At 43.9% G+C, this 72089-nt stretch overlaps 3 protein-coding genes across 4 annotated transcripts in view; 2 read left to right on the top strand and 1 right to left on the bottom strand.

Moving 5' to 3' along the window:
- The window catches only part of FAM110A (family with sequence similarity 110 member A), a 5993-nt gene extending 4238 nt beyond the window's left edge, over nucleotides 1–1755 (bottom strand). Inside the window, exon 1 of one of the 2 annotated variants that reach the window (XM_089662552.1) lies at nucleotides 1622–1755. The gene's annotated coding sequence lies outside the window, so the exon portion shown is untranslated. Of the gene's footprint in view, nucleotides 1–1018; nucleotides 1452–1621 lie in introns of those variants that run through there. The other variant, XM_089662551.1, reaches the window with a different exon arrangement.
- Nucleotides 1756–33367: 31612 nt separating this feature from the next.
- On the top strand, nucleotides 33368–37243 carry LOC149435540 (actin-binding Rho-activating protein-like). The gene is made up of 2 exons (XM_089662550.1): nucleotides 33368–33903; nucleotides 36734–37243. Exons 1-2 carry the CDS (start codon nucleotides 33793–33795, stop codon nucleotides 37169–37171), a joined length of 549 nt encoding a protein of 182 aa, XP_089518676.1. The 5' UTR covers nucleotides 33368–33792; the 3' UTR covers nucleotides 37172–37243.
- Nucleotides 37244–56480: 19237 nt separating this feature from the next.
- On the top strand, nucleotides 56481–70880 carry SLC52A3 (solute carrier family 52 member 3). Its single transcript, XM_089662548.1, has 4 exons — nucleotides 56481–56618; nucleotides 60672–62009; nucleotides 66520–66643; nucleotides 70477–70880. Exons 2-4 carry the CDS (start codon nucleotides 60988–60990, stop codon nucleotides 70687–70689), a joined length of 1359 nt encoding a protein of 452 aa, XP_089518674.1. The 5' UTR covers nucleotides 56481–56618; nucleotides 60672–60987; the 3' UTR covers nucleotides 70690–70880.
- Nucleotides 70881–72089: the final 1209 nt, after the last annotated feature.

Genomic DNA, 72089 nt, shown 5'->3' with positions numbered 1-72089 from the left:
CCTCCAAATGCATATAAAACAAACTTAACCCCCCCCTCCAAATGCATATAAACAAACTTAACCCCCCCCTCCAAATGCATATAAACAAACTTAACCCCCCAAATGCATATATGCAAACCTAAAACCCCCAAAAGCATATATACAAAAACTTAACTCCCCCCCCTCCGACGCATACGTACAAACCTAACCCCCCCCCTCCGATGTATACGTACAAACCTAACCCCCCTCCGATGAATACGTGCAAACCTAACCCCCCCCCCTCCGATACATACATACAAACCTAACCACCCCCCCCTCCGATACATACATACAAACCTAACCCCCCCCCTCCGATACATACATACAAACCTAACCCCCCCCCCCCTCCGATACATACATACAAACCTAACCCCCCCCCCCCTCCGATACATACATACAAACCTAACCCCCCCCCCCCCTCCGATACATACATACAAACCTAACCCCCCCCCCCCTCCGATACATACATACAAAACTCCCCCCCCCCCCCCTCCGATACATACATACAAACCTAACCCCCCCCCCCCCTCCGATACATACATACAAACCTACCCCCCCACCTCCGATACATACATACAAACCTAACCCCCCCCCTCCGATACATACATACAAACCTAACCCCCCCCCCTCCGATACATACATACAAACCTAACCCCCCCCCCTCCGATACATACATACAAACCTAACCCCCCCTCCGATACATACATACAAACCTAACCCCCCCCCTCCGATACATACATACAAACCTAACCCCCCCCCCTCCGATACATACATACAAACCTAACCCCCCCCCTCCGATACATACATACAAACCTAACCCCCCCCCCCTCCGATACATACATACAAACCTAACCCCCCCCCCCTCCGATACATACATACAAACCTAACCCCCCCCCCCTCCGATACATACATACAAACCTAACCCCCCCTCCGATACATACATACAAACCTAACCCCCCCTCCGATACATACATACAAACCTAACCCCCCTACTACATACCTAAACTCTCCAGTGCATATACAGTATGCATTCTGACACTCCCATTGTCAATGTGCATGCCGTTAAATTGAGCAGCCAAGGATCTTCGTGCTGTAAATCGAACGTACATGTGTCCTGCCTGTGGATTTCACCGGGTGACATTACTGGCGGTCACATGACTGCGTGTCACCAATATTGGGTGGGCAGCCAAGCATCTCCAGGGCAACTAGTGACCCACATAACAAAAGAAAAAAAAACCCTCCCCTGGGAATGGGGGTTGGTGTAACAGCAGCTTCTGCATCCCTCCTCCTATTGTAAGATAGCTGGAAATAAAGAGAGGGGGCAATCCCATCACTCCCCAGTCACAATGACCTGTCCATCAGGGCAAACACCAACAAGGGGGGGGGAGGCGAGATGCTGGGGAGAAAGTGCTGCTTATCCCGAATAATGGGCTGTAGGATTAAAATAAAAACAAGGGATAGCCCCCAACCCCCCCTTCCTGGCATGAGCGGAGAGTGCAGTCACATGCAGAAATTTGGAGAAGCTGAAGCAGACAGTCACCTGAGCTTACAAGTCACTGACTATCATGACACCAAATCCAAACTCCCAACATTGTATCCTTACCCAATGCCACTTCCAGGTCAGTAACCGCCAACACACAGGGGGGTCAAGGTGCTCCCTCAGTCCTCACAGTCTACATGGACTTACTCCTGATCACCTGGCCTTAAGTATAGCCCCGCCCCCAGAGCCAGCACACCTCTTCCTGTTTGTGTAATGGTATGACTGTTCCAGCAATTAACCCTTCATTACACGCTGCCGTCTGGGAACACCGACAAAGTTGCCCGCAGTAACCAACCAAATTCGCTGCTTCACGCCAATGCAGATTCTTGATTGGCCGGTGTGGACAAAAGCTTCAGTTTATTTATTTTATTTTTGCTCCCCAGATATATAATCTTTGAGGGGTCCAGGGAGTGGAGGAAAATCCTTCTGTCCCTCCCCGCATGGAAAAAAAACACCGCTTGACGAACGCGTGGAACCGCGCAATGCTTGGGAGTGGAAGAAAATCCTTCTGTCCCTCCCCGCATGAAAAAAAAAAAACCGCTTGACGAACGCGTGGAACCGCGCAATGCTTGGGAGTGGAAGAAAATCCTTCTGTCCCTCCCCGCATGAAAAAAAAAAAATCGCTTGACGAACGCGTGGAACCGCGCGATGCTTGGAAGTGGAAGAAAATCCTTCTGTCCCTCCCCGCACGAAAAAAAAAAACGCTTGACGAACGCGTGGAACCGCGCAATGCTAAGGAGTGGAAGAAAATCCTTCTGTCCCTCCCCGCATGAAAAAAAAAAAAACGCTTGACGAACGCGTGGAACCGCGCAATGCTAAGGAGTGGAAGAAAATCCTTCTGTCCCTCCCCGCATGAAAAAAAAAAACGCTTGACGAACGCGTGGAACCGCGCAATGCTAAGGAGTGGAAGAAAATCCTTCTGTCCCTCCCCGCATGAAAAAAAAAACGCTTGACGAACGCGTGGAACCGCGCAACGCTCAAAGTGCTGCCTGAGCCTCCTGGATGCGTAGGGTGTCCCGCTCAAAGAAATGGTCTGCCCTAAAGCTTGGGTTCACATCCATGCATGTGCGGTTGCTGCATTTTAAGATCAGTTTTGCCTTTTCTCATGTTTGATGTATTTTTAATGTGTTTTTGGGATGTGCTAATGTTGCTACAAGGGAGTGGCTGTTGTCATGCAGAAAAACGCACCAAAAACACATGCTTTTTTATGCGATTTTACTGAAGTCTACTGTATCAAAAACACACTGTGCTGCGTGTAAAAACTTCCCTGCACCTTTCCAAAAAAACGCACCAGTGGATACTGCATAGAACGTGTCCCATAGGATGGAATGTTGAATGGACCGTAGTGCATTTCTGCCAATAGCTGTGAACCTAAACATGGCACCCGCCATCACACATCATAGTTCCTCACTGCACAGATTTATGTGTGTTTTAAATGTGCAACAGCTTCAATTTCCTTTTTCTTCTTTTTTGACCCACAGAAGTCATTCTCAGAGGTCCGTGTTGTCCAGAAAATCCTCCTGTCCCTCTGTCCTCCTTTGTATTTGTCCCTTTTTAGGTATGATATATAAATACAAATGTCTAAAGCAAGTCAATGATGCGTACTTATGGAAAACGCTTGACCAGTATGAAGTCCACGCCATGATTATTATTATTATTATACAGGATTTATGGCGCCAACAGTTTGCTCAGCACTTTACATTATAACGGGAGACAATACAGCAACAATACAGTTCAATACAAGAGGGATAGGAGGGCCCTGATCCTGGGAGCTTACAATCTAAGAGGGAGGGGCTGGTGGTACAAAAGGTACTAACTGTGGGGGATGGACTGGTAGGAGGAATAGAAGATTCCGTTATTAGCTGAAGGCGGGATAGGCTTCCCTGAAGAGATAGGTTTTCAGAAATCGCCCAATAGTGAGCAGAGTAGGCGATAGTAGGATAAATTGGGGTAGAGAGTTCCAGAGGATGGGGGAGGCTCTGGAGAAGTCCTGGAGAGGAGCACGGGAGGAGGAAACAAGGGAGCTAGAGAGCAGGAGGTCATGGGAGGAGTGGAGAGGACGGTTTGGGTGATATTTGGAGGCACAATTGGTGATGTAATTTGGGGCAGAGTTATACATGGCTTTATATGTTATTGGTAATGTTTCGAATTTTATTCTTTGGGCAATGGGAAGCCAGTGGAGGGATTGGCAGAGAGGAATTTTACAATAGTAATTAATGGCAGCGTACTCTGCTAGATTCTGTCTGGGGTCCAGAAACAATAAACTCAAAATCGGTGTCCAAATAAACTGATATACAAAAATCAATAACAAAAAGATCAATACCCTATATTTTGACACTTCAAAGTCACACTTTCACCCTTGAAAGTCCAAAATTAAATAAGGGTGAAAGTGTGACTTTTAAATGTCAAAATATAGGGTATTGATCTGTTTGTTATTGATTTTTGTATTTCAGTTTATTTGGACACCGATTTTGAATTTATTGTTTATTATTTAATTTTGGGTTCCAGAGACGTCCTATCACTTCCTGTTCTTGTAGGAAGTAAAAGGAAATGTTTTAAATGATGCACTTTTGGATTGATTTGGGCTTTTAAATGTGTCAATTCACTTTTATGTGCAGACAATAATCAGTAATATAATTTGCATAGAGAATATGCAACTGATTCATCCAATAAAACCTTTTCTGGAATCGAAAGCATTTCTTTTGATTGCAAATATCAGCCAATCATGCAAAACGAAATCATCTCTTGCATTATGCTTCAGCGAGCTAACCACACTGTTTTCCTTCCCATCAGAAATGACAGAAGTATGGCTGGGTGTGTAATGAGTGGGGTGTTTCTTCCTTAAAAATATTGTCATTAAAAAAAGTCCCTTGTTTCCCATCTCAGCAAGATAAAAGGTGAGAAAAAAACCATAACTGATCGTTCTTCTAAAGTAAGTAACTAACGTATGAATGCATTTTGGTTGGCAGGTCATCCATGTATATTCAGTATCTATCTAGCCAAGTGTCTACCACCAGCCAAAATCTGTCACAAATTTGACATTTCAAAGCAATGTAGATCAATAATATTGCTGAACAAGTTATTCATTAACCATTCAGTTTTCTTTAATACTTTTTTTTGTTATACCACACTAAAAATATAAAATTCTGCTTAATGCAGTAGGGGACAAGTGACAGCAATCCACAGTAACCCCCGGTTCACATATATGGGGCCGTGCTGGCTGCGTTCTGCGCGAGCACGAGAGTCCATTCATTTGAATGGACTCCCATGCCCCGTAACACGCAGGGAAGAAGTCCCTGCACTTCTTCTGAAAACGCATCCCGCATGGGAACCTCGTTTCCCAGTGTGGTTGTGCTTTCCAGTGCAGGCGGCATGCCATAAGAACTGACACCCGCCCACGGGTCCGCATTCCTCTGTGCGTGTGGTGCTGCTGCATGGATTTTCGTGCGGATCCGCACTGGCACCACCCACGCATATGTGAACCTAGCCTACGAGGAAAAGTCCACTTTTACTGACTCCTAAGGCTGCAGATGCACATGATTAACCTGGGTTGACACTGATGCGGTGCGGAAATCGCAGTGCTTTCTGTGCAAATTCCGCACCGCTTCACATTCGCACCCCGTTCATACGAACTGCTGCGGCTGTGTATGTTTAGTAATCGGCCCACAAAACGCGGTGTGATGTTCAGAATCAAATTGCATGGGTGTGAATACGCATGCAATCCAATTCTAGTACGGACCAAAAAAGGGTCCTGCACCTTTGGCGGATACAAAATGTTTGGCTCAAATTGCGCCGCACAGAATTTGCATGTGCACACGAATGTGGGGCAGTTCCTGTGTGAATCACATGCGATATGACGCAACGCATCCGTGTGAAACCAGGCTAAGGGCTACTTACCCACACCCTTGGCGATAATCATGAAGCATTCTCTTTCCAGAGCTCTGTCCACCCAAGAAGGAATAAGGATGCCTGTGACGTCAAGTTTACATCTCAAAGGTAGCCCAGATAATCTTTAAAGCTTGCGCTGATCTCTACCTTCCTATATTTCCTATAGGAATGGACCAAGCACAAGAAGCTAAAATAGTTGCACCAGCCAGGCAATGCCATTTCCACAGCTTTGGGTTTGGGAAGCAAGCCATTACAATCTGCAACCGCAGCTCTATTAAACTAGGAAGACATCTTTAAAAGTGTCTTCTTCCTTTTAAAGACCCCATTTAAACTGGCACCTGTACTAGGTGCGAGGCATTTGTTTTTGTGTCTGCATCTGTCCCGAGTTGCGTGCAGGCAGCCTGTGGTAGTGGATGCGGATGCAGTGGCTGCTCAGACGCAGCTGCAAGTCAAAATTCAAGTCAAAAGTCAAATGCACGCATCTGAATAAGGCCAACATGTAAGTAAACCCTAACAATGAACTTCTTTTATTTACTCCTTTTTTGGTCTGTAAACGGTACCATTGAAATAACTTTGTTATTTCAATGGTAAAGTGGAATTAAACAATTCAGGCCACCCAGGAGCTTTTGTCAAAATGTTTTATGGCAGAAGAAACATGCAGAGTTTCTTCTACCATATACTGTAGATCTATCTGCTATCTCTTTTTTCACAATTCAAGTTTAATTCAGCTTTAATACATGCAAAAAAAAAATGTTGACCTTGTCAGAAATTCAAAGCTGTGCTGTGTCCTCTGCACACGTCTTGTGTCCTCTGCACACTTTCTGGGTCCTCTGCACACTTCCTGTGTCCTCTGCACACGTCCTGTGTCCTCTGCACACTTTTTGGGTCCTCTGCACACTTCCTGTGTCCTCTGCACACTTCATGGGTCCTCTGCACACTTCCTGGGTCCTCTGCACACTTCCTGTGTCCTCTTCACACTTCCTGTGTCCTCTGCACACTTCCTGGGTCCTTTGCACACGTTCTGTGTCCTCTGCACACTTTCTGGGTCCTCTGCACACGTCCTGTGTCCTCTGCACACTTTCTGGGTCCTCTGCACACTTCCTGTGTCCTCTTCACACTTCCTGTGTCCTCTTCACACTTCCTGTGTCCTTTTCACACTTTCTGTGTTACCACAAAGGTTTTATTTACCTCTCCTAGCTTTTATCTTGGAGTATAGACTGATTAGCATTTATTCTGTAGAGATCTGGGAGTGGGAGTTGATTACCAAAAGACACTGGGCAAGGCTGACACCACTCAGTCCACATAAATGCTATGGGTTGTCAGCCCTTAATAAGACTTAGGTGCAGAATACAATTCTATCAGATCAACAGGTATCATTATATAATTGAAGGGTCTTTAAAGATGAACTTCAGTTAGTTTTTCTTTTTAAATGTCATCAGCTAATTACTAGTGCCTAGGGTCCAGCGCTGTCTTCCCACAGTCAGTTCTTCTTAGTGCTGTGGGTACCTGGTGCCGCCATCTTGGATAGGGAGCTGGCTGCGAGTTCCTGAGGAACCACAGCCAGCAACTCACTACGAGCTTGCTCGGCACTTTGTGAATGGTCCTGCAGCCTCCTGGGAGGGGGTGAGGCAAGGGATGTCATCCTTGCCTAGGTGGAATTGTAGAAATGGGAATGGTTCCACCCCAAAAGACATGTAACTCAGTTACATGCTGATGGGAGGGAGTGAACCACAGGGACAGCTGATTCTGGGTCACAGGTGTGCAGAAATAAATGCATTCTTGTGACCCATAGGAGAAGCATGATCAAGCAAGCTTTGGCCATACTTCTCTTTTAAGGAGATAAACCATGGGAAATGTGCATGTATTGCATGGATGTATTGCACTTTTTCTTTTGCTTTTACATTTATTTTATCTGAAAAACATTGTTCCTACAGTTTCCATATGGCAGCACCCAATATCTCAACATCTCAGGGAAAAACCCTGAACCCGATGGTACAGACCAGGGTTACCCATGTGTGACCTTTGTCCTTCCATCTACATCTTTAAAAGGCTCAGGTGGCAGCTCAGCGTTGTGGGTGTAGCTCAAGCCCAGACATGCCAGTTCAGACTGGGCAGCTCTTGGGAGGATTTGGGTTCTGGCTCCATTTTAGGGCAGGGCTGACTGACTCAGGAGCACGACGGCAACAGCTCCACCTCAGCACTTGGGAGAAAATATTGAAAATCTCGTATTGTCATCCCCTGCAACCCGACCACAAGCCTCAGCACGCTCCATTAAGGTTACAATAAGGTTAGCTGTATCCTACTTCCTTGTTCAACGACGCCGTTCTTTTTTCTTTCAAATCTTTTGGGTGCCCTGATTATGGCAATGTATTATTATGGGTACAAACAGCAGCCAGGCTATTGTGGATATCACACCACCTATATCACCTTGAGTCATCTCACAGGCCGCACGGACAGGCACGAGCGCTTTCAGAGCCGCTCACGCACTTCTCTCTGTCAAGACTTGTACCAGACATCAGCTCCTTCCCCCATCTGATAGGAAAGATAAAATTCATGTTTTCACGTTGGAATAACAAAAAAAAGAGCATTAGGTAACTTAAAAGAGAAGACTCCGCTCTGAGAACACAAATACAACATTGATGTAATCTCTGTTATTCTGATGGTGTTGCGTGTAAGTGAGGAACAAAACAGGATCCGTAGTGGACTAGTGCTAGGGCTGGTGTTGGCATGTGGGCAGCCATCTTGGTCAGTTAAAGCCACAATGACCACAAAAACGTCCCTTTTCTCTATTGCAGTTCTATTGCAGTTCAGAAACACTTACAGGCAGGGGCGGACTGACAACTCATGGGGCCCCCAGGCAATAAGGGATCATGGGGACCCTGTGTCCTTGCCCAAACTAAAAATAAGCCTATGAAAAAGGTACCAGGGGCATCTCATGGGGCCCCCTACTGACCCCGGGCCCTCGGGCAGTGCCTGAGTTTCCAAATGGTCAGTCCACCCCTGCTTACAGGTCTTGTCCCTCCACCAGACTGTAATTAGACAGCAAAAGGAAACTCCCCAGATTGAACAGCCCATCCCTCAGGCCAGTGGCGTTCCTAGGGGGGTGCGGGCCGCACCGGGTGACACCATCACAGGGGGTGCAGGAGCAGGATGCCGGCACAGTGACAGCTGCCCCCGCCCTGGTGTAGCGGTAAAATGAGTATCATGTGCCAGTTTCAGGCCGAAGAAGCCGATCGCCGGCTCTGTGCTAAAGTCGGAGATCAGCTTCTTCAGCCCCAAACCGGCACATGCGCAGTTGCTTCAGGGGATACACATCTTCAAGGAATACCCATTTTACCTCTACACCAGTACCGCTCCTTCCTCTCTGGAGGGGTGACACCACATGTTACCGCATTGGGTGACACCAACCCTAGGGACGCCTCTGCCTCAGGCACTCTGCTCTCTTCTACTACTACTGCAGCACCACTGTCTCCTTTTGCTTCTTCTTCCTTTTCCAGTCTGAGTTCTGCTGTCAAAGTGGAATTCAAGCCTAACACTAACTATTCTTAAAAATGTTCCTTCTCCCCTCCTCCTACCTATCCTGCCTAAGATCTGTACACTTACCTTTTTTTAGTCCGGTCACGTGATCCTGCAGCTCCAGCTCCTCTGTGTCATGGAGTGCTTGGCAATGGCTAGGAATTCTGGAAGCTGTGACGTCACCCATAGGCTCCAATGGCCCTTCACTGCAGTGACGCTCACTGACACAAGGGAGCCGGAGCTGCAGGATCACATGACCAGACCAGAGTGGACTAAAAAAAAAGGTAAGTATGCAGATCTTTTTTCAGGGTAGGGTAGGCAGGATCAGAGGCGGACTGACAACTCATGGGGCCCCCGGGCATAAGGGGATCATGGGGCCCCTGTGTCCTTGCCCAAACTCAAAAAAGCCTATGAAAAAGGTACCAGAGGCATCTCATGGGGCCCCCTACTGACCCCGGGCCCTCGGGCAGTGCCCGGGTTTCCAAATGGTCAGTCCGCCCCTGGGCAGGATAGATAGGAGGAGGGGAAAGGGAACCTTTCTATGAATAGAGTTAGGCTTGAACTTTCTTAATTCAAAGTCTGGTACTTACAATCAATGAATGTATTAAAGCAGAACATAACTGTATCTGAGCACAACAAACTAAAAAACCCCATTTAATTCATCTTTAATATTCAACGCAAACTCACCCATCCATGTCATTTTGTTGAAAAATTACTTTGAACCTCGCTAGCATTTCTAGCTGTGGCCATCTTGAGTAAGGGCAGATGATTCATGTAGAATTTACTTCTTGGAATCCATACCAGACATACAAACAGGTGTGCTTAGCTGGAAAGCCCCTACTCCCCATGAAAGAAAAAACAAAATGTGCCCTTGAAGACTCCTGGGATGTATGACATCATGATGGCCTAGACCAGAAACCAGGAAGCAACTGAAAAAGTGCAAAAAAAAGTTTTAAAAAAGTACATATAATGCGTGGAATTCATAAAGACTGGCGCAGATAGATTTTGCAAAAGTGTCTTGAAAGCGTTCTAATAGCAGAACAGTTTGTGCCAAACTTATGTACCTGTCTAGTACTTGAATTTGACAAATGCTGCATGACTTTCAGAAAGCATGCAGGACACGTTTGAAAGATACAAACTTTCGGTATTTTATTTTGAATTTGGCGCACGCGTTGCGCCACAATGTAAAAATGGAGCGAATTGGAGCTACCTGAAATTGGTGCATGACTAGCTGTCAGAACCAAAACTATCACTGACATTTTTTTAATTAGGCACAGGGCTGCTGTTAGAAACCACGGGGCCCCATACAGCCAACCTGAGAGGGCCCCCCCAAAAAAACAACAATGCTTCAGTTATGAATGAACACAGTGAGTGATCATTGTGTTCATTCAGGAAGGAAAGGGCTGGCAAATGTGACATATTTACAAGACTCCTCTTCCACTCTCCATCCTGAAGGATCCTATTGTGTGTTTGCAACTGGTGGTGGGAAGGAGAGGAGGGCATCTGGCAGCTCTGTGGGGGGCACACAAGATTCATGGGCAGCAGGGGGAAACGTACGGTGCACAGGGAGAAAGATGGGTGCGGGGGGGGGGGCAATTGCTGGAACCGATCCCCTGTATGGTTCTCTCTACAGCAGCTGAAAGCCAGTGGGAGGGAGAGAAGAAGAGGCGAGCTTTAAGCTGCTGCAGAGAGAGCCATACAGGGGATCGGTTCCAGCAATTGCCCTCCATGCTGTGCTTATCACCCTACCTGCCCACATTCGATTCGTCTAGTTGCCTGGGCCCCCTGCTGGCTTGGGCCCTGTACAGGAGGACTAGTGGTACCCCCTTACCCACGGCACTGATTAGGCATAACATTAACAAGCTCAAGTAACACCAGAAAAAGTGGCACAGCAAATTTACCGAATCCCCCCCAAAAAACCTTCCTATCTATTTACTAAGGCTAGCAGCATAAGGATTCCAAACAGTTAAAGCGGAACGTCATTCTCTCAGTTAACTTTGACTATTTTTAATTCTAATGCTGCTAGCCTTAGTAAATACTAATACTTAGTAATTATTTTAACCCCTTAGTGCTGACACCTCCTGGACCTTTAAAGGGTTTGTGATGCCGGGAGGTGGGACGGGGTTTAGGGTCATGTGACCGCCGTGATTGGCTGTCACAGCGGTCACATGATCGGAAAGCCCCCAATTGAAAGTAGCGATTTGTGACCTTTCTGTGAAGCGCAGGTGAATGTGCCGGGAGCACACAAGGTGTTTATTTACATTGGGTACGCAAATATGCGGCCTCTCGGTGTCACCGAGAGACCGAATATTTGCGTACTGTCGGGACCAAGGAGTTAAACATTTTTTTTAACTTTTCTTCAGTTGTTTTCTGGTTTCCAGGCCTAGGCAAATTATGTCATATATTCCAGGAGTTTTCTTGAGGGGAGGAGGGGTCTTCCCAGCTAAGCACACCCTCCTGCCAACTTGCCTGAGCTAAGGGCAGACGGATTCCAGGAAGTAAATGCTACATGACTGCCCTTAATGTAGATGGTCACTGTCAGAAATGCTAAGGGGTATTTTTCAAAGTGATTTCTCAGCAAAATAAAGCATGGAGACGTGGATGGATGGTGAGTTTGTGTTACATGTTAAAAATTAATTACAAAGTGTTTTTTGTTTTGGTGCTCAGGTGCAACGTAGCTCCTCTTTATTGTTGACTGAGAGAGTTAAGTTCCACTCTACTGAATAGAAAACTGCATTGGTCTTTCATATCTACCTGGAGTTAATCTTCAACTCCCCAAGCTCTGTTTCATGTGTAAATTGCCAGAGCAATATGAGGAATAATGCAGAGGTAGCTGCCATGATGTAAACGCTGTATCACCTTGCAGGATAATCATGTAATTACAGAGTGCTAGCGCCAGGTTTCTAGCAGCAGAAGATGGTGGGCAGGAATGAAGGCACAGTATCCTCATGCGACTAAATGATTAACGAAGACCATATTTGCATGGACTTGAAGGCAAGAGTCCATCCAATGACTGTATGACATTGGGCTGTGTTGAAGGTAATCTTCTGACATCCTCCAGGCTACCGCTGTGTATTGGTGGGATATTAGTCTGCAGGCATGCAGCATCAATTCTAACTGCCACTTTCAATTACTTCTGGGACAAAGCATGAACGAGGGTCCTGTGCATGATAACCAACAAGGGAGCACAGAAAACTATAGAGGAAGCAAGTAGTTAATCATTTTTTTTGTTGTGCTGTAGGATAGTCATGGATGTAATTTTATATTGTCCTGAAGAATAAAACGGTGTGAAATGATGGTTTAGGTACATACCAGTTACCCTGAGGAGAGCTATCACAGTTGACTTGTTTTTAGTCGTCTCTCACTACCTAATGAGACACTGGCTTGCAACAAGCATGAAGCCAGTGAAAGCAGAACTCCTGATTGACATACTCGTAACCTGTGTGCTCGTGCAGTAAGGCATTTGCAGCTTAAAACTTCAACTCCAGCCAAAACCTTTTATTTTTGGATAATGATAGGAGGACCATGTTTTTATTGCATTCTGTGCCCTCGTAGAGGACATCTCATGGCACTTCCTGACCCACAGAAACAGAAAGGAGCACAGTGGTAAATGGTTAGCACTTCTGCCTGGCCAGGGTCATTGGTTCAAATCCCAACCATGGCACCCCCTGCCTGGAGTTTGCATGTTCTCCCTGTACCTTTGTGGGTTTCCTGCGGGTACTCCAATTTCCTCCCACACTCCAAAATGGTTAGCACTTCTGCCTGGCAGCTCTAGGGTCGTTGGTTCAAATCCCAACCATGGCACCCTATGCCTGGAGTTTGCATGTTCTCCCTGTGCCTGTGTGGGTTTCCTGCGGGTACTCCAATTTCCTCCCACACTCCAAAATGGTTAGCACTTCTGCCTGGCAGCTCTAGGGTCATTGGTCCAAATCCCAACCACGGCACCTCCTGCCTGGAGTTTGCATGTTCTCCCTGTGCCTGCGTGGGTTTCCACTGGATGTTCTGGTTTTCTCCCACACTCCAAAGACATGCTGGTAGGTAAATTGGCTCCTGTCTAAATTGGCCCTAGTATGTGTATGTATGGATGTGAGTTAGGGACCTCAGATTGTACGCCCCTTGAGGGTTAGGGACCTTAGATTGTACGCCCCTTGAGGGTTAGGGACCTTAGATTGTACGCCCCTTGAGGGTTAGAGACCTTAGATTGTACGCCCCTTGAGGGTTATGGACCTTAGATTGTACGCCCCTTGAGGGTTAGGGCCCTTAGATTGTACGCCCCTTGAGGGTTAGGGACCTTAGATTGTACGCCCCTTGAGGGTTAGGGACCTTAGATTGTACCCCCCTTGAGGGTTAGGGACCTTAGATTGTACCCCCCTTGAGAATTAGGGACCTTAGATTGTACGCCCCTTGAGGGTTAGGGACCTTAGATTGTACCCCCCTTGAGGGTTAGGGACTGATGTGAATGTACAATATATTTGTAAAGCGCTGTGTTAATTGACGGCACTGAGAAAACCCTCCTCTGATCATTGTCACCCAGAAAAAGGTGTTCCTGGTAGAAGATGTCCCCTCAACGCCTGTTTCAGTGACAACTGCAAAATGTTTGATTTCCCATCTCGTGACAACGGTCACAAAAACAGACAAGTTGAATCTCCCCAGCAGGGCTAGAGAGAAAAAATAAGAACCTTACAGGTAGTTTAGGGCTTGTTCACATTTGCTTTGTTCTCTGAAGAGAGATCTATGTTTGGACCACTCTTCAGGGAGCATTTGAGAGGCGGGTGAGGAGGCATTTTATTACCACCTCACCACCTGCTTTAAGGGCTAGAACCCCACACTAACGAACTGCAACCATCGTGAAATACACACGGTTGTGGGGCGCTTGCAGAGCAATCCAATTCACTTGAGTGGGTTGCTCCTGGTGGGAGCTACGCCTGCCAAAAGCGACAGGGACTATAATTACTGACACGGCCGCAAAGCAAATCGTCATGCCCATGTATACTCCTAACTACTGCTTCTGAAGCTAATGGAGGAGAAATTGGGGGTGGTAAAAACACAGCTCAATAGCGAGGTTTTATTGCCCTTCATCCCCTAGTGTGAGCAAGCTCTATGAGTTTAATTTGGGTCTCCATGCTTTCCCACTCCCCTCCTTGAGATCCCCCCTTGTAATATTTAATAATTTTTTTTTTACTAAACCTTAGTTATGTCGTCTGGCCGGTCACTTGATACATTGGTTCCTCTTCCTCTTCAGTCTTCTCCAGCAGTAGATGGTCCTGGATGGACCAAGGAGCAGGGTCACGATGGTCTGAACTCAGTCTTTCCTTAGTCCTTTGGATTGATTGACTTCGGGTGTAATTCATCCCGCAAGACGAAGGACATCTTGTGGTGGGAAAAAGGTAATGCAGGGGACAGCTCTGAATTAAAGGAAAGTATTGCAGCCTTAGGCTGGCCGTACATTATACAATTTTCCTGAGATTTTTGCTTTAGATTTACCAAAAACCATATAATATGAGGTCAAACCTGAACAACACTTTCAAATGTATCCAATTAGGCCGGCCCTTGCACTACATAGTTGAAGGTAAATCTAAAGGAAATTGGGCAGAAATTGGACAAAAAATTGTATAGTGTATGGCCAGCCTAAGTTACTGTTTTACGACACCTAATGCAGGCCATAGACGGCTCGAAAACCGTGCGTTTTTTCGACCGATAAACGAAAAATCGGTCGTTCGTTAAACCGACGTAACCACCAACGATTACAAAAATCAGCCCACCAAGTCATAAAGTTCACCCCATATAACAGGCAAAACTTCTGTCACGGCTCATGCGCGTATTTTTTTCGTAAGAACGATCGTACGATTTGGCAATTGGTAGTTTTCCACAAATTTTCCAACATGACTGATAATCCAAAAGTGGAAAAAACGCGAAAACCGGCCGACGAATTAACCTACTAACAGTGCGAAAATCGGCTGATTAATCTTTCGGCTGATTTTCGAACCTTCTATGGCCGGCATTAGGGAAACTTAAGAGAAAAAATAATGACAGAATGAGTTGAGCTCAGGGGCGGACTGACAACTCATGGGGCCCCTGGGCAACAGGGGATCATGGGGCCCCTGTGTCCTCGCCCACACTCAAACCACACCCAAAAAAGCCTATGAAAAGGTACCAGGGGCATCTCATGGGGCAAGAACAAAGAGAGGGCGCACAGGCCTAGTGCATTACCATAAAAAATGTTTAATAAGAAATAAAATAGGTGTACTCACAAACGACAATAAAGTCAAGGCACATCATAAAAGAACAGCTGGGTCAACACCGCACTGAGTAACAGTCCGTAATGGGGAATGTAGACATCCAATAGTCTGACGCGTTTCGAGGACTTGCCTCTTCCTCAGAGCCAGAGGGTTCAGAACAGGGGGGGACTGACAACTCATGGGGCCCCCGGGCAATAGGGGATCATGGGGCCCCTGTGTCCTTGCCCAAACTCAAAAAAGCCTATGAAAAAGGTAACAGGGGTATCTCATGGGGCCCCCTACTGACCCCAGGCCCTCGGGCAGTGCCCGAGTTTCCAAATGGTCAGTCTGCCCCCGGTTGAGCTTTAACTGTTGTCTTCTTGAATTTTCTGGAGTTACTTCCATTTTTCTCTCCTCTCAGGTTCCTATTTAAACTTTGCAACCAGGCCCAACTTCTCAATTTTATCATAAAAAGATTAGCTGTAGTAAGCAGGGTTGGACCTGGGAGCAGACCAGAACACTAACCCAATCCTTATATTTTAAAGCAATATTTTATTTTTTATAGACATAAAAGCTAAACTAAATATAAGAGCCTTTGGGTGACCCAGCCCTGCGCACGCCCGTCCTGCAGCGGCTTTGTGATAAAAAAACACCCTGAAAATGATTTCCGTTTTAATTAATGAAAATTATAGGTCGATGTGCTGACAATGTCAACATGGCCAAGAATATCGTCCATACAGCCATCATGTACATGTAATACTGGGCTTGTCCTGACCATGAAAATAATCAGGTAAATAATAACACAGTTGGGGAACATAAAACATCATGGTGTTGCTACCTTTTCAGCTAATTTTAACAAGCTGCTCTTCGTGTGCTATTTATATTTTATAGAGGCTGATTCTGGAGGTAACTGCTGACATATCTGAATATAGCGTCTTTAAAGAGACCCTGTCATATCTCTAATACCCTGCTTTCGAGGCTGAATGCTAGGACGCTCTGACAGTCACAGCTCCAACACACCAAGGTAGTGTTGGAGTTTGCATCAGATTCTAAGCTGCTACCTCCTTGCGCCACACATTCCTAGTGTCCCATTACACTGATGGGCTGCTTCATTGGCCGATGTGCAGGAAGCAGAGGGTGCAAGCAAGCTTTTGTACATCAGGACAAATCAAAGGTTCATCAGTTGGCACAGTCAAAGTTTTGGCCTTACAGACAATGGGGTTGATTTACTAAAACTGAAGAGTGCAAACTTCTAACTTCAGCTTGTTCAATTAAGTTCAATAAAGTCACATCTAATGTATTTCTATGGCACTGCCTTAATCAATGCGATTTAACCCCTTTGCATCCGGCGCCTCCCGGCCCTTTAAGAGGTTTCAGAAGCCGGGAGGTGGGGCGGGGTTTTAGGGTCATGTTACTGCTGTGATTCGCTGTTACGGCGGTCATATGATCAAAAAAGGGGAGATCGGGACCTTTCCGTGAGTCACGGACATATGTGCTGGGAGCGAGCAGGGCGCCTGCTCTCAGCACATATGTATTTGCAAATGGTACGCAAATATGCGGTCGCTCGGCGTCAAGGCCCGGATGCAAAGAGGCCGCATATTAGTGTGCGCTCGGCGTTTATCGGTTAAAGTAGCGTGATTTCAGAAACAGTTCCTCCACTACTTTTTTCTGATTTCATGGTCACTTGCATTGACTTCTGGTAAATGAAATCTCTCAAGCCGCAACAAAATCAGGAGGTACAAATCGCACTGTTCTGCAGCTTTGAAATCGTGCCACTTCAAAAATCCGTGCAGCCGTACCACCCGCACAGAGAAATGTGGACCCTTGGGCAGGTGCCATTATTTCTAATGGCACGCCACCCACACTGGAAAACGCAACCGTACTGGGAACTGAGGTTCCCGTGAGGCCGAATGTGATGCGGTGCGAAATTTGCACAGAAAGCACTGCGAATTCCACGCTGCATCAGTGTGAACCCAGGCTTAATCATGTGCATCTGCAGCCTTAGGAGTCAGTAAAAGTGGAATTTTCCTCGTAGGCTAGGTTCACATATGCGTGGGTGGTGCCGCTGCGGATCCGCACGAAAATCCGTGCAGCAGCACCACCCGCACAGAGGAATGCGGACCCGCGGGCGGGTGCTATTAGTTCTTATGGCACGCCGCCTGCACTGGAAAACCCAACCATACTGGGAACCGAGGTTCTCGTGCGGGATGCGTTTTCAGAAGAAGTGCAGGGACTTCTTCCCTGGGTGTCACGGGGCACGGGAGTCCATTCAAATGAATGGACTCTTGTGCCCGCGCAAAACCCGACCTGCATGGCCGCATATATGTGAACCGGGGCTAACTCTGGGTACTGCATAATGTTCTAAATCAAAAATCCAGAAACCACTTTGCAGAGTCACTGAGAGGGTACTTCCTGAGGATTATTGTGTATAAGCTACTCTCTCCCTCTCTATTTCCTCCAATCATGTTCAAGTTTTCAAAGCAAATCTGAATCTGATTGGGTGGCTGTAAGAAATTTCCTAATGCTGATTATTTATTTATGTATTTTTTGCATAAACCATGAGGCAGCAAGGCTTCTCCAGTAGGAAACTTTTTTTTCCAGTGGGGATCTCAGACCACCATATTACTGACAAGAACTGGGGGTAGGTCGATGCCCTGCTTGGATGAAAAACTAATGCTGGTTGGCTGTGCACCTGCTAGACATCTCAGTTTTATAGTCAAAATTAGTTAGAGTGTATAAAAAAAATTGTAAAACTTTTTGCTACTGTATTAAAATATCAGGAATTAAAAAATAAAGAAAGAAATAAAAACAAAGACTTTTATACCTTAAGGAGGAAATGCCCCTTGCCTCAAGAACATCCTCCCTCTGTGGGTTCAGAGGGAAAGTTCTCCACCCTGGATGGTGAAACGTCTGTGTTCCGACTGTCGACCCACAATGATTATGTCCTCCGCTTAGGTATAGCTGAGACACCTGTCGAAATTAGGACAGGTGATGTGTTCTAAATATGCAAAAAAAATTATTTGGCAAAAATTTTGTGGTCACCTGGCCAGTACACCTATTATATTGTCAAAAGTATGTGGGCAATACAAGTAATTGTGTTTAGATGTTCCCAGTGAAGGGTACTATTATTGCTTTATTTTAGGCAATTGTGACTTCCTGCAGTTTTGAGAAGGCTCTTTTCTGTTGCAGCATGACTGTGTACAAAATCAGCTCCATCAAGACAAAGTTTGTGATGTGAATTTGGTGTGGAGGAACATGTCTTGCACAGAGCCCTGACCCAACTAAACACCTTTGAGGATGAGTCGGAACGCTAACTGTGAATCAGGTCTTCTTGGCCAACAAATACTATCGGACTATTTTGGCTGAATGAGCACAAATTTCCATATAAACACTCCAAAACCTTGTAGGAAGATTTCCCAGAGGCGTGGAAAAGGGAGAGGACGACTCCACCCTTATGAACTTTACCTAAAAGGGAAGTTCCGCTTTTACTCCTCCACTTTTGGAGGTTTTTTTTGAGGGGGAATGAGTACCTATTTCTGACAGGTACCCACCCCACTTATGATTGGATTGGCTAGGCGATCTGAGCGGAAGTTTGGCTCCCCCCTCCTGCCTGCAACCTCCTGGAACATGTCACAGTTACCAGGAGGCTGCAAGTCCATCCACAAAGCACAGCACAACTTGCGCATGCACAGTAGGGAGCCAGCTGTGAAGTTGCAGGAAGTGACAGCTGGCTTCCCACATCCAAGATGGTGACGCAGGAAATCCAAAGACTTTTGAAGGACCGGCCCGTGTGAGGACAGCGCTGGATCCCAGGACTGGTAAATGCATGTTTATCAAAAGTCAGCAGCTACAGTATTTATAGCTGTTGACTTTTAATTTCATTTCTTTTTTTCCAGGCCAAAGATCCTCTTTAATGGTCATGGTTTGGAAAAGGCATGTCCAACAAGCTCATATAGGTGTGATGGTCAGGTGTCCACAAACGTCTGGTCCTACACTCTAGCTCAGATTCAGTCTATGCACTGCCTGGCACTGATACAGATCTACTGCTGTCTAGGATACAAACATCATAGACAACAAATACTTCCAAAGCTATAATAACGGGCGGAAATATCTAAAATATCCAGGATGAAACGTTACACAAAAATATAGAAAAGATTATAAAATAAAGAATTCAAACCCAGCACATAAAATCTAGATTTTAAACCTTGTTCAGGAGCAGGATTCATAGAATCATCAACTTGTGTATCTTTGTGTCTGACTCAAATGCATTGTTTACTTTATCTGTCTTTTCCCAGGAGTTTTTGTTTTGTTACAAAGTGTGGCTGACTCAAACATTGCGTGTCAGGAAATTTTTCATAGTAGATAACATAGCACAGGTAAAAAAAAAAATGGTACCATAACATGCTCATCTCTTAGATTGTAAGCTCCCAGGATCAGGGCCCTCCTAACCCTCTTGTATTGAACTGTATTGTTACTGTATTGTCTCCTGTTATATTGTAAAGTGCTGAGCAAACTGTTGGCACCATATAAATCCTGTATAATAATAATAATATATAAATCCTGTATAATAATAATATATAAATCCTGTATAATAATAATAATATATAAATCCTGTATAATAATATATAAATCCTGTATAATAATAATAATATATAAATCCTGTATAATAAAAATATATAAATCCTGTATAATAATAATATATAAATCCTGTATAATAATATTAATATATAAATCCTGTATAATAATAATATATAAATCCTGTATAATAATAATAATATATAAATCCTGTATATTATTAATAATAATAATAATAATAATATATAAATCCTGTATGCTAATAATATATAAATCCTGTATGCTAATAATATATAAATCCTGTATATTAATAATAATAATAATAATAATATTATATAAATCCTGTATGATAATAATATATAAATCCTGTATAATAATAATAATAATCTGGCAGTCACATATTGAGTCCAATGTGTTACTCTGCAACACCGACATTTAAAGTGCGAAAAGCAATTGCTGTTTCAATACAAAAATCACCTGAGTATTATTTGAATCTTGGGTATTTCTTCCAGATCTGTGCAGCACTCCAGTGTGACACTTTGCTTCCTGTAATAAAGACCGCTCACTGCTGCTCTTACTGCTGGTCACCCCACCTCCCTCTGCCTTTCGGGGGTTCTCCTGTCCCATTGGGGAGCCTGGGAATGCAGCCAGTGGTTCTGCCAGCTGACCAAATAAATTATCGAGAACCGGTCCCGATCGTCTCTATGGTCCAAGAAACTGGCAGTGATGAGTATTTTGTCACATTCGGTTTCACCAGATGTAAACAAGCCATTACTGGAATGGGAAAGCACCAGATCAACTTGATCCTGGTGTGATCAGATGCTTTTAAGGGCAGAGTAGAGATCTGGGGTCTAAAAGATCCCAGATCTCTCAGTAATGAGTACCTGTCACTGCTCATGCAATCACAAGGGATGTTGTGCTTTCCTTGTGATAGCAATAAAGTTGATTAAAAAAAAGAAAATGTAAAAAATTACATAAATAATAAAAATACACATAAAATAATAATAAATAATTATTATAAATAATATAATAAAATAATAAAACATTTGAAAGCACTCTGTATTCCATGCTCATGCACAAAGGTGAAAGCACACGTCAGTCCTGCATGAATACATATACAGCAATTGTACCATACATGTATCATGAGCAAGGGTGGACTGACAACTCATGGGGCCCCCGGGTAATAGGGGATCATGGGGCCCCTGTGTCCTTGCCCAAACTCAAAAAAGCCTATGAAAAAGGTACCAGGGGCATCTCATAGGGCCCCCTACTGACCCCGGGCCCTCAGGCAGTGCCTGAGTTTCCAAATGGTCAGTCCGCCCCTGATCATGAAGTATCACTGCAAACATCAAAGCAATAGCAATAAGAGCAATAATTCTAGCACCAGACCTCCTATGCAACTCTAAATTGGTAGCCTGTAAAGGCTTTTAAAGTGCTGCCTATGGTTGATTAAATGTACATAGTATGTCGCTGCTTCACGGGCATGCGCAATTTTAAAGCATGACATGTTTGGTATCTATTTACTCGGCGTAGCATCATCTTTTATATTTTACCAAACAGTTGGTTTGTGAGCGATTGAAAAACTGCTGCGCAAATACAGCGTGACATAAAAAAATTGCAACAGCCACCATTTTATTCTCTAGGGCCTCTGCTTTTAAAAAAAATATATCATGTTTGGGGGTTCTAAGTAATTTTCTAGCAAAAAATATCTGATTTTTTCCATGTATTTGAGAAGTGTCAGAATAGGCCTGGTCTTAAAGCGGTTAAACAGACTTTCAAGGTGTGATCCCTCAACAAATATATAAAATGACCACCAATTAAAAGGATATAAAAAAAAATCTTTATTGTATACAACTTGTTAAAAATGCCCAAGAGTGGGCAATATGAGGCACAAGATAATGAAAAAAACTCCTGCGCTGAGTGACTCTGAGGAAGTCACGTGGATCGTGACGTAAACGAGTTAAGGTACGCACTGACATCATTTCCGGGGGCGCGGTGACGTCATTTCCGGCGTCGGCGCCATTTCTGGAGGGATTGTGGAGAAAGTGGAGCTGCATGCATTTCTTAGCATGAGAACCATGGAAACACACCCATGATATGGGAAAAAGCTGATCTTTGTCATTTTACATGTGAGTGGGCATTTTATTTATGTTCATGTTATTATTAAAACTGGATTACACTATGGAGGATCTTCTTTGTTTTTAATGGTATCTTAAACGGTTTTGTGGAATCGAGTACCGTCCTAGGAGATAGGAGAAGATATTGGAGGGATCTATCCATACAGTTGCAAGAAAAAGTATGTGAACCCCTTGGGATTACGTGGAGTTTTGCATGAATTGGGCATAAAATGTGCTCTGAACGTCATCTAAGTCACAACAATAGAAGAACACAGTCTGCTGAACATAATACTACACAAACATTAGATGTTTCCGTGGTTTAATTGCACATAACATGTAAACATTCACAGTGCAGGGAGGAAAAAGTATGTGAACCTTTGGACTTATTAACTGGTTGACCCTCCTTTTGGCAGCAATAACCTCAACCAAACGTTTCCTGTTGTTGCAGATCAGACCTGCACAACGATCTGGAGTAATTTTGGACCACTCCTCTTCACAAAACTGTTTCAGTGTAGCAATATTCTTGGGATGTCTGGTGTGAATCGCTCTCTTAAGTCATGCCACAGCATTTCAATCGGGTTGAGGTCAGGACTCTAACTGGGCCACTCCAGAAGGCGTATTCTGTGCTGTTGCAGCCATTGTTTTGTTGAATTACTTGTATGCTTTGGGTCATTGTCCTGTTGCATCACCCATCCTCTGCGGAGCTTCAGTTGGCGGACAGATGGTCGTACGTTTTCTTGCAAAATGTCTTGATAAACTCTGGAATTCATTTTCCCATCAATGACAACAATCCGTCCAGGCCCTGAGGCAGCAAAGCAGCCCCAAACCATGATGCTCCCTCCGCCATGTTTTACAGTGGGGATGAGGTTTTGATGTTGGTGCGCTGTGCCTTTTTTTCTCCACACATAGTGTTGTGTGTTCTTCCCAAACAACTCAATCTTGGTTTCATCTGTCCACAGTATATTTTGCCAGTAGTGCTGTGGAACATCCAGGTGCTCTTTTGCAAACTTCAAATGTGCTGCAATATTCTTTTTGGACAGCAATGGCTTCCTCCATGGTGTCCTCCCATGTACTCCATTCTTGTTTAATGTTTTCCTTATTGTAGATGTGTCAACAAAAATGTTAGCATGTGCCAGAGATTTCTGTAGGTCTTTAGCTGACACTCTGGGATTCTTCTTTACCTCATGCAGCATTCTGCGCTGTGCTCTTGCAGTCATTTTTACAGGATGACCATGCCTAGGAAGAGTAGCAACAGTGCTAAACTTTCTCCATTTGTAGACAGTCTGTCTTACCGTGGACACATGAACATCAAGGCTTTTGGAGATACTTTTGTAACCCTTTGCAGCTTCATGCAAGTCAACAATTCTTGATTGTAGGTCTTCTGAGAGCTCTTTTCTGCGAGGCATGGTTCACATCAGACAGTGCTTCTTGAAACCAGTAAACCCAAAACAGGTGTGTGTTTTTTAAGGGCAGGACAGCTGTCAGCAACACATCCAATATCATCACACTGATTAGAGTCAAGGTTGGCTCACTCCTGGCTCCAATTAGCTCTGGGAGAAGTCATTAAGCCAGGGCCTCACATACTTTTTCCTCCCTGCACTGTGAATGTTTACATGTTATGTGCAATTAAACCATGGCAACATCTAATGTTTGTGTAGTATTATGTTCAGCAGACTGTGTTCTTCTATTGTTGTGACTTAGATGACGTTCAGAGCACATTTTATGCCCAATTCATGCAAAACTCCACGTAATCCCAAGAGGTTCACATACTTTTTCTTGCAACTGTACGTTCCAGCCTTTGATGATACCTTACTGGGTGTATAAGGTCACCTATGTACATAGCTGTTTGGCCGAGTGGGTCGCATCAAGGAGGTGAGGGCCATCTTGGCCATCTGTGGATTGACCGCACACTGTGTGGCACTGTGATCACCTCACGGAGTTTTGCTGTGATTTTTCGCCACTGTTGGCGTTTGTGGACTGCTGCACAAGGTGTTCATTTTGTGAGCGCCTGGCACTGAGTGTTTGTTGTGCATTCTATATGTGATATTTCAATTTGTTTCATTTGTATTTTAGTATAGGTTGTTAGCGCTGCACTATTTTTTGTATTAATATGAGGCACAACTTGTTAGGCCGCATGTACACTGGGCATTTAGGGGTGGAAGGTACAGGTTCTGCCCCGCTGCTGGCAGACTGTAATACTCTATGAGAGGCTGACAGCTGCTCTAGCTATTCAGGGCTGGATGGTGCACCAAGTGGCCTTTGCAAACCCAGATATAACCTTGTAAAAGTAGCAGTGACTCCACTGTGCTGTCACCTCCATTTTGGGCAGTTTGAATGAATATCTAAAAATAGTCAACACCCAAAAGGAGGTGACAGCACAGTGGTGTCACTGCTACTTTTACAAGGTTATATCTGGGTTTGCAAAGGCCACCATCCAGCCCTGAACAGCTAGAGCAGCTGTCAGCCTCTCATAGAGTATTACAGTCTGCCAGCAGCAGGGCAGAACCTGTACCTTCCACCCCTAAATGCCCAGTGTACATGAGGCCTAACAAGTTGTGATCCCCGACTCCTCTTATCGTCTTCTGTCTGTCAAGCTGACACTCTGCTCCAGAGTTTCCTATATGCTGTAAGAAGCAGCCAAATTCTGCAAGCCAGCTTGGCAGTTTGTTTAGCTAGATTACACCCAGGGCGCTCCTCCCTATATTCAGCTACGATCGCACACATAGACTGAGTCAGCAAGGCAGACTCTCTAGGCCAAACACATGACTGTCCCTGGCATAGAACGAAGGATTTCACTAGCACGAAGGAAAATTAAAAAGCCTCATGCGTTATCTACCATAGTGAAAATGGAAAATAAAATGGAGATAACTGGAAAAGAAGGAAGTATCCTTTCCAAGTTACAGCTGAGAGATGCACAAGGTGTTTTTTCTGCTGAACTGTGCAGTACCCATGGCTGCCCCCATCACAGTAGGGGAGTCATTATATCACATTGTCCCTGGCAGAGTGTGTTCAGCATCTGCTGCTGCATGCGGGGGGCAGGCAGGCTTGCTGCTTTGCATTTTCAGGGTAACAGCTGCTCTGTATAATTGGAGGAGTCTGATCACGGCAAAATGCTGGCAACACGTGCCCCCCCTTCCCCTCCCAGTCTACTAATACCCAGGCTCCATCACCCCTGGGGAATTCGTCATCCCATTCTATTCCTCACCCACACCCCATTAAACTTGGAAATGAAATTCTCCTTCCATAAAAAGTTAATTATCTTTGTGTCTGAGGTTTCTATAGACTTTGACTCCGGCGCTCCCTCCCCCCTTTGTGTCAGTGGTACCATCTCAAAAAAAAAATTTTTTTTTTGAAAAAAAAAAAAAAAAAGGATATTTAATCGGATCCAGCTCATGTACCAAGGGAGGGAGGTGTCAGCTTTGATAAATATTCGCATTGAAATTCTGCCCTCCAGACATGAACAGACCCGCAGATATCACCCTCCAAGGACAAGATGTGAATGTATACCTTCTAAATGCACTTCAGGAACTTCCTATAGGACAATTATTGTAAAATGTCTTGCAAAATGCTGACTTTGCAACCTGCTAGTACATTCATATAAATTCATATAAAGATAACCAAACGCACTTACACAGAGATTAATCATACTGAAAGAGCAGCGTACATTTCACAAGCTGTACAAATGACTACACAGCTAAGCATCTTTGAAAAGGACATTTAAAAGGGTCCTTCCACTCACATGTATTTCAGCAATAGTGATGTTATCTGCATGGAGTTTACATGTTCTCCCTTTGTGGGTTTCCTTCCACACCTTAAAGACGTGTTAGTAGGTTAACTGGCCCTAGTATGAGTATGCATGTATTTATATATGCATATGAGATAGGGACCTTAGATTGAAAGCTTCTTGACAGGAAAGGACTGATGTGAATGCATAATATGTAAATTATCAGTGCTCTATAAATACCTGAAAATGATTAAAAAAACCCAAGTGCAGTACCTAGTATCGGTCTGTAGGGGTGCTATTTAGGGATATAAGTGTAACCTTAGTTCAGTATTCCCTATGCACAGCATCACAGCACCACCTACTGCACAAGAGCTGATACTGCATACCTTTAAATACAGGAAGCCTATACATATAAAAGTATGGAGGCTCTCACCCCTGACCTCTCCCTCTGAAAATATTTCCTTTCATTTATTTCAGGTACTTATATAGCACTGTCAATTTACACAGCACTTTATATATATATTGTACATTCACATCAGTCCCTAACCCTCAAGGGGCGTACAATCTAAGGTCCCTAACCCTCAAGGAGCGTACAATCTAAGGTCCCTAACCCTCAAGGGCCGTACAATCTAAGGTCCCTAACCCTCAAGGGGCATACAATCTAAGGTCCCTAACCCTCAATGGGCGTACAATCTAAGGTCCCTAACACTCAAGGGGCGTACAATCTAAGGTCCCTAACCCTCAAGGGGCGTACAATCTAAGGTCCCTAACCCTCAAGGGGCGTACAATCTAAGGTCCCTAACCCTCATGTGGCGTACAATCTAAGGTCTCTAACCTTCAAGGGGCGTACAATCTAAGGTCCCTAACTTACATTCATAGATACACATACCAGGGACAATTTAGACAGAAGCCAATTCACCTACCAGCATGTCTTCGGATAGTGGGAGGAAGCCAGAGTACCCAAAGGAAACCCACGCAGGCACAGTGAGAACATGCAAACTCCAGGCAGGTGGTGCTGTGGTTGGGATTTGAACCAACGACCCTAGTACTGCCAGGCGGAAGTGCTAACCACTTAGTCACTGTGCTGCCCTTAATAGTTTTCCTACTGATCCAGTTGCTTTGTTTTCAAATCACTGACCAGGAAAAAGTGCGTTAGAGTTCCAACGTCAATTGATGCATTCTTGTTCCAGGTCACGAATCAGAAAGCATTGGAACCAGAAACTGCCAGGCAACTAGCATGTTTAAAAAGAGGTCAGCAGTGGCAACCTCACATAAGCTTGGCAGCTGTCATACACAGGCCGCTATTGTGACCGGCTCCCTGCACTTCTCTTTCCTTCCTAACACACAGACACGGGGAGAGAAGCCTTTAGCTGAGTGGATTACATCTAGTGGCATCCATAGGCAATGGTGTATTTTGGTTTTGTGCTGCCCTAGGAAAGACTAAAATCGAGCGCCCCCAATGTAATTTTGTCCCACCTCTTCTAAGATCCACCCCTTCATGTTCCACTACTGAACCCCCTCCTGTCCCATAACTGCACTCCCTGCTGAGCACCTGTTCCATCACTGCACCCCCTCCTGAAAACCTATTCCACCTCTGCACCCCCTTCTGAGCACCTAGCCCACCTCAGCCCCCCCTCATGAGCGCCTGTAACACCTCTGCACCCCCTTCTAAGCACCTGTTCCACAACTGCACCCCTTTCTGAGCACCTGGTCCACCTCTGCACCCCCTCCTGAGCACCTGTTCCACCACTGTACCCCTTCCTGAGCACCTGTTCCACCTCTGCACCCTCTCCTGAGCACCTGTTCCACCACTGTACCCCTTCCTGAGCACCTGTTCCACCTCTGCACCCCCACCTGAGCACCTGTTCCACCACTGCCCCCCCTCCTGAGCACCTGGTCCATGTCTGCACCCCCTCCTGAGCAGCTGTTCCAACACTGCACCCCCTCTTTTTCCACCTCTACACCCCCCTTCTGTTCCACCTCTGCACCCCCCTCCTGTTTCACCACTGCACCTCCTCCTGAGCACCTTTTCCACCTCTGCACCCCCCCCACCCCCTTTTCCACCTCTGTACTCCATCCTGTTTCACCACTGCACCCCCTTCTGAGCCCCTGGTCCATCCCAGTAACCCCTCCTGAGCACCTGGTCCACCACTGCTCACCTGTCCAGCTCTGCACTCCTCCTATTCCACCACTGAACACCCTCCTGAACAGCTGTTCCAGCACTCAAGAACATACACCAGTTCCAATACCTCTGATACCTCTTCCATCAGCCTGCACGCTACTTCCTCTGTTGCTTCCAGGTGGAGTGAAGCCAAATGATGTTGGTGCTACCATAAGGTCTGGGCTCAGTGTGAGAGGAGTAATTACTTCCTTGGACCACTTTTGGTCGGTTCTGACTGTTGCAGAATAGGAAGATCCCATAGAAGCTACAGGTTTGGAGTTGTTCTGACTCAGTTGTCTAGCCACCATTACAATTTGGCCCTTGTCAAAGTTGCTTAAATCCTTAAGCCTGCCCATTTTTTCTGCTTTCCACACATCAACTTCGGGAATATATATATATAGGCAGCAAATGATTCACTTGCTGCCTATATATCCCAGGTGCCATTGTAACAAGACAATCGATGTTCACTTCACCTGTCAGTGGTCATATTGTTATGGAAAATTGGTTTACATCAACACCTCCACCAGTCACCACAGTGATCCTTACGTCTCTGCTCAATGATCAACGGAGAATTCTGTGCCCAGGCACAGTTTGTACTCGAATTGAAGCGACTCGTATCGGGTCACAAGTGAACTGTGCTGACCTTTTCCAAGCGGTTCAGGGCATGCTATGTTAACTATTCCTGGGCACGGTCAAAACTGCCAGCATGTGTGCTCCCTAAAAAGCAAGTACATTGAGACTTACTGCATTGAAGGTAGAAGGAAAGGCAACAAAACCTCACCTATAAATGTTGCCTCTTCTGCCCTGCACTCCAAGGCACAGCTCATAGACCTGAATTTGTCATGAGGACTCCGAAAGAGAATCCATTGCCAGAGCGCAAAGGGGAGTAAAGGAAAGCTCCCAGAGGGAGCGAAGGAATGGGTAGGAAAGCTGCGGCCCCCTAGACCTAGGCCCCCCTAAATGAGCATTTAACCCTTTCATTGCTGGGGCAGCCCAAGTATTGAATCTGTAATCCCACGTGACAGAACTGACATTTCCCACTTCTGTTCTGTATTTCTTCCAACCAGAGAAAAGACCTGCAGGCTGCAGAACACAATCGCTGTTTTATATATAGAGGGACAGAGGGCAATAAACACGTCAGTCAACTAACCCTGTACAGAGACGGGCACATGCAGTGTGAGCAGGTGCAGCCATCTTGCACAGGACATTTTCCTGCCCTTTTACAGACAGGAATCGCAGATTGTCAGGAGATGTCCGTCAGAGGGTGACCAGCACCTGACTCTGCTGTGACAGCTGCAGATAAAACACATCACTCCCTGAACCTGATTTACAAAGACTCATGCACCACCGAATAGAAAAAAAAATAGATCAAAAGTGAAGCAGATGCACAAAGAAGCCAATCTGAAACCTGAAAAAAATGGATTGGTTGTGTTTTTTTTTATTTGTTTGCTGCAGTTTTCTTTACAGTGAAATAAGGATCGTAGTATAGAACTACAGCACGGAGCTGGGACTAAGGCATCTGACACTCATGGAAGTGTCAGATGCTGAAGATTCTGATTGACGTCGCAGAACTAGACCAGGGGGTGGTAAGTGACATGAGCCACCATAAAAATTGGTATCATATGTTTTCTATTACAAGGAACTGCTTTGGGGACGTCTTGAAGCAACAATCAGATCCTTTTAACTGTTTTGTTGCCACCGACGTAACTATTACATCATCAGCATTGCCTGCATGTAAACATACTCCTGGCCCCTACAGCAGCCAGGAGTTTGTTTACATATCCCTCCTGACTGCCGGCTTTCTTGGAGAAGTACAGCTGCCCGATCACTTCTACAGGTTGAGGAAGGTCCCCCCCCACCAAGTGTCCCATGCTCACTGGTCCCTCATGGATTCCTAGGACCTCCATGATGTGTGTCAGGATGGAGAATGACGGGAGATCAGCATCCATACCTTCAATGATTTTTCCTAGGAGTGGTATTAACTCAATAGTGGCAATAAAACAGTAGAAACCTATGGAGCAATACTGAACTTAAAGTTAAACCCGGGACCCTGCATTCACTATATCTGGTCTCCCCGGACCCTGCATTCACTATATCTGGTCTCCCCGGACCCTGCATTCACTATATCTGGTCTCCCCGAACCCTGCATTCAATATATCTGGTCTCCTGGGACCCCGCATTCACTATATAATCTCTCCCTGGACCCTGCATTCACTATATCCGGTCTCCCGGGACCCTGCATTCACTATATCTGGTCTCCCCGGACCCTGCATTCACTATATCCGCTCTCCCCGGACCCTGCATTCACTATATCCGGTCTCCCCGGACCCTGCATTCACTATATCCGCTCTCCCCGGACCCCGCATTCACTATATCCGCTCTCCCCGGACCCTGCATTCACTATATCCGGTCTCCCCGGACCCTGCATTCACTATATCCGCTCTCCCGGACCCCGCATTCACTATATCCGCTCTCCCTGGACCCTGCATTCACTATATCCGCTCTCCCCGGACCCTGCATTCACTATATCCGGTCTCCCCGGACCCTGCATTCACTATATCCGCTCTCCCCGGACCCCGCATTCACTATATCCGCTCTCCCTGGACCCTGCATTCACTATATCCACTCTCCCCGGACCCCGCATTCACTATATCCGGTCTCCCCGGACCCCGCATTCACTATATCCGCTCTCCCCGGACCCCGCATTCACTATATCCGCTCTCCCCGGACCCTGCATTCACTATATCCGCTCTCCCTGGACCCTGCATGCACTATATCCGCTCTAACCGGACCCTGCATTCACTATAACCGGTCTCCCCGGACCCTGCATTCATTATATCTGGTCTCCCCGGACCCCGCATTCACTATATCCGCTCTCCCTGGACCCTGCATGCACTATATCCGCTCTAACCGGACCCTGCATTCACTATATCTGTTCTCCCCGGACCCTGCATTCACTATATTTGGTCTCCCACAGTACACAGAACATGGAAGTGCAATTATTTTAATAAATACAAACTGCTAAATACCTATGGAGCAATACTGCACTTAAAGTGAAACCCGGGACCCTGCATTCACTATATCTGGTCTCCCCGGACCCTGCATTCACTATATCTGGTCTCCCCGGACCCTGCATTCAATATATCCAGTCTCCTGGGACCCTGCATTCACTATATCATCTCTCCCTGGACCCTGCATTCACTATATCCGGTCTCCCGGGACCCTGCATTCACTATATCCGCTCTCCCCGGACCCTGCATTCACTATATCCGCTCTCCCCGGACCCTGCATTCACTATATCCGGTCTCCCCGGACCCTGCATTCACTATATCCGGTCTCCCCGGACCCTGCATTCACTGTATCCGGTCTCCCCGGACCCTGCATTCGCTATATCCGGTCTCCCCAGACCCCGCATTCACTATATCCGCTCTCCCCGGACCCCGCATTCACTATATCCGCTCTCCCCGGACCCTGCATTCACTATATCCGGTCTCCCCGGACCCTGCAGTCACTATATCTGCTCTCCCTGGACCCTGCATGCACTATATCCGCTCTTCCCGGACCCTGCATTCACTATAACTGGTCTCCCCGGACCCCACATTCACTATATCCAGTCTCCCCGGACCCTGCATTCACTATATCTGTTCTCCCCGGACCCTGCATTCACTATATCTGGTCTCCCACAGTACACAGAACATGGAAGTGCAATTATTTTAGTAAATATAAACTGCTAAATACCTTTTCGCATCAGCAGTATATAGCAGTCTTGTGATTTCAGCTGAGCACTGGTTAAAGCTTGTAGGAGGAGTTTTCATCCTGCTCTAGGAGGATGCAGAACCCCTGACCCTCTGTCTGGAAAGTGCGGTTTGGCCCTGTACCGATTTCATGTACTCTTCCAAGCTAAAAAGAAACCCTATAGCAATACACACTAAACTGAGCATGTGGATGTGGCTATGGGTTCAGTCTGTCCTATCAGGAGATAAGCTGTGGACATTTGAACAAGAGGAGGGGCAGAGAAGACAGGATCAAACGGCCTTTTTACACACTGCAGAGGATTAACCCCTTAGGTTCCACTCTCTGGCCAGTGCTGAGTGGCCCTGTGCTGATCACATGCACTCTCCCAAGAAAAAAAATATATCTCTAGCAATATACACCAAACTGAGCATGTGCAGAATGGCTACAAGTTCAGTCTCTCTTATCAGGTGGACATCTGAATAAGAGGAGGTGCAGAGAAGTCAGCATCAAATGGCCTTTTTACACAATGCAGAGGATTAACCCCTTAGGTGCCACAGTGAGTATAACAAGCATGCTTTACTGCATCTACAGACTGATTGTACTGTTGTGGGTTTAATAAGTGAAAAAAAAACAAGTAGGCCTAAAGGTAAATAAGAAAGGGCCTAAAGTTAATGAGAGTTCAACAAAAACGTCACTAAAAAGCCACTATGAATAGTTGCAGCTCCTCAGGTCAAGGGCTTGAGTCAACCTAATGCACCTAGCAGGGGCGGACTGACCATTTGGAAACTCGGGCACTGCCCGAGGGCCCGGGGTCAGTAGGGGGCCCCATGAGATGCCCCTGGTACCTTTTTCATAGGCTTTTTTGAGTTTGGGCAAGGACACAGGGGCCCCATGATCCCCTGTTGCCCGGAAGCCCCATGATCCCCTGTTGCCCGGGGGCCCCATGAGTTGTCAGTCCACCCCTGGCACCTAGTAGTCTGAACCAGGGGCGGACTGACCATTTGGAAGCTCGGGCACTGCCTGAGAGCCCAGGGTCAGTAGGGGGCCCCATGAGATACCCCTGGTACCTTTTTCATAGGCTTTTCTGAGTTTGGACAAGGACACAGGGGCCCCATAATCCCCTATTGCCCGGGGGGCCCATGAGTTGTCAGTCCGCCCCTGTTCTGAACCCAAAAGCCTTCAGCTTCAGAGGTGTTAAACCGGCTGCTATGGCTGAAGAAGAAGCTGATCAAGTTCAGTCTGTGTTCAATCACCTCCAGCATAGTACAGAGGTGACATTAGGGGTTTAATAGACACAATGTTCTCACATAAGGGGCTTATCAACCATCTTTTTTTTAACATAACTCTATCCTTGTCATAGCAAGATAAAAAAGAAAAATTGTTTACATAAATTAAACTTTCATAAACCAAATGAAAAAAACACCCCAAAAAATATATTTAAAGCCCTTTGTCCCCATGTATGTACAAACTCAAACACGCATATTTCAGTTAGCCAAGTTGGAGAGGAATAACTGGGAAGTACAAACAGATGGAGAGATTAGAATGGTTTCTGACCTTGGGGAATCAAACCTCTGAACAAAAACAGTATAAACGGTTCAGATACAAAATGTACACTAAAAAAGATGCCTATAACAAAGTCTGTGTTCCTATGAGAAGGACATATAGTTGGTGATGGATTTACATTACACACTGGCGTGTACATTCCTCATTAATTATAAAGGAAACACATGATTAGTATGATGCAAGGTCTTAGCACCTCTGTAAAATGAAGCCTTTTTTTTTCACGTCCCATCTGTTGCTCTGTAAGTTTAGAATGACAGCACTTGGATGCCTTTCATGCCACAGGGATCGGTTCTCCCCTATATAGAGAGGACACCATGGACTAATGCCGCTCAATGAAGACAATAAAGAAACAGCGTAGGCAGATATACAGAATTCAGGAGCCGGTCAGTCTAAGACGTAAAAAAAAAAAAAGGTTTTACGGAGACGGAGCACATGGAGTTTCCACCGGCTACAGAAAAAGCTGAAGTGTGAAATATAACTTTTTAGCCTTATTGGCTTCCTGGCTCTTGGGATTTGTCTAGCTGTGACCTAACTTTTGATTGAAGGCCTCTGCATTCTCTTACAAAGAGAGGCTACTGTTCTTTATGTTCCCTTTGATTGTGCTGTGAAGATAGCTGAAGGAAAAAAACAGAGAAAAAAAAACAAAGACAACGGCAATATCTTATAATTCTCCGTAGACATCATTCATCTAGATCAATGGAGATGTTTTAATGTTCAGTCTTTGCTGACCAACCCGGATGTCAGATTACTCACTATTTAGAGACCAAGGCAGTACAATGTCTGAAAATAAGGACCATGTTGATTGTCAGTCTTCAGCCGAGGAACGAAGGAAGGCTCTTCTGTCTAAGGTAAGGACTCCTAAATTTTGTATGCAGAATCATATTTCTAAGTTAAAATGCTGAAGATAACACAGATGTTACATAGTTAGTCTGGCTGAAAAAAGACAAAAGTCCATCCAGTTCAACCATAGAAAAAAAAATAAAGTTATAATCCTACACCCACAGTTGATCCAGAAGAAGGCAAAAAAACTCAGAAAAGCACGATCCAATTTGCTCCTGCTAGGAAAAAAATTCCTTCCTGATCCCCCGAGAGGTATCAGATATTCCCTGGATCAACTTTACCTATAAATGTTATATCCAGTTATATTCTGTTTATCTAAGAAACAATCCAGGACTTTTTTGAAGCAATCCAGATGTATTGTTTTATATTTTATATACACTCACTGGACACTTTATTAGTTACATATTGCTAGTGCCAAGAAAATCTCCCCCACACCATTACACCACCACTACCAGCCTGAACTGTCGATATACGGCAGGATGGATCCATGCTTTCATGTTGTTTATGCCAAATTCTGACCCCACCATCTGAATATGGTAGCAACCATCTGCCCATTCTCCTCTGACCTCAACAAGGCATTTTCATTCACACAACTGCCACTCACTGAATATTTTTTCTTTTTCAGACCATTCTCTGTAAACCCTAGAGATGGTTGTGTGTGAAAATCCCAGAAGATCAGCAGTTTTTGAAATACTCAGACCAGCCTGTCTGCCACCAGCAACCATGCCACATTCAAAATCACTTAAATCCCCTTTCTTCCTCATTCCAGTGCTCAATTTGAACTTCAGCAAGTTGTCTTCACCACGTCTAGATGCATTGAGTTACTGTAATGTGATTGACTGATTAGTAATTTGTGTTACCAAGCAATTGAACAGGTGTACCTAATAAAGTGGTCGGTGAGTGTATATCCCTGCAGTGACCAGGCCAGGATCACGTTCAAAGTCACTTACAATTACGGTACCTTTCTTCCCCATTTTGATGCTCGGTTTGAACTTCAGCAAGTCGTCTTCACCACAACTAGATGCCTAAATGCATTAGGTTGCTGCCATGTGGTTGGCTGACTAGCATTTTGTGTTACCGAGCTATTGAACAGGTCTACCTAATAAAGTGGCCAGTGAATGTAAGTAATGTTCAAACTAATACACATGGCATCTAATGCCACCCACTAAGGTTACATAGTTACACAGTCCGGTTGAAGAAAAGACACACATCCATCTAGTTCAACCATTACAAGGGGAGAACAAAAAAGTAGCCATACAAAAAGAGATACAGCCTGGATATAACTACAAAAGACCCTCTAAGAATTATTTTCTAAAAATACAGATCACATCTGTTTTTAATTTATACTGTTCTTGCTTTTCAGTTTTTAGTAACAGTTTTGTATTAATATTGACTTGAAAGGACAATCAATGTGGTCATAATGAGAAATAATCCCTCAATGACCTTATGGGGGTTATTTACTAAAACTGCATGGGGCAAAATCTGCTGCAGCTCTCCATAGAAACCAATCAGCTTCCAAGTTTTATTGTCAAAGCTTAATTCAACAAGGTGAAGTTAGAAGCTGATTGGCCGCCATGCACAGCTGCACCAGATTCTGAGTGATCCAGTTTTGGTAAATCTTCCCTTATGTTTCCTTTCCATTGGTACACTTTTGAATGTCTCCCTTAGTTTAGAATGGGGTTCTGTATAGCCTCCAGGCGCAAACTACCATAATGACACTTGTGGACCAGGGGCGGACTGACAACTCATGGGGTCCCCGGGCAATAGGGGATCATGGGGCCCCTGTTTCCTTGCCTAAACTCAAAAAAGCCTATGAAAAAGGTACCAGGGGCATCTCAAAGGGCCCCCTACTGACCCCCGGCCCTCGGGCAGTGCCTGAGTTTCCAAATGGTCAGTCCGCCCCTGTTGTGGACTCATGACCCTGGGACAGCAGGGTTAGAGGGAGCAGCAAAAGCTTCAACATATACAAATTGTGTATAAAATAACGTTTTCTTTATTTTACCTTCCATTTTTGGCCTCTTCTGGGTAAGTGTGGCCAAATTCAGTAAAAAATAAAATAAATAAAGACTACCACAGACCGAGGTCCAATGTTTTAGAACAGGGGTGTCAAACTGGCGGCCCTCCACCTGTTGCCAAACTACAAGTCCCATTATGCCTCTGCCTTTAGAAGTCATGCTTATAATTGTCAATCTTGCAATGCCTCATGGGAATTGTAGTTTGGCAACAGCTGGACGGCCGCCAGTTTGACACCCCTGTTTTAGAACAATCCCATTATAATGTGCTCTAACCTTTCATTGATATGCATACAGACAGGCATGTTGATTTTGTTGTGCTGAACATTCACATCTATGCTGCTCTTATCCAAGGGGAACAAGAATCTACTGGCCAAAAAATGTTTCTGTCCCCAAGCAGGTCTGCCAGGCAGGTTGCCAGTTAAGGTCTGATCTGACTGTAGCCACTGACAAAGCAATCATTACCCAATCCTGCTAAACGTACAGGGTTACAAAGATAACACTGCTTTGTATTTGATAACAAGGCATTTCTTCTAGGTAATTCTGGTGGTTAATCTAGTAAATTGGTTGAAACCTACAGCACTCTCTGATGACAATAATGAACATCTGCAAGATGTCTTGCAGAAACAACTGAGATATTTTTCGTTTATTGGTCAAGCAGTGGATTATTTGCACCCCTTTTATTTTAAATCCATTCCTTTACATAACATAAACAAGCTTTTTGAGGGCATGTAAGGTGGTCTGTGACCAAATCCAGGATACCGTATGTGTGGAGCATTTTAATTGCTAAGTTGTTTTTAATTACACAAATATTCTCTTCTTACAGATCAAACTTGTAACCATATCTGACCTGCGGAAGGAATGGCAGAGCCGGTCTGAAGAACACGTGGAAAAACAGAGGCTCAATCCATTCAGCGATGAGTTTGATTACCAGCATGCCATGGAGGTCCGACTTCACAAGGGCGATGAAGGGTATGGTAGACCGGAGGAAGGCAGCAAAACAGAAGCCAGGGGAAAGAGAGCGCTACAACACATACACAAAGAGATGGAGGAAATGTGCCTAATAATTAAGGAAGTGGGAGTTCAAGGCCGAGATGGGAAGATTAGAGTGACTTTTGGGAGGTTGTTTGACCGATATGTGCGCATCTCGGACAAAGTGGTTGGCATCCTCCTGAGAGCTCGAAAACACGGATACCTGGACTTTGAAGGAGAGATGCTGTGGCAGGGAGTCCATGACAATGTCATTATAACTCTACTTGAATAAATGTACAGTGTACAAATGTTTAACCAATATATATATTTGTGGAGATTGTCAAATAAATTATTATTTAGCTACTATCAGCATAATTGTCTTTGCTATGATGGAGATTTCAGTTTTTTTCGGGAGAGTACTGTGCTTACACCATACGGTATAGTAACTAGGTTATTTGCAGCATTCAAGGTCAGGGGGCCCTGGCAACAGTAGTAGTTTCACCTGTTCATGTCCCTAGTGTAGTCACAACCATAAGTCTAGGCACTATTTAAGACAAACTAGCTCCGGGTCTAGAAGTGTATTCATGCAGATTTGGACAAGCATACCCATACAAGAACCTACAGTCAGTCATAACATTCAAAAGAACCTGGAACAGTCACAATGTCATTAACTTAGGTTGTCAATAAAACCTGCTTGGTAAATAGCAGAGGCTGCATATACTATCCTACAAAACTTATGTGAAGTGTAACACAGCCAAGGAATAATTAGTGCATATAGCAAAACAATTCTTTGATAATCAATGGATATAGATATCATTCCAACAGAAATTGATGGTTAGAAATGTAATAGTCAATAGTAAATACACATAACTGCAGACTTAATCAAAGGATACAAATCACATTACAGCAATAAATAGTTAATAAACACAACAGTAAATTAATAATCCAGAGACATAAATATTCTGAATAGTATTACATGATTGTATAGAGTAGCCTTTCTTAACCAGGGTGCCCAGGCATCCTGGGGTGCCTTGAGATTTCTTCAGGGGTGCCTTGGCAAAATGTCTAAAAATTGCCCAAAACTTGTATATAAGCCAGTGGGTGGAACAAGCCTGCCTTTTAGTTACACAGAGTCACAGGTTGTGCACCATTATGACCTTCTAGCCAGCGTCCTGACAACCAATAACATCGTCAGGGAGAAGAGAAACATTGGAATACTAGTCAGTACCAGGGTGCAAAATTGTATTTGCTTTGGAAGAATAAATCACCTCTAATGTTGGGTATCCTACATGTGTGGATGTTGCTGCGTTATATAAAACTATACGAATAGTTTTTCGCATTTTAGAATGGGGTGCCTCAAGATTGGCCATCATTTTAAAGGGTGCCTTGACTGAAAAAAGGTTGAGAAACACTGGCATAGAGAATGAATCCAAAAACGCGATGCATTTGGATGCGATCTCTATACAATCATGTATTAATATTCGGAATATTTATGTGCTAGCCTAATATTATTTTACCTGAATTTTATATGTTATGAGATGTTGATCTATGGATTATTCATTTACAATTGTGTTTATTACTGGAATGTGATTTGTATTCATTGATTATTAAGTCTACAATTATGTGTATTTACTATTTACAATAAAATTATAACCGTATTTATTAATCAATTGTTGTTGGAATATCTATATTCATTGATTATCCAAAAAATACTATTTATCTATTCTTTGGCTGTGATATACCTCATATAAATCCCCAGGATAAAAAAAGCACTTGACGGCGTGACTGCTACTGATGGAATGATTTGACAAACATCTATGGTGCTCTTAGGTAGGTCTGATTTAGACATCATAGCAGATAAAAACAACACATTTCAGTGGCCAAACAAACTCCGACTTCATCATTGTTTAGGAATTATGACTTTGCCTACACAAAAACTCAGGAAAGCTGATACTAAATAGATCTCCACTTTGATTTACTACTTGGAATCATTTCGTAAGGGCAGGTTAAGCCAGTGTTAGTGAATGCAGCAAACCCCCCCCAAAACAACACCTTGGACACTTGGGTGTTTATTTGTCCCTCTCAACTCTGGGACCTTTCTCTTATCCTGAAGAAAGGCCCATTTTGTGGAGTGCTGCCAAATAGCCCATCTGGAAGAAAAATGTATTTGAAATATATTTTAAAAATATTCTTCCCAAATATATTGACATATATTTGAAATGCTAAAATTTTGGCCATATTCAATATATATATATATATATATATATATATATATATATATACACACTTCATGTTCATCTATTCTTCAGATTTTGTTTAACATATAAACAAGTCATTTTAACATATATTTGTAAATGCATTCCAAAAATGTAGATTTGTATTTTTAAAGACATACAGTATATTTGAAATGTATTTTTAAAAATATTTTTTATATATTTTGTAATAAAAACACATTTCAACATGAAGTATATATATATATATATATATATATATATATATTTATTGAAATATATTTTGAAATATATTGAATATGGCCAAAATTGTAGCATTTAAAATATATGGCAGTATATTTGGGAAGGATATTTTTAAAATATATTTCAAATATATTTTTCTTCCATGTGGGAGGAGCCGGTGCACCCAGTTCGTTCTTGTTTTTAGATTTGCACATTTCCCTGAATCATCTTTATCAAATTCAAAGGGGTGCAGGGAGTCCCAGCAGGTTATACAGTATACCATGGAAGCTGGTGTATTGTAGGGTGAAGTACTTATATAAATCAAGTCTATCAGTTTAGGAATATCTGGTGACATGACAGATAAAACACATTTAGTTCACTTTTAAATTTTAAACTCCTGCGGTCAGGGTGCTCCTATTCCTCTTATATTGAATTGCAATTGTTTCGTCTCTTGTTATTCTGTAAAGTGCCACTCAAACTGTTATATAAATAATATATAAAACCATTGTATAATAATAATAATAATCCATTTTTGATTCCCTCTGTACATTTAAATGGAGCACGCAATGGGGATTTAGGAACCATGAGGCCTTGCTCACCTCATATGACGTCTCTATCACAAAGGATCTGCACTCAGCTACATAATTCCATCTAATATAGAACAGAATGCTCTTGATCAAACATAATCCGCTACAGTATACCTCTATAACAGAGTGATAGAAGAGATAGTAGACAAGAGAATACCTAAAAAAAAACTACCGGTCACTCTCTAGGATCAGTTTGGAATAATAAGTCTATATTAGAAAGAAAGAGAAACGAGAAGTTGGGTTTCTTAGGAATCCTACGTGTTCTGGTCCAATGGATCTCCTGTAGTCCCATGGGGATCTGGTCTGCCTATAGTGGTGTGCCCTAATATATGTTTTAAAGATTATTGCCATTTCTGTCTGCAGAAGTAATTTGCAAAACTTGTGAAGGGACAGACGCCGCTCAAACCAGCCCAGAGAGTTCGGTGTATAGAATGGCCTCAGCTGCCGCTCCAGCCACGCCCACTGTTGCATTTCATCCTGCCCACAGGGGATAAGCCACAGAGGTGGGCGGGGTGAAACATCAGAGGGTGTGGTCAGAGTGGCGGCTGGGGATATCCTATACACTGGACTCTCTGGGCTGGTTTGAGCGGTGTCCGTCTCTTCACAACACTCACTTTTAGGCAATCTCTAAAAACCGATCTCTTCAGGGAAGCCTATCCTGCCCTCAGCTAATAATGGAATCTTCTACTCTTCCAACCAGTCCATCCCCCACAGTTACTACCTTTTGTACCACTAGCCCCTCCCTCCTAGATTGTGAGCTCCCAGGATCAGGGCCCTCCTATCCCTCTTGTATTGAACTGTATTGTTGCTGTATTGTCCCCCGTTAAACTGTAAAGCGCTGAGCAAACTGTTAGCGCCTTATAAATCCTGTATAATAATAATAATAACATTGGAGTCACTGGAACTATTTTGAAATGTTGTTCCCTTTTTCCAAATACTGACGGGGTGACCCTCTATTGCTTCCCAGCTTGGAGCGACACCACAAGGTTTTCTCTCATGTGCAAAACTTGTTACAATTATAAATATAGCCACCATCCGGCTGAAAAATCTGTGTTATATTTTGTGATAGACTGTCATTTGATATCCTAAAATATGAGATACCAATAGAGGAATATTGTGAATGTAACAGCTGTTCTTATTCTCTTTTAAAAATGGCTTCCTTGAATGTCTTTTTAAAGGAGTATTTTTTTTTATATGAATACTATAAATAAAAGATATGTGATTCGACATAATTGATTAGGATTGCAATGAATATAACATGGACTCCTTAAAAATTCCTCATTTGGCAAATATATATTAAGTAGTTGTAATAGTAGTTGACACGTTGATCTTTCTGGATCATATTGCAGAAAAATCTAATAGATTGTGAATTTGTTTATAATGGTGATTTATACAGAACTGCAAAAAACTGTACAAAAGGGAAAAAGCAAACCAAAACTTCATCACATAAAAATGCCTCCTAGTAGTCAGACTAAAGATGTTAGAACTCAGTGAACTGCTGATATTATAAAGTCACATGGCTGGACAAACTCCAAGGCGACTCATGATATGCTTATCATGTATAATAAGTAATGTACACAGCACAGGAGTGATGGTGCCTCTGATTTAGACCTCTCACACCCTACCAGCTGCCTCTCAATTGAAAACACAGGAGATGGATATACATATTCGCAGCTTGTCACTCTAGTTGGCTGGTTTCCTTCAGGGAAAAACTGGAACTGCCACAATTTTATTCTACAGGGCCTCTGCTTTTGAGTAATTTTGCTAAGTATTTATTTTAGCAAATAATGCTGATTTTCACATGTGCGAAAATTATTTTAAAATTGCCCCAGACAGCAAGTGGCTAAGAACCTTTCAATGAAAGGCAGTTTCTGATCTCAGTTCCTTGTTTTGATGTGACATTTTCTACAGTCTCATGATTGAGCCTGTTGTTTCATTGAAAGGTGCTGATACCTATGAAGATCAACGTTTCCCAGGGTCAATCACAGCCTCCCCGTTCAGATATTCATTTGCATGAGCACCTTTATATATCTATGACTTTATTTGGTAGGTTTAAGTGGATCTTTCTTTCCTTGACGTTTACCTAAAAGCGGAACTTCACTCTCTCAATCAACAATGATTATTATTAATCCTTATGCTGCTAGAATTAGTAAATTGAGAATAAAAGGAAAGTATATCATATTTATTTATTTAATTTTTTTTATATTTCTTCAGCTACTTTCTGGTCTCCATGCCTAGGCAAATTATGTCATACATCCCAGTAGTCTTCAGGAGGGGAGGAGGGGTTTGCTCAGCCAAGCACATCCTCCTGACAGCATGCCTGAGCTAAGGGCAGACAGATTTTAGGAAGCAAATGCTACATGAATCATCTGCCATTACTCAAGATGGCTGCAGTCAGAAATGCTGGGGGGGGGGGGTTCTAAGTGATTTCTCAGCAAAATAATACATGGAGACATGTATGGATGGGAGATTTTGCTTTAAATATTAAAAATGAATTACATAGTTCTTTTTGGTGCTCATATACAAGGTTATGTATAAGGTTTTATTTGATTTCTACTATTTATAAATAGATGCTTTACGAATGTTGGGTTTTTTTATGTTTTCATTTCTACTATTTATATAAGATCCTTTACAAATTACCATTTAATAGAGGATGCACCCATGACACAAGAATCCCGAAGCTTACCTACCTAGCGGTCTGATTATGTCCATATTTTTGTGCTCAAAGCAGTACTTTTTTTGCATGGAAATATGTATTTTTTTTATTGTAGACCTGTTATTTTTAAGAAAAAACTCACTGAAATCTGTCCGAACAAGAGTCTAGTAAACATCCCGGGTATGCTAAATTTGAAACACAAAATCATAAATTATAATTTAATAAATAATCATAAAAAATAATAATAATAAATTTAATTCAATAATGTCATCAAACCAAAAACACTGAAATTTGAAATAGAGCGCCAAGTTCGCACATCACTGAGCAAAGTCGCAGAATCGTTTTCAGTGTCTGATGAGGAATTTCCCCCACGAATCATTATCACTCAATTCTGCAAGTGGTTCTGATTTACTATCGCTGTTCTCTAGCCGGCCTAAAAAAACGATCTTGACCTAAAGGGACGCTTTTTGGACGCCATGGACGTTTCTCAGTTTCCAGGCAGAAAGAACAGTAAAAATGCAGGCAGGGCGCCGGACAAAGCACTCGGGACAAAATGTATGTGAAATGGTTTGATACAGGAATATTTTACTATGTGATTTTAGTGAACGTCACTTTTTGTCATTTTCAAATTTCCCGCCAGTTCTGTCCCCCGTACGTCCCGACGTCGCAGGGAACGGAACCCGGAAGAGAGATGCCGGCGTCAGCCGGAGGACATTACAGGGGACACTGCAGGAGGGACATCGCGGGAGTGCAGGACAAGGTAAGAGAAGAACAGATCCCGGAGCAGTGCCGCATGGTAAGCCCGAGTGTAGCTCGGGGTTACTGCTTTTGGTAATGAAACTTTACCCCGAGCTACACTCAGGAATACCGCCAGGGAGGCTACCCTGTTAGCGCGGAGAGTAACCAAATATGCGGCTTCTCGGTGGCTGGGCCTTGACACCGAGAGGCTGCATATTTTGCGTACCCAAATGTATTTTTTTCTACTGCTGTGACTTCCTGTTAGAGAGTGGCTATGTTCGTTCTCCACTGTGTGTAGGAATGTAGTCACCGTCTCTCTCCTGCTCACGTCTGAGACGGACTATGGACCATCAGATTTGTAGCGCTGCAAACGTTGCAAAGAAGCGAAAAAACATACTTAGAAATTATTTTATGAAAAATATATTACAGGGCCATTAAATAGTGGATGTGTGTGGATTGTTGTTGGAGAAAAAGTATTTTACACCTATGCCTTTTTTGTACTTTTTGCGTTTTGCAGAAACTCACTGCAGTCCATTTACCATGGTTTCCTATGGGACACGTTCACATCTATGTGTTTTCAGCCGCTGCGTTTTTGGATAGCGTTAAGGACTTTGGGTCCTGCAGCAGACTGCAACACGCATAGGTGTGAACCAGGCCTGAATGTCACTTTAAGAGTCATCATCCCAAAACAAACTGTGGCCTGGCTCTTGGGAGGAGATATGAAAATATCAAAATGCCTTGATCAGCATATGTCAGTCTGGAGGAGCGGACAGTCCTAGACAGTTTGTATTTGCATGCAAAAGAGAATGGAGTATAGTGGCGCTAGGAGACTCAGTGGAGGACACATAGAATCAACGTGCAATATAAACCATGCAGGAGTGGTGGCAATGATCCACCCAAAAGTCCAGGTATGTCCATGCAAAAGTCAATGGCTACAGTCCTGATAGCTGCCAGCTACCAGAGATGAAGCTTCTCTAAGTAGGAAATAAAAGAGGGAGCGGACAGCAGCGCTGATCTAGATGTAGTAGTTAAGATAAGACTTTTAATAGCAAATGTACAAAGCAACTCACAAGGGAAGGAAATGACTCACATAAACAGTGGTTATGGCCATGCATGCTCTGAACGTGCTGGTCCTCCCCCTTCTGTTTCTGATGATGTCACCACCACCATCTCTCAGCGTCCCTGGAGCCCCGGATACCACCAGGGCGGCTGAGTGGACCGCAAGACACGATGCTTCTGGCACTACTCACCTTAACTGGATTACACCTTGGACTGAGTAGCCTTTACCAGTGTTTATGTGGGGCAGCACAGTGGCTAAATGGTTAGCATTTCTGCTTGGCAGTACTCGGGTCGCTGGTTCAAATCCCAACCACGGCACCACCTGCCTGGAGTTTGCATGTTCTCCCTGTGACTGCGTGGGTTTCCTCCGGGTACTCCGGTTTCCTCCTACACTCCACAGACATGCTGGTAGGTTAATTGGCTCCTGTCTAAATTGGACCTAGTATATGTATGTATGTATGATTGTAAGTTAGGGACCTTAGATTGTACGCCCCTTGAGGGTTAGGGACCTTAGATTGTATGCCCCTTGAGGGTTAGGAACCTTAGATTGTACGCCCCTTGAGAGTTAGGGACCTTAGATTGTACACCCCTTGAGGGTTAGGGACCTTAGATTGTACGCCCCTTGAGGGTTAGGGACCTTAGATTGTACACCCCTTGAGGGTTAGGGACCTTAGATTGTACCCCCCTTGAGGGTTAGGGACCTTAGACTGTACGCCCCTTGAGGGTTAGGGACCTTAGATTGTACACCCCTTGAGGGTTAGGGACCTTAGATTGTACACCCCTTGAGGGTTAGGGACCTTAGATTGTATGCCCCTTGAGGGTTAGGGACCTTAGATTGTACTCCCCTTGAGGGTTAGAAACCTTAGATTGTACGCCCCTTGAGGGTTAGGGACCTTAGATTGTACGCCCCTTGAGGGTTAGGGACCTTAGATTGTATGCCCCTTGAGGGTTAGGGACCTTAGATTGTACGCCCCTTGAGGGTTAGGGACCTTAGATTGTACGCCCCTTGAGGGTTAGGGACCTTAGATTGTATGCCCCTTGAGGGTTAGGGACCTTAGATTGTACGCCCCTTGAGGGTTAGGGACCTTAGATTGTACGCCCCTTGAGGGTTAGAAACCTTAGATTGTACGCCCCTTGAGGGTTAGGGACTGATGTGAATGTACAATATATATGTAAAGCGCTGCATAAATTGACGGCGCTATAGAAGTACCTGAAATAAATAAATAAATAATACATAAATTTCCTGCCCTTGTGAGTTGCTTTATACATTTGTTATTAAAAGTCTCATCTTAACTACTACACCTAGATCAATGCTGCTGTCCTGTCACTTTTGTACTTGCATGCAGGCTACCTTATGTAAAGCCCACATATGATGTTGAGCCTCCATGATTAAAGAACTGGAATCAGGCCAGGGACAGTTAGGCTGGGGCAGAAAGAGGATCGATGATACTGGACGTCTTCCATCCAGGAAATGAGGTGGGCTCAGCCAATTTCAAGAGTTTGTACAACTGTGCAAGACTGAAACACAATGGGGTGGATTTACTAAAACTGGAGCACTCGGAATCCGGTGCAGCTGTGCATGGGAGCCAATCAGCTTCTAACATCAACTTGTTCAATTAAGTTTTGACAATAAATCCTCATGCACACGAGGCGTTTTGATAACGCTGGTAACGTTAGCTGTGTAAAGTCACGTTAAAAATGTGAGTTTTTCAGCTATTTAAGCATTTTTGCATTGGCGTTTACCGGTGTTTTGCACCGTTTAGCGGTGTTTTCCCATGTTTGAGTTTTTTACATTTTTTTTTGGTCAAATAAAGTCTAAAAATGCTGGTTTGCCGTGTTTTTCAGTGTAAGAGCGTTTTTACAGCTAAAAAACTCCTCTAGAAACCAGGGGTGGACTAACAACTCATGGGGCCCCCGGACAATAGGGGATCATGGGCCCGTGTCCTCGCCCAAACTCAAAAAAGCCTATGAAAAAGTCTGTTAATTCACCGGATTTATTTATTTAGTCATAAATATATATATATTTTTGATATATTTAAATAAAACATATATAAAAAAAATATATATATATATAAAATATATATACATATATATATATTTTTGATATATTTAAATAAAACATATAAAAAAATATATATATATATATATATAAATATATATATACATATATATATATATTTGATATATTTAAATAAAACATATATAAAAAAAATATATATATTTATATATAAATAAATAAATCCAGTGAATTAACAGACAAGTACCGAAAAAGGTACCAGGGGCATCTCATGGGGCCCCCTACTGACCCCGGGCCCTCGGGCGGTGCCCAAGTTTCCAAATGGTCAGTGTGCCCCTGCTAGAAACCCACTAGTCCTATTTTTTTTTTCCAGCCAAAAAACGTCCAAGCCAAAAATCGTTGATTACAGTCTATGTGTGCATGGACACATAGGATAACATGCTGGGCGGTTTACTGGCTGTAGAAAAAAATGTCAAAAGCCAAAAACAGCCATTCTAAAAACATCAAGTGTACACGAGGACTAAAACCTGGAAGCTGATTGGTTTCTCTGCACAGCTGCGCCAGATTTTGCACTCTCCAGTTTTAGTAAATAACCCCCAATACATGTACAATTTTTGTTCGTGCTTTGTAGGTTAGCTAAATTTGTCCGGCTGCCTCTGCACACGTTGAGTGCTGTCAATCAGTGAAGTTCTCTTTCAAAGCCTGGAACATTGCGATACCGTTTGATGTACAGCAGAGTGAACCTCCCTCTGGTGCGCGGTGACAGAATATCTCTATCTAGGTCATACGGGAGATTTTATCTGGCTCTTACTGGACCCAATGATACAACGCAGCAAAACTGTTACAATCACCCTTATCAAAGAGGATACAGAGAACTAGGTCAATCACTGACTTTCTCTACAAAGTCATTGACTTTGTAAGTTCCGTTTGCTTTTAAAAGAGACTTTCCACTTGTAATAAAAGTCAGATTGCCAAATGTAGGTCACTGTGGTAGCCAAAGTCGGGTGTTTCAGTCTACCTGGGCTAATAGGTTGCTCCTCGTTTCTTCTTTAGGACTCATGCACACAGGATGTTTTCAAAACGTTCCTCCTCTTGGCAGCAGTATTTTGGCAGAAAAAAACACCTGACGCTTGTATAAATGTTTAACGCTTTTAACCTCTTCACGCCAGCTGAATGCAAATGTGCGGCCTCCCGACGTCTGGGCCTAGACGCCGAGCGGCCGCACATTTGCGTTCTATTAAAAAAAGACATGTGTTGAGAACCCACGCCCTGCGCGCTCCCAGCACACATGTCCGATACTCACGGAAAGGTCCCAATCTCCTCTTTCGATCGGGACCTTTCCCGATCATGTGACCACCGTGTCACGGCAGTCACATGACCCTAAACCCCACCCCGCCCCCTGAAACCCTTAAAGGGCCGGGAGGTGCTGGCGTGAAGGGGTTAAAAGTGTTTAGGCATGTTTACAGGCGTCAAGTGCTTCGGCGTTAATTCATTTCATCGACCAGAATAATCATTTATTCTGGCTATTGAAATGAATTAGTGCTCAAGTGCTAAACGTGTCTAGCGCTAACATGCGTTTAGGGGAATTTAGATGCGTCAAGCGTTGTTTCTGCAAAAACGCTGCTGCTCCTGGATGCAATGGCAGTGGGTTTCTGCAGTGTTTTGGCCGCACACAAACTGGCCGCAGCTAATCCGCCTCTTTGTATGTGGCCATAGCATAGTGTTGTTGCGTCCAGAGATAGCATTGAGCCGCAAACTACCTGCGCCAATATGGCCGTGTGAATGTAGCATTAGAGTGCTGCTTCTCCCCCTTGCAGTTTGAGTGTTACTGTAGATGGGTTTATGGGAGGCTCATGATAAGTTTGATCTAGAACTATATATTTATTCCTGTAAAGTGTAAACCATTCTTCCATTCTTACACCTAGGTTATTTTTTCAGTAAAGCGGTAGTAAATTCTCTCTCTTGAAAAAAAAAGGTCCCTGCGTGCATTAATGCCATAATGTGCTAGTAAGTACAGCATACTAGCACATGATGACAGACTTCCCTGTGAAGCGAAACCCTCCAACAGCGCACTGTCACCTGGTCTTCCTTCCAGGTTTGCACATTCCGGCTGGCTAAATCGTCAGGCCCGATGACGTCACTCCTACACATGTGCATGGGAGTCAAGATCGCAGCACAGCACTCTGAATGGACTGGCATACTCAAATGTGCCATCCATCCAGAGCCCAGTGCGCATGCGACCGGTGTCATCACCAGCTGCTACAACTGTGAATATCTCCTAAACGGTGCATGTGTAGGAGTTATTAACTGTGCCTATAGGTCTATAGGCTTACCTGCAGGTACAAGTTTTCTTTTTCCATAACTTTTATTCTTTTACAAAAGTATATCATACAAATACAAACTCTCATTAAAATGAAGAAGTGGATATTACCATAACAGTATAAAGGGGTTTTAGCCAATACAAAGATGATGTACAATGTTACAGGTTATGCGTCAGGGGTGGGCAAACTTTTTGACTTGAGTGCCGCAATGGGTTCATATATTGGACCCGGGGGCCGGACCAAGAGTAGATGAATGATGTGTATGTGTCATCCATAGTAAGTATAGTAATATTCCCCCATAGTAAGCATAGTAATTAATCCCCCATATAGCAATTCATCCCCCATAGTAATTCATCCCCCATATAGTAATTCATCCCCCATATAGTAATTCATCCCCCCTATAGTAATTCATTCCCCATATTAATTCATCCCCCATATAGTAATTCATCCCCCATATAGTAATTCATCCCCCATAGTAATTCATCCCCCCATAGTAATTCATCCCCCCTATAGTAATTCATTCCCCATAGTAATTCATTCCCCATATTAATTCATCCCTCATATAGTATTTCATCCCCCACAGTACTATTCCCCCCCAAGTAGTAAGCCAAGTCCCCCCTGTGTCAATTCACTTACCTTTGCTCCGCGCGTTCCTCTCGTTCTGTTCCCGCGCCGTTCCGGTCTTCAGGGCGGACTGTGAGAGGAGCCTAGCTCCCCTCACGTTCCTCACGCTGCCCCGCCTACACACATCCTGACAGCCGATGTTTGCCACGCTCCACGGGCCGGATTAAAAGGTCCGCCGGGCCGTAGTTTGCCAATTGCTGCGTTAGGTGCATCCACAAAACAATACAAGTAAAGCCAGCCATAGACGGTTCAAATCTCGGCCAGTTCAGCAGGGATCGGCCAAGATTTGAACCATGTATGGGCAGGCTGAATGTACCCAAGTTGATCGGTCAATTATCTTGGGTATAACCAGCTTGTTGGATTTTAGATGCGATTATTGCTAATGGCTCAGTGAGAGAGATTCGAGCACTTTTCTTTCCTTCAACCCATGTCTGGCTTTATAATTCAGCTAGATCAGGGGTGTCAAACTGAAGGCCCTCCAGCCGTTGCAAAACTACAAGTCCCATCATGCCTCTGCCTTTGGGAGTCATGCTTTTAATGGTCAATCTTGCAATTCCTCATGAAACTTGTAGTTTGGCAATAGCTGGAGGGCCGCCAGTTTGACACCGATGAGCTAGATAGATCCTGAAGTATACCATTTCATACAGACCAACAGCCAAAAGTCCCTGTAGGTTTCTGTAGGTACCAGTTTTAAGAGGGAGTTTTTTATTACTGCTTTAGAGGAATGTCAATAATTTAAAAAGAAATGTTTAGTATGACTATCTCTGATTGTGAACTAAATCTTAAAAATGTAATTCTACAAGTCTCCTGAGCTCAACCTCACATCTATAATGAATGTATCCAATCCATACTGGATTTTGTATAATGATAGTGCTTGTGGGATATTAGAGGGACTATTTCTATGTTTGTTCTTGGTGATACATTACAACACTTTGTCAGTCTCAATGTGTTTTATGATGTAAAAAATATTTAAGGAGCTACGAAATAAATTGGTAATGTTTTTAAATACTGAATTGTGCCTAAGAATTCCCATATATTATTCTTTTTGGTTTACGTTTACAAAACATGGATGTTGGAACTCCCCTTTACAGGGTCGGTACCTCTTAATATTTTACTAGCGCATTCTTGTATTTTGCACATTGTAAAGTAAACAAAAATGCTTAGGAAATAATGTATTCTATGTGCTCAGTTCACACTTCAACAGACCTGAGCTGTGGGGCGGAACATGTCTGCATTTTTCCACAATACACCGCTCTGCACATAAAAGCAGCTGAACTCTTCAAAAAACACAGTAAACGAACGCAGCAGGCAGTAAAGAACAAAAAGAAACTGATGACTGGAAAACAACTGGCCTGTACAGTGAAAGTGTACAGTTTTCTGTCTTCCTGAAAACTCACATGAAAAAAAATGTAGCTAGACGCGATATGTAAAAAAACAAACAAAAAAACACATAAAAACCGCTCCATCTCCGCCACCCCCCTCTGCCAATCCCTCCACTGGCTTCCGATTGCGCAACGGATCAAATTCAAAATCCTAACGCTGACGTACAAAGCTGTCCACCATACTGCCCCGAACTACATCACTGACCTAATATCCAAGTACCACCCAACACGCACACTCCGCTCCTCACAAGACCTCCTTCTCTCTAGTTCCCTGGTCTCCTCCTCCCATGCCCGCCTCCAGGACTTCTCCAGGGTGTCACCCATCCTCTGGAACTCCCTGCCCCAACCCATCAGATTATCACCTACTCTCCTCTCCTTTAGGCGCACCCTGAAAACCCATCTCTTCAGGAAAGCCTACCCCACCCCCTGCTAACTTGCCGACCTCCTCCACTCTTCCTACCACTCCATCCCCCACAGCTATCTCCTCCTGTGCCACCATCCCCTCCCTCCTAGATTGTAAGCTCCAAGGAGCAGGGCCCTCGATCCCCTCATGTTTTGCATTGTATTGGTATTGTTCTGTCACATGTTCTGTCCCCCTTTGTAATGTACAGAGCTGAGCGAACTATTGGCGCTTTATAAATACTGTATAATAATAATAATAAAGTAAAAGTAGGAGAACGGATACAAGTTTTACCAGCATTTTTTCAGTACAAATCAGCATTTTTTATGCACACATGTAGACATGCCCTTAGATGACATGTATGTAACCTTTTCAATAACTGTTCAATAATTCTATGTTTTCACTTAAAGGGTAACTCCACCTTTGTGGGAAAAAATTAGCAAAAAAAAACTTATATAGCGTATACAATAGCGACTCAAGTCATATTATAATTGAATTGTTAGTAAAAATTACCTTTTCGTTTTCAGTCTGCAGCTGTGTAATCTTCTGTAAAATGAAATTCAGTATAGATGGTGCACAGAACAATCCCCAGAGATGTCATTTCCTGCTCATGTGATTGGTTCACTGATTTTCCCAGAAGTCTGCACTAAGATATGTCAGATTTTGAGCATCCCCTGCAACAAAAATTTAATTGTTGGTGAGATACTACCAAAGGGAAATCACGTTTAAAGGGATACAAATCCTGCAATTTTCCTCATTAGAGTCCTGCAGGTTCGGCAGCTGATAGATAATTATGAAATGACTCCCATACAGATTCACTCTACACATGGACACAGACAAACAAACCACTTTATTTTCATTAAAAAAGGGTCGGAACTTGCAATAAAGTTTGTTAAAATCCCTGCAATGTACATAGATCACCCAGAGGGGAATCTGTATTTTTCAGCAAAAGTGAAGCTACTTTAAACAAATACAACAGAAAAATAGATAATATAGAATGTGTATTTGTGACATGCCAATTTCAAATATGATAACATTCATATGGTCTCCTTTAGGCCCCTTTCACATGGGGGGGGAGGGCTGTCAGAGGATCCGCTTGCTCAGTGGGGATCTGTCTGCTGATCCCCTGCTGCGCATGCGGATGACAGGTCCGTGTCAGCTCTGCTTATGCAAAAAGGCCACAGACACAGCCCGCTGTCCTCTATGGGCAGTAGCATGGAAACGGACCACCTCTCCTCTTCCATCCGACTGCTAGATCCCCATCTGTCTCTTTTTGCAGATCGGATTGGATGTCAGTGGGTGTAAATGGACGCATGTCTGTTTACACCCGCCTAGAGAAGAACAGAGGTTCTAGTCGAGTCTGCTTAAAAATCGGGCAAGCGGACCCGATTGGAACGTCCACGTGAAAGGTGCCTTAGGCTTTTCTGTACCAACTAGTGCTGAGACAAAGTCCTCTGGTGCCCAAGGTGAAGATGCCAAAATGCGTCCCTGCGTACCATGAACTGTTTAATTTGGCAATACAAATATGAGAAAAAGACAAGGAAAGAAGTTAATACAAATAATAAGGCTTAAGTATGGGCAGTGTGGGCAGCACAGTGGCTAAATGGTTAGCACTTCCGCCTGGCAGTACTAGGGTCGTTGGTTTGAATCCCAGCCACGGCACCACCTGCCTGGAGTTTGCATGTTCTCCCTGTGCCTGTGTGGGTTTCCTCCGGGTACTCCGGTTTCTTCCCACACTCCAAAGACATGCTGGTAGGTTAATTGGATCCTGTCTAAATTGTCCCTAGTATGTGTATGTATGAATGTGAGTTAGGGACCTTAGATTGTACGCCCCTTGAGGGTTAGGGACCTTAGATTGTACGCCCCTTGAGGGTTAGGGATCTTAGATTGTACGCCCCTTGAGGGTTAGGGACCTTAGATTGTACGCCCCTTGAGGGTTAGGGACCTTAGATTGTACGCCCCTTGAGGGTTAGGGACCTTAGATTGTACGCCCCTTGAGGGTTAGGGACCTTAGATTGTACACCCCTTGAGGGTTAGGGACCTTAGATTGTACGCCCCTTGAGGGTTAGGGACCTTAGATTGTACGCCCCTTGAGGGTTAGGGACCTTAGATTGTACACCCCTTGAGGGTTAGGGACCTTAGATTGTACGCCCCTTGAGGGTTAGGGACCTTAGATTGTACGCCCCTTGAGGGTTAGCGACCTTAGATTGTACGCCCCTTGAGGGTTAGGGACTGATGTGAATGTATAATATATATGTAAAGTGCTGCGTAAATTGACGGCGCTATATAAGTACCTGAAATAAATAAATAAGTACAATTGTAACTACAAATTTTTGGGTTAAAAAAAATTATTAGGGTTAACTTTTATTTTGCAATTTGTCCCATTTCTAGTAAAAAAGGAAAAAGAATGCAGACACTACATCAAAGACTAGTAAGCTGCATTAGATTACATTTTTGGTTTGAGTTTAGACACCATTTGACTTTAGGGGATCAGATTTCAGCAGCTTGTCATTTTAAAATATCCTGGTACACAAGGTATGGAACCTGTGGGTTAAATATCGCCACCTGACACTCTCCACAGATAGTTCAACGTATTTAGCAAATATACATCCTGGGGACCGGGAGTCCCCTGCGTCATTCCCTACCCACTCTTCTCTTCCACACCCACCATTTTTTTCCCTCCTGTCTACTTATTCTTCTTTCAATTTCCCTCCTACCTTTACAACTGCACAGCCCAGCAATAAACCCCCACAAAATCCCCACTTCCAACTTTTTTTTTTTTTTTTTTACCATACTCACCTTCAATGTTTCCCAGTTTGGGAATGGAAAGCCTAAAATTGAACTTCAATCTCTCAATCAAAATTGACTATTTTTAATCTTTATGCTGATAACATCGGTCAATAGACAGGAAGGTATATTACATTTATTTGTTTTAAACATTTTACCATTTCTTCAGTTACTTCCTGGTTTCTATGCCTAGGCAAATGATGTCATACATCCCAGGAGTCTTTAGGAGGGACTTTCTCAGCTATGCACACCCTCCTGCCTGCGTGCACAAGCTAAGGGCAGATGGATTCCAGGAATTAAATGCTGCATGAATCATCTGCTGTTACTCAAGATGGCCACGGCCAGAAATGCTAGGGAGTGTGTTTCAAAGTGATTTCTCAGCAAAATAAAGCATGAAGACATGGGTGGATAGGGGAGATTGCTTTGAATCCTAAAAAATAATTAAATAGTGTTTTTGTTTTGTGGTGTCCAGATATTATTTCTTCTTATTATACAGTATTTATATAGCGCCAAAAGGTTTGCTCAGCGCTGTACATTATAGTGGGGGACAGTACATGAGACAATACAGTAACAAAACAATACACGAGGGGTTCGAGGGCCCTGCTCTTTCGAGTTTACAATCTAGGAGGGAGGGGATAATGACACAGGAGGAAGTGGCTGTGGGGGATGGAGTGGTAGGAGGAATGGAGGAGATTGGCAGTTAGGTGAGGGTGGGGTAGGCTTCCCTGAAGAGATGGCTTTCCGGGTGTGCCTAAAGGTGAGGAGGGTAGGCGACAGTCTGATGGATTGGGGTAGTGAGTTCCAGAGGATGGGGGAAGTCCTGGAGAAGTCCTGCAGTTGGGCGTGAGAGGTGGAGACCAGGGAGTTAGAAAGTAGGAGGTCTTGTGAGGAGCGAAGATTACGGGTTGGGTGGTATTTGGGCATCAGGTCGGTGCGGTAGTTCGGGGCAGCGTTATGAATGCTTTTGTATGTCAGTGTTAGTAGTTTGAATTTGATGCGTTGGGCAATCGGGAGCCAGTGGAGGGAATGACAGAGGGGGGTGGCAGAAGAGGAGTGGTTGATAAGGTGGATGAGTCTGGCCGCTGAGTTCAAGATTGGATGAAGTGGGGATAGTCTGTGATGAGGTAGGCCGGTGAGGAGTTGCAGTAGTCCAGGCGTGAGATAATAAGGGAGTGAGCGAGTTGTTTAGCAGTGTCTGGGGTTAGGAACAAATGTATTTTGGAGATGTTACAAAGGTGGAGCCTGCATGAGCTTGCTAGCGATTGGACATGGGGTTGGAAGGACAGGTTTAAATCTAGAGTGACACCTAGGACTTTGGCTTGCGGGGTGGGACTGATGGTGGCGTTGTTGGTCGTGATGGAGAGGGTGGGGGGGGTGGGGGGGGGCTGGCTGGGGGGAAAATTAGGAGCTCGGTTTTTGAAAGGTTCAGTTTGAGGAAGTGGAGCGACATCCAGTCTGATACGTCGTTCAGCAGGTGGGTGATACGGGCAGAGACTGAAGGGGTGAGTTGAGGGGTGGAGAGTTAAATTTGCATGTCATTGGCATAGAGGTGATAGTTGAAGCCGTGGGAGTGTATCAGTTTGCCAAGGGAGGAGGTGTAGATGGAGAAGAGAGGGGGCCCGAGGACAGAGCCTTGGGGGACCCCAGCAGAGAGGGGGAGGTGGTAGCGTTATAGGTAACGCTGAAGGAGCGTTGGGAGAGATAGGAGGAGATATAGTATAGATCCACTTTAACAATGGCAAAACTCAATCTATACCCCTTCTTAGTCCTTCTCCTCTTCCTTCCCTCCCTTCCCCTCATTATTCTTTCCATTTCCCTCTTCCCCAACCAAACCTGGGTAAACCAGGTCTTATAATGTACCAACTTTTGCATTTTTAATTTCGGAGTTTCCCCATGTACATAAACAATCACAAAACACTGTCACCTGCTAGCTAAGAACAGGAAACAGAGGCTACAATTCGCACATGCTCACCAGAATTGAAGCAATAGAAGACTGGAATAACGTTGACTGGTGTGATGAGTCTCGATTTCTCTAGAGATGGCTGCGCATGAAAATCCCAGTAGAGCAGCGGTTTTTGAAATACTCAGACCTGCCTGGATGGCACCAACAACCATGCCACGTTCAAGGTCACTTAAATCCTCTTTCTTCCCCGTCTGAAATAGTCTTTACCACGTGTAGATGCCTATATGCATTGAGTTGCTGCCACGTGATTGGCTGATTAGCAATTTGTTTTACTAAGCAATTGAACAGGTGTACCTAATAAAGTGGCCAGTGAGCGTATATTATATTGTTTATTGACTGCTTGCATTTCTTAACATTGGTAGCAAAATCTGTGTAACTAAATACATACTGGAATCTTTTATTATAACATTAAAAAAAAACGATTGAAATTAAAATATTGTGGCACAAACGTTCATGGTTTCTTGGTATTTGCCAAAAAATAGGTGACCTTCTAAGTGTCTGAGCCCTTTAACAGCTGGTGAAAAGGAGGTACTGCATAATAAAGGGTTGGCATGAACACATTAAACATTGACTTGTGGAAAGATTAACCAGGTGAGTATCAGTGGCCGGAGCTGTAAACTACCTTAGCAGGTCGAACGTTTGGAGCCCAAACTACTGATACACAAGGGACTATGGACTGGTACAGTTTAAGGATATCTTCCATCATTAAAGGCAAGCAAATGTAATGATTTTTTCCCACAAGGTTCACTGACGTGAGTACGCAAGTTCCAAATTATTTCTTCACATTTTCTTCCTTCATGTTACACAAAGACTTACAATTGACTCTTTGTTTTAGAGTAGCAGCATGATAGAGATCATGGGTCAGGTAGAGTTTAGTGTACATACAGAGTGGAGCTACTAAACATTGAGATACTAAACATCCATATCCTAGCAAAAAACTGCATTGTTGATGTACACTGAAAATGAATAAACTTTTCAATATTTTTAAGTTAAAAGAAACTAGCATAATGCAAATCATAATATCAATAGACGAAAATGTTTAACAAACGTAGTTGCTCATTAAAACTTTACATTCTGCTTTGTATTACTATATGCTGCTTACGTTTTGCTGCTTCTCACAATGCAAATTTTGTGATTTGAGCTGGTTTTAAAAAGTTTTGAAGCTGGAGATTTATTTGTATTCATGATACACAGCACGATGCAGACTGGTGGTTCCTGTGGTCTTCCCCCGCTGCTCTTCTGTGTTTGACTAGGCTGGATAACGCCTTCAAAGTATAACTAAAATCAAAGCTTTATTTTAATATTTGGATAGAGTGGAGAGGGATTAGCCCACCTGTTAGGACTGTATTGCTGTCTGTGTCTCCCTGGACCCTGCATTCACTTTATCTGGTCACCCCGGACCCTGCATTCACTTTATCCACTATCCCCGGACCCTGCATTCACTTTATCTGGTCTCCCCGGACCCTGCATTCACTTTATCCGTTCTCCCCAGACCCTGCATTCACTATATCTGCTCTCCCCGGACCCCGCATTCACTATATCCGCTCTCCCCGGACCCCGCATTCACTATATCTGCTCTCCCCAGACCCTGCATTCACTTTATCCGTTCTCCCCAGACCCTGCATTCACTATATCCGCTCTCCCCGGACCCCGCATTCACTATATCTGCTCTCCCCAGACCCTGCATTCACTTTATCCGTTCTCCCCAGACCCTGCATTCACTATATCTGCTCTCCCCGGACCCCGCATTCACTATATCCGCTCTCCCCGGACCCCGCATTCACTATATCTGCTCTCCCCAGACCCTGCATTCACTTTATCCGTTCTCCCCGGACCCCGCATTCACTATATCTGCTCTCCCCAGACCCCGCATTCACTTTATCCGTTCTCCCCGGACCCTGCATTCACTTTATCCGTTCTCCCCAGACCCTGCATTCACTATATCTGTTCTCCCCGGACCCTGCATTCACTTTATCCGCTCTCCCCGGACCCTGCATTCACTTTATCCGTTCTCCCCAGACCCTGCATTCACTATATCTGCTCTCCCCGGACCCTGCATTCACTATATCCGGTCTCCCCGGACCCTGCATTCACTATATCCGATCTCCTCGGACCCTGCATTCACTATATCCGCTCTCCCGGACCCTGCATTCACTATATCCGGTCTCCCCGGACCCCGCATTCACTATATCCGCTCTCCCCGGACCCCGCATTCACTATATCCGCTCTCCCAGGACCCCGCATTCACTATATCCGCTCTCCCAGGACCCTGTATTCACTATATCCGGTCTCCCTGCTATACCACAGTACACAGAATATAGAAATGCAAGTATTTTAGTAAATATAAATTGCTAAATACCTTTTCTCATCAGCAGTTAGAGCAGTCTTGAGACTTCAGCAGAGCACTGGTTAAAGCTTGTAGGAGGAGTTTTCTTTCTGCTCTAGGAGGATGCAAAACCCCTGACCCTTTGTCTGGATAGCGCTGATTGGCCCTGTGCTGATCACATGCACTCTCCCAAGAAAAAAAACAAAAACGCTCTAGCAATACACACTAAGCTGAGCATGTGCATGTGGCTAAGGGTTCAGTCTGTCATATCAGGTGGACATTTGAACAAGAAGAGGATCAGAGAATTCAGGATCAAATGGCCTTTATACACAATGCAGAGGATTAACCCCTTCGGTTCCACAGTGAGTATAACAAGCATGCTTAACTGCATATACAGACTGATTTTACTGTTGTGGGTTTAGTAACACTTTAAGGAAATTCACCCCTTGCTTTTTGTACTGTGTATCGTCATCACCATAAATTAAATAAAAGAAAATCCCAAATTTTGTGTTGCCACTAGAACTCAGGATTAAAGGAAATTTTCCAAGAGGGACAGTAGTTTCAGTGACAATTCTGGTGAAATTCCCCCACTTTGGAGGGATTTCTTCCCACTTCCCGTTTTGGCTATTATTTTCGGCCTTTAATTCTAATTTAAAGTGAAGCATCTCAAGGATGATGGCTTGCTCACTACCACTCTACAATATCTCTGTAAATCAACGGTGGGCCCAAAAATGGGATATTATTACAGATTACAGATCTACTTTTAAAGCCTAAGTACAACCAAAATAAAACAGAACACAAAAATCAGCACAAGGGACCTATCTTGCAGTCAGTAGGATGTGTCCCTTGTGCTGATGCCTCTTCTGTTAGGTGAAATCGTCATCTGTCCATGCTCCCCCTCCAACCCTGTTGCCATAATCCTCCAGTGTGACCGGTGTTATAGAACTAATGGGCTGTCAGAGACTTTCATCAAGAGTGCCCAACTAGGCTGTCTTTTCTGCCCAGCTGCTCCATTCATGGGTGCGGTTCTACAGCTTCTGTTAATGAAGCAGGATATATGAATGATGGGCAGATGATAGAAAAGTCCCCATCTCCTCTATTATCCAATTGTATTTCATTCATAGAAAGTATAGTATGACTTCTAAGGAGCAGCTAGGTGGAAAGTGTGAGCATAGTTAGGCACTCTTGATGAAAGCCTGTGATAACCCATTAGTTCTTTTAACCTTAGTAGCACCAAAAGACTATGGCAGTGGGGGTGAGGGCACAGATGGAAAAGGATTATATCTAAAAGAAGAGGATTCAGCACACAAGATGCATCCTACTAACTTGAAGTTATGTCCCTAATGCTGATTGTTGTGTTTTGTTTTGTTTTTTTGCTACACATAGGCTTTAAGAGCTTTTGGATTTCTCCCCAGCAGCACATAGTTGTTGGTTGTGTTGCTCCAGTTAAAGCTTACACAGGGCTGGGGACTCTCCTATTTGACAGTGCTGGGCCAATCACCAAGCAACCACACTGTCACACTGGGGTTTATTTACTAAACCTGGTTGACTCAGAATCTTGTCCATTTCTGCATAAAAACCAATCAGCTTCCAGGTTTTATTGCTGAAGCTTAACTGAACATGCTGAGGTTAGAAGCTGATTGGCTACCATGCACAGGTGCCCAAGATTCTGAGTCAACCAGGTTTAGTAAATAAACCCCATGAAGTCAATTACATGCAACACAGGGGCGGACTGACCATTCGAGCGCTCGGGCACTGCCCGAGGGCCCGGGGTCAGTAGGGGGCCCCATGAAATGCCCCTTGTACCTTTTATAGGCTTTTTTGGATGTGCTTTGAGTGTGGGCAAGGACACAGGGGCCCCATGAGTTGTCATTCCTCCCCTGATGCAACACATTCATATTTGGAAGTACGGGGATTTTCTTCAATCATAGCAGGATGGAGCAAGTGGTAAATGTATTTCACATTGCAGGGTTACCATCTTTCATATAGAAATTCATGACATGCTGAAAATGAACCAATACTCCTCTCCATTTAGGATGAATGGGGAAATTACAGGCTCACAGTGTTTTATGAATTATGCTGAAATTCTTAGAGTTTTCAATGAAGGGCATAGTAAAAATCTTAAAGAAAAAAACTGAAGACATATAGAGAGCTAGTGACAGAGTGGACTTTGGTAAAAGGTGATAAGATAAGATAAGATAAAACACATTCTGTGCAAAAGTTAGGATCTGGAAAGTGATAAATGATCTATAGGCCTCCCTTTTTTTTATATACAATGAGACCACTAAAACACAATGAATGTAGTATTTACTCATGGCTGTTCCTATGATTCTCTGTTGCAACATCAACGAGCTGGCTTGCCATGTAAAGCGTCTCACCCACCGTCCTTATGACTCCTTCCAATTAGTAGCTTGCAGACTGACGGTGTTAATAAATACTTTGTCCTGGTTGTGAAATATTTGTACTGTTTCTTTTATAGTAATGAATGAAAACATGAACTTTAAGAACTGCAAGCAAACAGAGGAAATTACATCAGCGAAGAAAGGAAATTCTTTTTCTGCTTCTTGATAACTGTTAAAGCAAAAAAAAAAAAAAAAGGACGTGCTGACAGTAATCACATGCTCAACAAAACAGTGTGAACTGCAGTCTTCTGAGTGCTAACTTACAATTAACAGGTGGTGGACTACCGATGTTGGTTTGAACTGTGAGAGGCACAATTAATAAGTAACCTTCACTGAGCTGCTATTGACTGCCATAACTGATTTGACGGGCCACAGGCAAGGTGTATTGGTAAGATGACTTTGGTTCTTCACCTGTTGGCTTGTATCTTTGGGACTGGTGCATGGGTGGCCATCAACGGCTTATGGGTTGAACTTCCACTCATCGTCAATGAACTGCCAGAAGGATGGTACTTACCATCTTACCTCACCATAATCATCCAAATGGCCAACATTGGGCCTTTGTTTGTTACTATAATGCACAAGTGGAAGCCTGGGAGGCTGAAGGAAGTTTGGGTCATATATGCCATAATCATTTTGGGAATTGTGGCATTATTCCTTATGGCTTTTTTCTGGAAAGAAACCACCTGGATAGGAGGCCAGTTACACAGTACGGCATTCCTCATCTTGACATTTTTCCTATCCTTAGTGGATTGCACTTCATCGGTAACCTTTCTGCCATTCATGATGCAACTGCAACCCAAGTATATAACGACGTACTTTATCGGTGAGGGGCTTAGCGGGCTCATCCCTGGTCTTTTATCCTTGATCCAAGGAGTAGGAATGATAAAGTGTATTAATGGAACACACACTGACAACGTAACACAAGGATGGTTAAATACCACAGAAACTGATCACTACATACAGACTGAGTATCTCCTGACAAACTTCTCTGTTCAGGTCTTCCTTTTTCTTTTGCTCATTATGATGATTTTCTGTTTGATGGCTTTTTTTTTCCTAAGTAGGCATTCTCAGAAGGAAAATCTCAATAATGCCTTGCTTCAAAGCACAAACACCCTGAATTCCTGCTCAACAAGGGATAAAACATATGACACAGGGCCTTCAGAGGTGAGCGGGACAGACATTAGCAATGTGAATTCTCCAGAGTCCGAAGCAAACAAAGTGGTGTACTCATATGGGCATTATGCACTCATATACTTGCTCACTGGATGGGTGAATGCCCTCACCAATGGAGTCCTTCCTTCCATACAGACGTACTCATGCATGCCATATGGTAATCTGGCATACCACCTGGCAGCAGCCCTGGGCTCTATGGCAAATCCTCTAGCTTGCCTGATTGCCATGTTCTTACCAAGCAGGTGAGTGTAATTGTTTCGATCGTAAAGCAAAAATATGTAATAAATATGTAATATATACAACGACAAGCATCAACTCAGTAATGGTGCTGATTAACGTGCTACCAACAAGTGCCTTTAATGTTAAAATCTGATTGGTTGTAACCAACATACTATGCTAACATATTTTACAGAATGTAGCTCAGCACTTGATCCAATCTGGAACTGTTTAGTCATCTAATGCTCATTCCCGTTTTCTCCAATAAAATCTCCCATGTCACAGCAATCCCAGTCTAACATAGAGGCAGAATGTTGTTTAAGGCTCCATTCACACTTATGCGACTTGCCATGTGACTTTGGGGTCCAAAGTCGCAAGACAAGTCGCCCCCCCCCCATGTTTCCCAATGGGTACCATTCATATCTGAAAGACTACAAGTCGCTGTGTCTTCAAAGTAGTTCCTGCACTACTTTGATTCGACTTTCATGCGACTTGGGGGCCAATAGACCTCATGCAAACCTTCCAAAGTTGCATGAAAAGCGCACCTGAATATTGTACATGCGACTTGCGTGTGCCTTTGGCTTTGAACAAGGATAATTGTTTCTGCTGTAGAAAGTTGCACTCATCCAAAATCGCGCCAAATTCACATTAGAGTCGCCTCAAGTTGCACTTTAAAGTCGCAATGAAAATTGCACAATTTTGAAGTCACACAAGTTGTGAATGGAGCCTAAAAAGGATGATCTGTTAATCTGATTATAAACAATCCAATTATACAATCTCTGCACATCCTAAAATTTACCAAAACTATGTAATGCAATGGACAGTCTAAACAAGTAGCCTCCAAACTACGGCCCTTTGCTTACTTTTATCTGGCGCTTCAGGCACTTTTTCTCCCACTGGCACCAACAGCAGAGCAATTATTCATTTCACTGACACCAATGATGGGGCACTATTCCTTCCGCTGACACCAATGATGGGGCACTATTCCTTCCGCTGACACCAATGATGGGGCACTATTCCTCCCACTGATACCAATGATGGGACACTATTCCTCCCACTGACACCAATGATGGGACACTATTCCTCCCACTGATACCAATGATGGGACACTATTCCTCCCACTGACACCAATGATGGGGCACTATTCCTCCCAATGACACCAATGATGGGGCACTATTCCTCCCACTGATACCAATGATGGGACACTATTCCTCCCACTGACACCAATGATGGGGCACTATTCCTCCCACTGATACCAATGATGGGGCACTATTCCTCCCAATGACACCAATGATGGGGCACTATTCCTCCCAGTGATACCAATGATGGGACACTATTCCTTCCACTGATACCAATGATGGGGCACTATTCCTCCCACTGATACCAATGATGGGGCACTATTCCTCCCAATGACACCAATGATGGGGCACTATTCCTCCCAGTGATACCAATGATGGGACACTATTCCTCACACTAACACCAATGATGGGGCACTGTTGACTCCCACTAATGCCAGGATATCTTCTACTCCCACTGGCCACAATCCAGCCCCCCTAAAGTCTTAGCAACAGTAAAGTGGCCCTTTCTTTAGAACGTTTTGAGACTCCTGGCATAAACCATCTATTCAAACTATGCTTAGGTAGGCCCTCTCACCACGCAACTGTTGGTAGAGCTAAAGGAGATTGTACAATCAGACTGAATACAACCATTTATACATTACCACTGGTTCCTTTTTACTTATAACGGGGGAGAGCAGCTAACATGCAAATTAGACCCTTTCTGCAACCTGTCAGTATCTTGTGCCCATCCCATCTACTATATTATTATACTCTATTATTTTGATTGACAGAACAGCTGACATGGTTTTTTTTAATCATTTAGGTCTACAAAAGCTAAAGAGCAGCTGTCATATACAGGAACTATAATTAAAAATGTAAAAGTAGAAGTTCCCTTCATAACAAAATATACACATGGCCATTATGAACAAAAATAGATAAGTCAGACTCTATGTTGTGCAGATTAGAGATTAAGTATTATCCTAGGGACCATAAAATTCATATTTTGTAAAGAATATGTAAATGGAAATATAGAAAACACCTTTCTGTTCGATTATGTATTTCTTGAAAGTCACAAAAATACTGTATATATTTTTTTCAGTTGATCTGGTATAATTACCTGAAATGCTTCTACATTGTCACACTCCAGCTGAAAGCTCTGATTTGGCTTGCACTGGGAGTGGCTTATCTGCAAATTGATGCTTGGGTGGTGTTTGCTTACAAGAGCGAGAGCACTCAGTGATAGTAACTCAAAATGTAGGAATTGGGCATAACGTCCCATTTAGCTTTTAGCATAAATCAACTAAATACATTTCAGGTGCATCAAAACAAAAAGCGTGCAAAGTCTTACAATTCATTTTCCTAAAAAAGAAACCATAGCCTGCGCATGAAAGCCCATCACCTGCCAGCATGATGTAGAGAAGCCCTTTTGTTCTCTGTGTGGAAACAATGGTCTCTTTGCAGAGGTCTGAAATGCTTCCTGAGTCAGACAAATATCCTGGCATTTCAGGGCCTCCGAAACTATGATAGGTAGTCAGGAAGTGTAATGAGGAAATAAAGCCCTTTAAAAGCCCGAAGGTGCTTATTGGATTTCAGGCTCCTGTATGTGGCTAGGCTCCCAAAAAGTCTCACACATGTGGTATCTTCATACTCGGTAGAAGAAGCAGAATGTATTTTGGGGTGTAATTCCACATATGCCCATGGCTTGTGTCAGAAATATATAATTTAAGTGACAACTTTGTGTAATAAAAAAAAAAATGTTTTTGCCATTTTCCAAAAACTTGTGGAAAAAAATAAATCTTCTATGGACTCAATATGCCTCTCAGCAGATAGCTTAGGTTGTCTACTTTCCGAAAAGGGACCATTTTGGGGTGTTTGTACTGTCCTGGTATTTTAGCCCGAAATGTATTTTGGTGAATTCACCACTTGCCCTCCAGAGGATTCCCTCCCCCCCCCCCTTCCTAAACAAGCCACTTTTTGCGTTACGGCGCTGCGTTACTTTAACTGACAATTACGCTGTCATGCAACGCTACACCCAAATTAAATTTACGTTCTTTTTTTCCCACAAATTGAGCTTTCTTTCGGTGGTATTTGATTGCCTGTGTGTTTTTTATTTTTTGTGCTATAAAAAAAAAGTTCCAACAATTTTGAGAATAAAAACTATATTTTTGACGTTTTGCTATTGTCCATGTAAAGCATCGGCCTCCTCCTTCCCTACTTCTCCCTTACAGTGGGTGGATAAATTCACTTATTTGGGTTTTGTGGTCTCCAAGAAGACCTCTGATTTTATAGAACTGAATCTCCAGCCAATTGTCCGAGGTCACGTCCATAGTGAAGGCGTGAAGTAACTTGCCCCTTTCTCTGATTGGCCGTATTAATCTGTTAAAGATGAAAATACTTCCCAAATTTACGTATAATTTTCGTAATTCTTCTCATTGGCTTTCCAAGTCATTCTTTTTGAAATGAAACCAATTGTTCCTTTCATTTCTTTGGGGAACCTTTCAGATACAAACTCACTACCCTCACCAGAGCTATGGACAGAGGGGGTTTGGCTATGGCGGATTGTTTCAAGCATTTCCTTGCTGCTCAACTTGTTACTGTGCACTGGTGGTTACAGCCAGTCCTAACCAATGCCTCTATTGTCTTGGAAGCGGAGATTTTGCAATCTTTAAAAGCCCTCCAATCTCTAGTGTTTAGGGGATTAAAATCACCCCATGGACTTACACCATCTATGCTTACCACTCTTTGGACCTGGGGGGCTGGGTTCAGACTAGAATCTCTCCCCTCTAACACCTTGTCCCCACATACTTCACTTTGGCTAAATCCCTCTCTTTTCCACTTTGCTACAATCCTGGACCCCCAGGTCTGGGCTAAATACAAAATAAAAACACTGGAGAATATCACTGGTTATGGTGAACTGTTCCCCTTTTCAATTCTCCAAGCTAAATTCAATCTGCCGCCGCACTATTACTTCAGATATCTTCAGGTTTCCCATGCCTTCAGAGGCCAGTTCTCCAGTCAACCAATTTTCCTCTCCTACTCTGAGCTAGAATCTATCCTTCGTGTATCACATTTGAAAAAACTCACGTCAGAACTCTACAGATACCTTCTTGTGGCGGCCAGCCCCGAATTGGCATCCCTATGTCTGAAATGGAGGATGGATATCCCTAGCCTGGATGATGAAGACTGGTCCGAGATATGGGATTCTTCCTTCTCTCCCCTAGTCTCTGCCAGAAATAAATTGATCCAATTTAAAATTCTTCACAGAGCTTACTTTACTCCACGTTGGAAGCAAGAATGAGTCCTTCCCTCTCTCCAGCATGTTGGTGTACTAATTGCACTAGGCAGGAAGGGGTTAACATGTGGGGTGATCAAAGGGTTAACTGTGTGCTGTTTTACTAGGGGCTGTGTGTTAGTGCTTCACTGTAAGCACACTGCTTTGCATGGCTGTGTTGTGCTGTGTATGTTTTTTTTTCTTCAGGTCTTTTGTCAGCCTGGTGTTCTGGTCAGTGCTTGGGACGGGATTTGGGGCTTACAACATGATGACGGCAGTAATGAGTCCGTGCCCCATCCTACATGGTACTAAATGGGGTGTTGCCCTTATTGTAAGTAAAAAATGTTACACTTCTCATTTATTGTATGAATTTGCAAAAACCTCTACGTGTCTCCAACAGTAAACTCGTATTTTATCTTATAGCTTCCTTCATGTATTGCTGTGTTTATTTCAGTTTTTCTGGCATAAAAAATATGAAAAAAAAGCTAACAAACTCATTATTTATACACAGACACTAACTGCAATTTAAAAAGCCACAGATGTGGGAAATTAACCTTTATTCACCATAACAACCCGTGTGTGCCACCTTGTGTGTCTGTACCAAGGCCACACATTCCAGGGAATGGAAACTTTTGATCAGGGCCATTTAGATGGTTTCATTATGATTTAAAAAGGAGTCAAACTACTATGTGATAATAAATGGCTTCATATGATCACTATCCTTAAATAAAAGACAGTTTATTGGCATGATCAGTCAGATTTTCAATATCAGTGCTGCCAGGGGATGCAATCTTTTGAGCACAACTATAAGTATAGACATCTTTTCCTTCACAGGGCAGTTAGAATAATGATTGGGTGGGAGCAGGTTTAGGATTAGTATGGGCGGGGAGGGAGCAGGTTTAGGATTAGTAGGGGGGGTTGGAGCAAGTTTAAACTTAGTATGGGTGGGTGGGATCAGGTTTAGGCTTAGTATGGGGGGTGGGAGCAGGTTTAGGATTAGTATGGGTGGGTGGGAGCAGGTTTAGGATTAGTATGGGTGGGTGGGAGCAGGTTTAGGCTTAGTATGGGTGGGTGGGAGCAGGTTTAGGATTAGTATGGGTGGGTGGGAGCAGGTTTAGGATTAGTGTGGGTGGGTGGGAGCAGGTTTAGGATTAGTATGGGTGGGTGGGAGCAGGTTTAGGCTTAGTATGGGTGGGTGGCAGCAGGTTTAGTAGGCTTATTATGGGTGGTGGGAGCAGGTTTAAGCTTAGTATGGGGAGTGGCAGCAGGTTTAGGCTTAGTATGGGGGGTGGGAGCAGGTTTAGTCTTAGTATGGGGGGTGGCAGCAGGTTTAGGCTTAGTATGGGGGGTGGGAGCAGGTTTAGGCTTAGTATTGGTGGGTGGGTGCAGGTTTAGGCTTAATATGGGGGGGGGGTGGCAGCAGGTTTAGGCTTAGTATGGGTGGCTGGGAGCAGGTTTAAGCTTAGTATGGGTGGGTGGGAGCAGATTTAGGCTTAGTATTGGTGGGTGGGAGCAGATTTAGGCTAAGTATGGGTGGGTGGGAGCAGGTATAGCCTTAGTATGGGTGGTGAGAGCAGGTTTAGGCTTAGTATGAGGGGTGGGAGCAGGCTTAAGCTTAGTATGGGGGGATGGGAGCAGGTTTAGACATAGTATGGGAGGGGGGGTGGGAGTGGGAGCAGGTTTAGGCTTAGCATGGGGGGATGGGAGCAGGTTTAGACTTAGTATGGGGAGGGGGAGCAGCTTTAGGCTTAGTATGGGTGGGTGGGAGCAGGTTTAGGCTTAGTATGGGTGGGTGGCAGCAGGTTTAGGCATAGTATGGGTGGATGGAGCAGGTTTAAGCTTAGTCTGGGGGGGGGGGGTGGGAGCAGGTTTAGGCTTAGTATGTGGGGGGTGGCAGCAGGTTTAGGCTTAGTATGGGGGGTGGGAGCAGGTTTAGGCTTAGTATGGGGGGGAGGGGGGGTGGCAGCAGGTTTAGGCTTAGTAAGGGTGGGTGGGAGCAGGTTTATGCTTAGTTTGGTTGGGTGGGAGCAGATTTATGGTTAGTATTGGTGGGTGGGAGCAGGTTTAGCCTTAGTATGGGTGGTGAGAGCAGGTTTAGGCTTAGTATGGGGGGTGGGAGCAGGTTCAGGCTTAGTATGGGTGGGCGGGAGCAGGTTTAGGCTTAGTATGGGTGGTGGGAGCAGGTTTAGCCTTAGTATGGGGGGTGGGAGCAGGTTTAGCCTTAGTATGGGTGGTGAGAGCAGGTTTAGGCTTAGTATGGGTGGGTGGGAACAGGTTTAGGCTTAGTATGGGTGGGTGGGAGCAGGTTCAGGCTTAGTATGGGTGGGTGGGAGCAGGTTTAGGCTTAGTATGGGGGGGAGCAGGTTCAGGCTTAGTATGGGTGGGTGAGAGCAGGTTTAGGCTTAGTATGGGTGGGTGGGAGCAGGTTCAGGCTTAGTATGGGTGGGTGGGAGCAGGTTTAGGCTTAGTATGGGTGGGTGGGAGCAGGTTCAGGCTTAGTATGGGTGGGTGGGAGCAGGTTTAGGATTAGTATGGGTGGGTGGGAGCAGGTTTAGGCTTAGTATGGGTGGGTGGGAGCAGGTTTAGCCTTAGTATGGCGGGTGGGAGCAGGTTTAGGCTTAGTTAGAAATTGACTGGACTTATACATTTTCCTCAGATAGCTTACAGCAGTTCACTTGTTCCTGAGTCTTTAAATTTGCAGTCCATGTACTTTCCTTAATTCAAACTTGTTGAATGATTTACAATGAATGTCCATCTGCATTTACTGGGTTGCAGGTGTCTTGTGCTGTCACAAGGTGGCGCTGTGTTTCTGTTTTTTTTCCCCCAATATATTCACCAAGACAACTTCATTTTCCTGCAGTTAGGAACTGATTGCAGCATTAGGGAAAGTCATACTAGGAAGGACTAACATAATGCTTCCACTTTTTTAGGTATTTGAAGTAATTTGTGATGCAGCAAGACACCTGTGTGAAAAGTCTAACATGAAATTCCCCCGACTTATGTCCTGTGACTAGTTCCTAAGGCTAGGTTCACACCTACGCAGGTTGCTTTTAAGCCGTTTCTGCATTGCGTTTTGCGTTGCGTCATGCGGTTTTTGCACCTGCGGGGTTTTTTTTTATTTTTTTTTATTTTTCTTGTTGCTAGGCAGATTTAAAATGCAATACTTGCTTTTCTGCAGCATTTCCATTGAAGTCTATAGAACCAAAAACACAACTTTTTGCATTCAAAAAAGTCCCTGAACCTTTCCAAAAAACACACCGGGTGAAAACGCACAGATGTGAACCTGTCCCATAGGAAATCGTGTTAAATGGACTGTACTGCGTTTCTGCAAAACGCTGCAGAAAATGCTTAGGTGTGACTCTAGGGTAAGATCTAGTCTTAGCGCAATGAAGAAATTAATAGACAGTGAGTTATTACCCTCACACAGGGTTATGGTCTCCAATGGCCTCGGCTGCTGTGTTTGAGCCAATGAGGAGGGAGAGAGCCAGGAGAGCCGCTGCTCTTGTGCACATTGCTGGATTGAGATGGGGCTCAGGTAAGTATTGGGGGGCTGGGGGTGGGGGGAGCTGCACACTGAAGGTTTTTTATCTGCATACATAGAATACATGAAGGTAAAAAATCTTCAGCCTTTACAACCACTTTAAAAAATAACTTTATGAAAGTAAAGTTATTCTCAGTGGCGGACTGATAATTCATGGGGCCCCCAGGCAATAGGGGATCATGGGGCCCCTGTGTCCTCGCCCACACTCAAACCACACCCAAAAAAGCCTATGAAAGGTACCAGGGGCATCTCATGGGGCCCCCTACTGACCCCGGGCCCTAGGGCAGTGCCCGAGTGCTCGAATGGTCAGTCCGCCTCTGGTTATTCTTCAACATCAATATTAAATATGAATAATTTAACATGCAGACAATTAATTCAGAAGACATCTAGTGAGTGGAGGAAAAAAAGGACCATTAATAGAAAAAAAAAGCACAGTAATGAAAATACTGCATGTGTTCCGCTTTTACAAACCGTTACTAATTTAGGGGCGGCTAAAGCAACATTTTTATCCATTTGCTAGTGATGTTTATTTTTGTGCCATTCTTTAATGCTGGCAGTAAATTAATATCCTAGTAGGAAACTATTGCAAATGTACTGACGTGTTTCTTTGGATCTCCCATCAGGTCATCTCTTGGGTTCTCTTTATCGGTACGCTGAGTTACGTCAAAGTAATGATTGGGGTGATTCTACGCAGCCAGAGTCACAGCGCCCTCGTATGGTGCGGAGCAGTAGTTCAGCTGGGATCCATGATTGGGGCGCTTGTCATGTTCCCAATGGTCAATGTGTATGGGTTTTTCGAATCAGCTGATCTTTGCAATACGAACTGTTCTAGCTAAGAATTTTCATAAATGACTGCAAGGACACTAAACATACATAAATATATACCTCTACATAAAAAGCACAGTTAAGAGCAATACAAAGAATAATATATTTGTTTGTATACATAAAGATTATTTAGTACAGCGCTCTTTAAAAATGTGATGTCTCTTTAATAAAATTAATGTAATAAAATCTTTAATAAAATTAAGCGTGCAGTTTTTTGTATTCCTCACTTTTTATACAATGCTTCTAAGTATTCTATATTTGGTACAAAAAATACTTGAACTATATCATGAAAGTACAGAGTAAAAACATTCTGGTCACCTCTTACAACAACGAATCCCTTCTTACTAAAATGAACAATGAATCCCTTCTTACTAGAATCTCCTCTCAGGTCCCCTCCAGACACAGGTAACAGCAATACCGCTCACTCTCCCATAAAGGATCATATCAATAAAGCAAAGAGATCTCACATGCAATCCACAGAATTTCAGCTTTTCACCTCATGCTATGGGTGTAGTACATGGGTAATGTTAGGTGTACCAAAATGGCGCCCACGCCGGAAATGACGTCACCAAGCACCGGAAGTTCATCACGCTAATCACGTGACTTCATCAGGGTATACCCTGATGAAGTCACGTGATTAGCGTGACGTAATGCGTTGGTACGCGGTGACGAACTTCCGGTTACCCGAATGTTTGCTAAAATATAAAAGATGAGGTTGCGCCGACTAAATATATTCCCAACACGCCAAACCTTAAATTTGTGTACGCCTATTAAATGGCGACAAACTTCAGTACCCTATATTTTCTATAGGCAATGCTTCAAAAGCCCCTACAGGTCATCAGTTTAGCGTTACGGAGGAGGTCTCATGCTAGAACTATTGCTCTGACTCCGGCGTGTACAGCGTATGTGTATTGCAATCGACGTTTTCACATGTAGGCGTCCTGACGTGTGCGTTTACGTTCGCAAATGCCTACATGTAGGGGTGCTGACATTTTTAGGGGGGCTGCTATGTGCTTGAGTGTTTTTTGGGTTTTTTTGCAAAAAAATTAAGTATGTTTAACAAATTTTTTTTTACATCGCATAGGGGACACAGAGTCCCCTATATGATGATTCTTAGGTGACAGGTTCTCTTTAATGAGACATGCAGGGTCTAAAACGAGGGTCAGTAACCAGCAGATCTCGGCCAGGTGACTGGTAGGTCACAGTCAGGGCTTGGTGACCCGCCATCTCAGAGCATCAAACAGAGTGCAATGCAGAGAGACTATTTGTATTGTTGGAGCTGTAGTAGGAAGTAAGAGTCACATAAGCCGATGTCTCCTCTGTAGTGCCATCTCCTAAGCCCTCTCATGGTTGGTGGGTTCAGCACTTACCAAGTATGATCCATTCAAGTGAATGAAGCCGCTCTGCAAGT

Source organism: Staurois parvus, unplaced genomic scaffold (genome assembly GCF_062004578.1).
Source record: "Staurois parvus isolate SC_StPar_1 unplaced genomic scaffold, SC_StPar_1.0 ptg001490l, whole genome shotgun sequence".
Taxonomy (NCBI): domain Eukaryota; kingdom Metazoa; phylum Chordata; class Amphibia; order Anura; family Ranidae; genus Staurois; species Staurois parvus.
The sequence above is the reverse complement of the archived record's forward strand: the minus strand, read 5'-3'. Positions and strand labels throughout refer to the sequence as shown.

Excerpts from the sequence above, each read along its gene's own strand:
- LOC149435540 (XM_089662550.1), top strand. The coding sequence starts at position 33,793 with ATGTCAGATTACTCACTATTTAGAGACCAAGGCAGTACAATGTCTGAA. Across the intron at positions 33,904-36,733 it reads GGAAGGCTCTTCTGTCTAAG|ATCAAACTTGTAACCATATC; the intron begins GTAAGGACTCCT and ends CTCTTCTTACAG.
- SLC52A3 (XM_089662548.1), top strand. The coding sequence starts at position 60,988 with ATGACTTTGGTTCTTCACCTGTTGGCTTGTATCTTTGGGACTGGTGCA. Across the intron at positions 62,010-66,519 it reads GCCATGTTCTTACCAAGCAG|GTCTTTTGTCAGCCTGGTGT; the intron begins GTGAGTGTAATT and ends TTTTTTCTTCAG. Across the intron at positions 66,644-70,476 it reads AATGGGGTGTTGCCCTTATT|GTCATCTCTTGGGTTCTCTT; the intron begins GTAAGTAAAAAA and ends ATCTCCCATCAG.